This window comes from Plecotus auritus, assembly GCF_963455305.1.
Source record: "Plecotus auritus genome assembly, chromosome: 3".
Taxonomy (NCBI): Eukaryota; Metazoa; Chordata; class Mammalia; order Chiroptera; family Vespertilionidae; genus Plecotus; species Plecotus auritus.
Genome location: NC_137772.1, coordinates 225,940,034 through 226,009,311, shown reverse-complemented (window position 1 = coordinate 226,009,311; position 69,278 = coordinate 225,940,034). Strand labels below are relative to the sequence as shown.

The 69,278-nt window shown below is 62.7% G+C and overlaps 1 long non-coding RNA gene across 3 annotated transcripts; it reads right to left on the bottom strand.

Moving 5' to 3' along the window:
* Positions 1 to 16,295: 16,295 nt before the first annotated feature.
* On the bottom strand, positions 16,296 to 58,686 carry LOC308244667. 3 transcript variants are annotated; one of them, XR_013960157.1, is made up of 4 exons: positions 58,514 to 58,686; positions 21,297 to 21,498; positions 19,763 to 19,841; positions 16,296 to 16,674 (listed from the first exon to the last, which is right to left on the bottom strand). It is a non-coding gene; the product is annotated as an uncharacterized lncRNA (long non-coding RNA). The 3 variants fall into 3 exon arrangements; XR_013960158.1 differs by lacking the exon at positions 58,514 to 58,686 and adding an exon at positions 36,484 to 36,613; XR_013960159.1 differs by lacking the exon at positions 58,514 to 58,686 and adding an exon at positions 30,051 to 30,441.
* Positions 58,687 to 69,278: the final 10,592 nt, after the last annotated feature.

Below are 69,278 nucleotides of genomic sequence, written 5' to 3'. Positions count from 1 at the left end.
CCTCTGTGCCCGGGCGCCCTGTGGGCACTGTTCAGCCCCAGGCACCTGCAGGCCGCCGCGCCTCTCCCTGCTCCCGGCTGTGGAAACTGAGGCTGGAGGCCGGGCCGTGGCGCTGGGCCGCGTACCGGGAGCCACAGGCCCCGGGCCCGGTGCCCGACAGCCTGGCTCAGGCGCCCGCCCTTTCCCCACTGTGCCCACCACTCCTCCCGGGCTCTGCGACCTTGGGCCATCATGACCGCCCTGTGTCCTTTCCGACTGTAAGCTGAGAGGCGGGCTGGCAGGTCTCAGACATCGCCCTGCCAGCTCGGACTCCGAGTTGTGCTGGGGGTGTGACTGTGACATGCCCCAGAGCCGCTGCCAGGGCCCGGGAGGCGGCTCTGGGCCTTGCTGGGGCAGCAGACACGTGACTCCCGGCTGAGCTCCCCAGCGAGTGACGCTCGGCGTCCCGTGCTCCCGCGCTGGAGGTGCGGCCGGGCTGGCATGGCCCCCCAGCTCAAGGCCTCCGGGCATCAGCTCCCTCTGGGCTGGAGCCTCCCCGGCCACGCGTGTCAGCTGAAGGTCACCTACCGCGGCCTCTGAGCGTGCAGAGGGCAGATGGCTCGGCATCTGGGGAGGAGACCGAGCCGGGCCTTCCCACGCTCCCGCTGGCTCTTCCAGTGGCGTCCCGGTCCCACCCACGGCTTTGGTCTAAAAATACCTCGGGCTTCTCGCTGGAAGCCAGCAGAGGTGACAGATCCGCCCGTCTGAGGGAGACAAATTCACGGCACCCGGGCTGGCTGCCCACGCGGCCTCCACTCGTGCACCGAGAGGTTAGGGAGGCAGAAGGTGGGGTCCCAGGCTGGCGCTTCTGGTCCCTGCAGGACCTGAGGTCCAACTGGAACTTTCCGGGCTGGGGGTCCTGAAGGGCAGGGCCTAGGGATCTGCTCTGAGCCCTGGGGCAGGCACAGGCCCCGCGATGGAGACCCCGGAGGCCGCGTGGGCTCCCCGCCCGGCCCCCGAAGCTCCGGTGCCGGCTCCGCAGTGCACCTGGCCGATGTCGGTACCTGTCCGTTCACATGGCAACAGCCAGCGTCGGTCCTCAGATGCCGACACAGATCCCAGGTCTGGAAGTGCGTGTAGCGTGCAAAGCCCCCCGCGATGTTTAAAAACATTTGTGTGAACTCTCTCGAGGCCAGGAGCCCTAGACCAGTGGTCGGCAAACTCCTTAGTCAGCAGAGCCAATATCAGCAGGACGACGATTGGAATTTCTTTGGAGAGCCGAAAACCGACATCTGTGCACGGGCCACGAAGCTTCAATCGCACTGTACGTGCGCGCCCGCACGTGGTATTTTGTGGAAGAGCCACACTCAGGGGGCCAGAGAGCCGCATGTGGCTCGTGAGCCGCAGTTTGCCGACCACGGGCCTAGGAGGTTTGAAGTGGCGCGTCTGCTTCCACGGCCAATCCTTTTCCTCCGCGTCCGTCCGTGGAGACAACCGAGCCTCCCACGCGGCGTCGGGGCGGGGGGTGATTCAAGAGTGGTTTCGGATGCCAAAACCGGTTTGGCTCAGTGGATAGAGCGTCGGCCTGCGGACTGAAGGGTCCCGGGTTCGATTCCAGTGAAGGGCATGTACCTTGGTTGCAGGCACATCCCCAGTAGGAGGTGTGCAGGAGGCAGCTGATCGATGTTTCTCTCTCATCGATGTTTCTAACTCTCTATCCCTCTCCCTTCCTCTCTGTAAAAAATCAATAAAACATATTTAAAAAAAAAAAAAAAGAGCGGTTTCGGGTCACGGCCCCCGAATTCAGCAGCTGGATGCGCCCTTTCTCCTTGAACACACGTTTCATTGCCGGGTGCTCACTGCGATAAGAGTCCCCCTCTCCAGCCCACCTCTCAGTCATGGAGGCCTCCTCCACGCCATTCGGGCTGCTCCGAGCGGTGTATCCCCGCGGGCGTGGGCCCCGCCACGATCTCCCACCCCGATCTGCAGGGGCTTCCTGAGGTGCCAGGAGGCTCCTGGGACGGCACCCACACAGCCACCCCCAGGGAGGAGTCCACGGCGCAGGGGGAGCGGAGGCCGCGAGGACCAGCCCGGTGGGGGGGGGGGGCCCAGCTGCTCCCGCTCCCGCCCCCTGGCTCACTGCGGTCTCCAGAGCACCTTCTGGCCACGGCCGAGGGCTGTGGGCAGTGGCAGCGCTTCTGGAACCTCCCCTGGCCATGGCCGGGGGCGCTGAGGAGGGACTGACCGCTTAGATCAGTGGCCGGACACCAGCCATCTGCCTGTCGCCCCTCCCCTGGGAGTGGGTGAGGGAGGGCAGAAGGTGGCCCAGGCCCCTCGGCCACACAAGGCCTTCTCTTGATTTCACCGGTTTACAAGAAAGGGTTTCCTTCAGCGCTGAGTCCTCCCACATCGCAGGGGCGTGGCGGGCCTGAATGCACGCTTGTGGGACAACGAGTCACCCAGTGGCCGGCCACGGAGCAGAGGCAGAATCACAGCCTCTCCATCCCTCTCTGCCAACAGACATTGTGAGTGGCATCCATCTCAAAACAGAACAAGAACGCTGGTCTCAGAGGCCGTGACCTTGAGCGAGTCCCGCCCACGGGTACAGGTGGCACAGGCAGTGCCAGGGTGGGGGGCAGCCCTGCCCGGGCTCAGCCTGCATCCCTCCCTGGGCGCTGCCCCTGAGCTAGTCCCCCGCTGCAGGTCCGGCCTCCGAGCGCGCACGAGAGCAGCTGGGGGCCCCCCCCCCCCATGGCCCTGCTTCCTCACCCAGAGGCAAGAGAGGTGCCCTGGGCACCGAGAGCCCATCACACGGGGAGTGGAGGCCGCGTCTCTGGCTTTCAGCTCAGGGCTGCACCTGCCACCGTGGGCAGGTGCGTGTGTGTATGCTGTGCATGCGTGTGCACGAGCAGGTACGCCTGTGTGCGTGCATGTGACTGCGTGCAGGCATGCCCATGTGTGTGCACAGCTGCATGCAAACATGCATGCTCATAAATGCATGTGCACACGTACAGGTGTTTGTGTGCGCATGCATGTCTGTGTGCCTGTGTGAGCATGGACTCGTGTCTCTGTGTGTACGTATGCGTTGGTCTCCGTGTGCTCATTTCTGTGTGTGTGCGCACACATGTGAGTTTGTTTCGTCCTTGGCAGCCCAGAGGCCATGGGGACTGAGGGAGCAGGAGAGAGGGGGGATGTGCGGCCCGGACCTGCCCTCCTCCCACCCAGTCTGCCCCGGCGCCCCAGGCCCTGGGACCCTGCACTCCACGAGGTCAAGGTCAGCAGGCTGGGCTTCCCAGGATGCCTGCCAGCACCTTTGACCCTTTCCCCTGCTGGTTTCCAGCCTTCCCCGCTCCAGGGCGTCCTGCCGGGCGATGGCGCGGAGCCTGATCTCAGACCCGGGAGCCCGCGGCAGCGCCGGCAGCGGGAGCTCATCTCACACGGACGCATCCCCGCCCGAGGGTGACGTGTGGTCTGCCCCAGGCCGGCCATGGGCCCCCCGTCCTGCTGCCCGCCACCATGGCCACTGCACCCGGCCCTGCTGCCAGGCCCCGCACTCCCTTCTCTCCCGGCTGCCGGGGGAGCGGCGTCGGCTCCTCGGTCACTTGCTTCGCGGGGAACAAAGGCAGGATTGTACCCGCTCGTGAGAACCCGGCACCGCACGCGTGGCACAGAGCACTGCCCTCCGCGCCCTCAGCCCTCGCCCGGGCCCAGCTGCCCGGGGTCGGAAGCGGCCTCGGGGGCTGGGCAGGCGGAGTGGGTGGCCGGTCAGCACCGCCCGTGTGGCTCCTGCTCTGACACGAGGTGCCTCTGGGGTGTCTGTTCTGTCCCGATGCCCCGACTGTGCCCTCGGCCTCTCCTCTTCACTCGGAACACCGCCCTCTCCCGCCCTCGCCCTCGGCCTCCTCGCTGGGGGTGGCCTCTGTCCGGCCTTCAGCGCTGTCGCCTGTGCTCCCGGCTCTGGGGGAGGACGTGGCTGGGTGGGGTGGGGGGGGCGGTGGGGGGGGGGGTGGGGAGAGGAATTGAGCTGGAGCTGGGGCCCCGCTGTGAGTCCAGCTCCTGGGTCCCCTCCCCCGTCTGGCTCCACGTACCCCACAGGAGGCGATGCCTCGGTCTGTGTGCCGCTGCCACCTCACCTCAGAAACCCCCAAACTGCCCTGCGGCCCCTCGGGCTCGCCATCCTGGCAGCGGCGCCACCTGCCAGCCACTTCTGCCCACGCTGGGCACCGGAGTTGACCTTGACGCCCTCCCCATTGCGCTCCACACCCGTCACCTCCGAGAGCCCAGGCCCCCCGGCCCCCCTCGTGCTGTCACCTCCTCGCCGCGCCTGTGAGGACAGCAGAGCCACCACCTGCTCCCCAAGCAGCTGGGCCCCTGCCCCTCACCCGCCTCTGAAGGCGCCTCTGACCCTCCCCTGCCCCCCGGCACCTCCCCGAGCCCCCACGCGCTGCAGGAGGAGGTCTCTGGTCTGAAGGGTCTCCCAGGCCCCCGCTGGGAACTGTAGGTCACTGAGCGCCCAGGGGGGAGGGAGGTGGCGGACCTTGGCCCTGACCCCGGGGAGAGCCAGGCCAGGGGTGGGTGCTGGGGGCCAGGGAGGTCCCACTGCGGAAGGGTGGGGGTGGGGAAGGTGCTGTGGGGACAAGAGGAGCAGACGCTGGGGTCCTGTGGGCGGTGGGACAGCGTGGGGAGCGGGGCCTGGTGGGGCAGGGCAGGGCGGGGCAGAGTGGGGTGGGACAGGGACACACAAAGCCACAGGGTGGCAGAGGCCGGTCTCGCCAGGGAAGGCCCAGGCGGGCTGCGAGGAGCCCGGAGCAGGCTCATAGAAGCAGCTGGCTCCACCCTCGCCTGCCAGCAGCTGCCAGTGAGCCCGCTCTGCAGGCGAGGACACTGAGGCAGAGGGGCCGCGCAGCCAGGCTGGTGGAGCCGGGGTGGAACCTGGGACTCAGGTCTGGAGGCCAGGCGCCCGGGCCCCTGCCGTCCTGCCCTCGGGGAGGGAGGGCGCCAGGGGCAGGGGATCAGGGACCAGCCCACCCTGGTCAGGGTGCAGGGTGGGGTTGGAGGAGGACATGGCTGTGGGGGGGCGGGCGGTGGGAGGAGGAACTGAGCTGGAGCTGGGGCTCACTGGGGGCCCCTGCAGCGGCAGGGCCTGGACTGAGCTGGCATCAGCCCTCAGGGCCCCGGGAGACCCAGGATCCAGATGCCAGGCTGGGAGGGGCTGCCACGTGGGCTATGGGGGCAGGAGGCCTGTGAGGGTGGCCTGAAGTTACACCTGGGGGCCGCAGGCTCAGACACCCCAGCCTCCCACCAAGCCCCCCCGCCAGGCCCACAGGCTGGTCACCTGCCACCCCCACCCCGCCCACCCAGGGAGCTGGGGTGAAGCCAGCCATTCCACACACGGCCCGGGTCTGGTGGCGGACAGCGGGCTGCTCCACCATCTGGGCCAGCGTGGCTGCCGCGGGCAGACGGCTCGGCATGGAGCAGGGACCTGGCTCCGGCCTCGGCGGGTCCTGACTGCGGTGTGACCTTGGCCTGGCCTTTGGACGCTTGGGCCACGTCACACAGCCACCGAGTGTGGCCCTCTGGCCTGGTGGCTCCAGGGGACGGCACTGCCTGTGACACTCTGCCTACTGGAGGGGCCCAGGCACCCGAGCGCCCAGGGGCCTGGCACCCCGTCAGGAGGCTGGTCCGAGGTGCAGCCCCAGGGACGGAGGGGAGGCCCCATCAGGGGACAGTGGACGTGCCTCCGGCCCTCGCCTGGCTGCCCGCCCTTGAGAAGGTCACCAGCTTCCTGAGCTGACCCTCCTCCACGGCCCCACGACAGGCCCGGCGGGCGACTGGGCTGCCCGGGAGCTGGCCCGCTGCACGCGCGCTGGGCCAGGCGTGTGTCTGCATTGAGCACTGGAATTGCAGCGTTTGGAGCGGAGGGCGCCGCCTCCTCCTCCGGTGACGATGCAGGCGCCAGCCCAGGCCCGGGGCAGCACCCGCCTGAACGCCCTCCGTGTCTTTTTTTTTTTAAAATATATTTTATTGATTTTTTACGTAGAGGAAGGGAGAGGGAGAGAGAGTTAGAAACATCGATGAGAGAGAAACATCGATCAGCTGCCTCCTGCACACCCCCCACTGGGGATGTGCCCGCAACCAAGGTACATGCCCTTGACCAGAATCGAACCCGGGACCTTTTTTTTTTTTTTTTTAAATATATTTTATTGACTTTTTACAGAGAGGAAGAGAGAAGGATAGAGAGTTAGAAACATTGATGAGAGAGAAACATCGATCAGCTGCCTCCTGCACACCTCCCTACTGGGGATGTGCCCGCAACCAAGGTACATGCCCTTGACCGGAGCCGAACCCGGGACCCTTCAGTCCGCAGGCCGACGCTCTATCCACTGAGCCACACCGGTTAGGGCACCCGCCTGAACGCCCTCCGTGTCTTGTTCTCCGCATTGGTCTCAGGTTTGGGGCAGGGGACCCCCGACCGGACCCACCCCAGCTGCAAGTGTCACTCTGGGTCACCCTGGCACCCTCCCTGGCCTCAGTGTCCTCATCTGTCCAGTGGGTGCTGTCCGGTCTGCTGTGGGGGTCACGTGGACTGGCAGGGCGGGGGAGGGGCAGGAAGTCCTGACAGCCAGAGCTCGGGGTGGTCGGGGAGGCTTTTGGAGGAGGGGCTAGTGCTGGGAGAGAAGGGGACATGGGGGGCAGGCTCGGGGGCTGAAGAAGACTCGGGGCACCAGCAAGGCTGGGGGCAGGGGCAGTGGACACAGGGCCAGGGCCCACCTGTTGCCTCTGACTAAGGGGTCCGCAGCAGGAAACGCGGGGTCTTCGCCCGCCTCCGGACCAGGGCTCACACTGTCCTCCACTTGGGATGTGCCTCTCTGCTTCCCCTTGATGAACTCCTATTCATCCTTCAAAGCCCAGCTCAAACGTTACCTCACTTGTCTGCTGATAGAGGCTCAAGCACCAGGGCTCCAGCCTGTGCCCCCAGGGGTGCCTCCTCCCGCAGCGCAGGCCCCAGCAGCTGCCATGCGACGGCCCCTGTACGGTGCGGGCCTCACGCGGGACGGGGCTGTCCTGGACGCGCTGGGACGCCGCGTCTGAAGGTGTGGGTGGGGACGCGGGCGGGGCGGGGCGGGGCTCCTGGGCAGGGAGGGGAGCCCGAGGCGGCTCTGGGCACCTCCTGACCTTTCTCCTGGGGCGGTGGCCCCGGGTGTTCTGAACCCCTGAGACGCGCGCTTCCTCTAGTCTGTGGGGTGGGGCAGGGCCCCACATCTGACTCAGCCCCTGCCAGAGGGGGGGTCAGAGCTCCGTGGGGGAGAGTGGCCCCCACCAAGGCTGCCGGGCAGCAGCGAGCACCCCGCTGGGAGGTGGGCAGGCTGAGGCCACGGGACCCGCCTGGCCCGGCGTGAGAGTCAGGGATGCCAGCCTCCGGCTCCTCCCGGGCTGGGCCAGCGGCCTCCGCCTGGCACTCGGCCTGGTGGGGGCGGGCGAGGCGCCTCGTTCCCGACACGGACCGCGTGGAGGAGCTGGTATCCTGCCGCCCTTTGGCCCCTGGGATGGGCACCGGGGAAGGTGTCCCCTTCCCGGAAGGGGCTAAGGAGGGGGTGGGGCAGGAGCCCAGCAGGCCGGGGCCCAGGCCACACCGGGCAGCTAAGTCCTGCTGGCCGGTCCCAGCTCCCCCCCCGGCTCCCCGGGGCTGGTCACTGCGCACCCCCAGCCAGCGGCTCAGCGTGGAGGCCAGAGGTCACTGACAACTTTGCAGGACTAGTGGGGGCGGGGAGAGGGAGATGCGCCCGTCTCTGCGGCATTGGGGGAGCCAGCCTGAGGTGGGGGAGCAGGGGGGTCACAGGAGGAGAGCAGTCAGCAGAAATGGGGGGCAGAGTCCAGAGGACGCCTTTGATCCAGCCAGGCCTGACACTGGTCCAAGTCCTGGATTTTTTTGTTTTTGTTACATAAGCCGATAAACCCCTTGCGGGCCTCAGCGGGTTTGTCTGTCACCTGCAACAAAGCTTCCCCGTTCACCCTGAGACCGACTCTGGAATCGACCTGCCCTTCGGGGCGCGTGTGGTCCCTGGTGGCCGCACAGGGCCTCTTGCCCTCCCACCCCATGTAGCAACCCCCCAGCGCCCCCTAACACACACACATCACGGAGTGGGAGTGTGGGAGTGCCGCATTCCTCTTCTCACTCCGTAGCTGGCAAACTCCTACTCATCCTGCAAAACCCAGCTCAGGGCTTGTCCTCTGAAGCTCTCCATGAACTCCTCCCCACACCACCCGGCTGCGGGCGGGGGGCCCCTCTCTCCTGACCCCTGCCTCCAGGCCCAGGGAGCGGCCCCACACTCTTTGGCACAATCGTTGCCCAGCGGGCCCGGCCTCCTGCCGGAACATGGGGAAGGATGAAGAGTTCTGACCCCGCGGTGCTGGCCATCCTGTCCTGGCCGGTCTGGAGCTGAGGCTGCTCAGGACTGTGCTCTGCCCCCTCCACACCAGCCCGAGGCCATACGTGCCCGAGGCCGGGACTCGGGAAGGTCGAGGACAAGTGGGGGGGCAGAGAGGAAGGACTGTGCCGGTTTCTCCTCATTCAGATGGGGACAATGAAGTGAGCCCACAGGAGGGTCACATGGCATGACCTGCCCACACAGTGGTTCATAGGAGCTGGGTGCTGCCAGTGACAGGCCTGGGTGGAGGGGACGGGGAGAGGGGGCCGCAGGAGGGCCCGGCAGAGGCGGGGTGCCACATGCTCTGGGGGGGAGGCGGGGGACGTGACCTCCAGTGGCTGGAGGGGACAAGGGTCAACTCTGCTGCAGGTGAGCCCTGGAGCCGGGGGAGATGAAGTCGAGGCTGTGAACAGGGGTAGGGACCAGGGGGCGCCTGGCCCGGGCGCTCTGGGCGGTGGACCCTGCCAGGCCCGGGCCCAGGCTGGGAGGATAGCGGCCTCGCTCAAGCCCAGGGATCCTGCAGGCCCAGGCCTCCCAGACACGCTGCCCCGCCGGGCCCTGGCCTGCCGCCTGCCGCCGGGTCCCTGGAGCAGCCGCGCCCACCGCTCCCCACAAGCCCACTGGCTCCCTCCGAGCCGCTGGCAGCCACCCCACCCACCGCAACGGGGCACCCTCACCGGCCGGGTTGCCGGCCCCTCACTGGGGCGCCGGTCAGCAGGCAGGGGACGTCTGTGGCTCCCACGCCTATGTGTGCCGGCTCTCGTCAGCTGTCAGGGGTGCACCTGCCCTGGGGTACTTTCTGATTTACGGGTGGGGGAACTGAGGCTCAGGGAAGAAGGGGTAACGTGGCCAAATGCCGTGGTGAGGGCGAGTGCGGACAGACGTGGCCAGGTAATCAGTGGGAGGGACAAGGGCGGGCAGGCTTCCTGGCTGTCCCACGTCCCCCGGTACCCCTCCCCACGGCCACTAAAGCACGGTCCCCACCCAAGGGGTGCTGTGAGGGATGGAGGGGCCCTGCGGTCCAGCCTGCTGCTGCCCTTTCAGCGAGCGCCAGGCGCCATCTGGTGGCCACTCCCGGCCTCGCTGCAGAGGCTGCACCAGAGCTGGGGCACCCCCAGCCCGCAGTGGCAAGTGGCCCTCCCCGTTCGGATCCCCTCATCGCACGCAGAGGGGTAAGCAACGCCATGTCCCTCAGGCGTCTTAGGGGCGTGGGGACCCAGCCCAGCCGTGCTGTCCCCAAACCTGCCTCAGAGCCGCTGAGACCCCGCGGGAGATGGCCCCTCTCCCTGACCCCAAGCCCCTGGGACCAGGCTCCTAGCAGAGCCACGCTCTGCCCCCCTGAGGCCCAGGTCGCTCTGACGCCTGCCTCGCACCGAGGTGCTCGAGTGCTCCACGCCAGGCCACAGGGCAGGGCACGGCGCTCCTGGCCCTGAGGACCAGGCCGAGGGGGCAGGGCAGCTGGGGTGCCCTGGATGTCCCACGGGCAGGGCTGCAGGAAGGGGGGACACGGTGGTGGGGCTGGCTCCCTACACCGCGGGCCCAAGTGGCTCCTCTGGGGAGAAAGGCCCAGACTCCAGGCCATTGGAGCCCCAAGTTCAGTCCCCCAGCTCCCCTGCTTCAGTGGCTGTCCACCAGCCCCCCGCGAGCCCTGGGCTCCCTCACCCCCCACCCCCCCTCTGCTCCGGCCAATCCCAGGCCCTCCAGTGTCACCTGCCAATATTCTCACCCGGCCACTCCACTGGCCTCCTTGCTCACCCATGACCAGGCACAGCCACTCTGGCCCACGCCGTGGTCATCGCCTCCGGCTCTCCGCCTCCATGGAGCTGTCTCCCTTCTTCTTCTTTTTTAATATATTTTTATTGATGTCAGAGAGGAAGGGAGAGGGAGAGAGAGAGAGAGAGAAACATCAGTGATGAGAGAGGATCATGGATCAGCTGCCTCCTGCACGCCCCACACTGGGGATCGAGCCTGCAAGCCGGGCCTGTCCCCTGACCAGAATCGAACCCAGGACCCTTCAGTCCACAGGCAGACGCTCTACCCACTGAGCCACGCCGGCCAGGGCGGGGCCACGGCTGCTGTGGCTCCTGCCCCGTAGGCGGCTGTGGTGTGTCCTGAAGGGCAGTGTGGGCTGTGTCCCCGGCCCCGGCCCTTGCCCGCTCTGCCTGCCCTTTCAGCTGTGCCATCCAGGGGCCCCCAGTACCCGGGGAACCCATCTTCTGGTCCTCAGCCTGGGAGGGGATGGGCTCAGAGAGGGCCAGGGGGTGCCCCCGGCCACACAGTCCTTCCTGCAGGGCGCTCTCCCGACCCTGTGTTCCCGCTGCCCCCCGGGGCCTCTCCATGGCCTTTCAGGAGCCGCTGGGTGAACACCCAGGAGCCAGAGGGCCTACCTGCCTGCCGGCCTTCCTGTGCCACACAGGCCCGGGTGCCTCCATCGGGGTGACCACAGGCCACCTGCAGGGCATCTCCCTCCCATCCCTAGCCCCACGGGGACCTCTGTGGACGTGGGTTTCCTGGAACTGACCCCCCCCTCCTGCGCCTGCTCCCCCCACCGCTCTGATGCCCAGGAGGAGGTTGAGGGTTGGGGTCCAGGCCACCAGGGACAGACGACACCTCTGAGCCCAGCCAGGTCACTCCCTTCTGGGGGAGGGCCCAGCCCTGCGGTGTGAGGGCGGCTGCGTTTCTCTCCCCGAGGTGGACCCTCCGGAGCAGAGCAGGCGGCTCAGGCACCCAAGAGGGACCCCAGACTCCACCTGGCCCTCCTCTGCATCCCCACGCCCCCCGCCCGGGCAACCAGGGGAGGCGGGCAGCCACAGGCCCTGGGACAGGCCTGGTGCATGTCAGCTCGGCTGGCCTGGGCATGGAGCGGTGCGTGCCTGGCCCGGCAGCTCACAGCTCAAGGCCGCCACCCCCGCCTGCCGCCACCTGGTGTCGCTGTCGGGAAGTGCACCATCCCGTGGCAGAAGCCCCGTGGGCTGTGGCCCAGGCTCCCTGCAGGGCTTGCCGCGCACCCGCTCCGGTTGGGAGGTGGGGGCAGCGGGTCCCTCCTCCATAAAACACACGGATTTTGTGATCGGGTGGGACAAAGGCGAGTACAATGCAGGCAGAACGCGCTCTTACCAAGGACACATGGATCCCTCCTCGGTGACGCATGCACTCTGCAGAGTCTGTTCCCGCAGGCCATGGCGACACGTATTCACTGTCACGCTGTGCATTCGCCTTTGGGGTTTTACATGTATGTGCTATTTTATTTTATTTTTTTATGTATGTATTTTATTGATTTTTTACAGAGAGGAAGGGAGAGGGATAGAGAGTTAGAAACATCGATGAGAGAGAAACATCGATCAGCTGCCTCCTACACACTCCCTACTGGGGATGTGCCCGCAACCAAGGTACATGCCCTTGACCGGAATCGAACCTGGGACCCTTCAGTCTGCAGGCCGACGCTCTATCCACTGAGCCAAACTGGTTAGGGCTACATATATGTTTTATTTTATTTTATTTTATTTTATTTTATTTTATTTTATTTTATTTTATTTTATTTTATTTTTTACAGAAAGGAAGGGAGAGGGATAGAGAGCTAGAAATATCGATGAGAGAGAAACATCGATCAGCTGCCTCCTGCACACCTCCCACTGGGGATGTGCCCGCAACCAAGGTACATGACCTTGACCGGAATTGAACCTGGGACCATTCGGTCCACAGGCCGACGCGCTATCCACTGAGCCACACCGGTTAGGGCCATATATGTGTTATTTTAGAGAGCGAGGAAGGGAGAGGGAGAGACACGGATGTGAGAGAGAAACAGCGACCGGTTGCCTCCCGCGTGCGTCGCAGCGGGGTGTGGAACCTGCACCCCGGGCACGGCCCCGACCGGGAATCGAACCGGCCCCTTTCCAGGCAGGGACGACGCGAAGCCAGCGGAGCCGCCCTGGCCGGGGCTCCCCGTGGATTGTAAGAGGGATTTAAATGAAAGCACATCGTGTGGCCCTCGGCTCTGTGCCCACCGTGTTGATGAACAGGCCAGTCCTGCCGTGGGTCCCCGGGACTGAGGGCACCCGAGATGCTGGCCTTGGCCACCCACCCGGGTCCTGGCCCTGGGTGACAGCCGGGTCCCGTGGTGCCGCGTGGCCCTGGCCAGCTGGGGGCGGCAGGTCTGGCTGTGGGCCAGCTCTTCAGGGGTCAGAGGTCAGAGGTGGCTCTTGTAGACCGTAGGGCCCACGGGACACCCCCGAAGCCCACCCTGGACCCCTTGCCAGTCTCCCAGGAGGGGCCTGCAGCCTCCCTGAGCGCAGCCAGGAGCCACTCCCTGAATCTGGCAGCAGGTGGCGCCAGGCGTCCAGCTGTGGAGGGGGCTCGGTCCCGCCCTGGGTCCCTGCCTTTTCCTGCTCCACCCCCTCTCCCCAGCGGACTAAGCTCTGACTGGCATCTCCTGGCATCCCCACAGCACCCACGGAGGAGGGTGGGGAAACTGAGGCTCAGGGGGTAGAGCAGCTGCCCGCGGCCTCTGGCCCAGAAGCTAGGCCCTCCCTACGGGCCTCCCAGAGCGGGGGAGGGGACGAAAACGAGCTGCTTTGGCCACACTGCTGGCTCCATCCAGATTGCTGATGACCAGATGGTGGGGAGCCCCTGTCCCCCGACGCCCCACCCGCCCACCTTTGGGGAGCGTTCCCACATCCCCATCTCTAGGCACCAACAGTTGGCCGTGGAGAGCCTGGGACTGGGTGGCTGGACAGTAGGGACAGACACAAGAGAGCCAGGTGCCACCTCCTCCAGGAAGCCCCCCCTGACTGCAGGGCCGGTCCAGGCGCCGAGTCCCTGCCTGTCCCCGCCACGGCGCTGACCACATGGCTGCTGTGTCCCTGCTGCCCCGCCAGGCCAGGAGCTCCGCAGGGCGGGCACCAGAGAGGTGCCAGGAGGAAAGGCTGGCCTGATCCTCGGGGAGTTCACAGGCAGGCACGGGCACGGCTCAGACACGAACACGGCTCAGACACGGACATGGCTCAGACACGGGCACGGCTCAAACACGGACACGGCTCAGACACGGGCATGGCTCAGACACGGGCATGGCTCAGACACGGACATGGCTCAGACACGGGCACGGCTCAAACACGGACACGGCTCAGACACGGGCATGGCTCAGACACGGGCATGGCTCAGACACGGGCACGGCTCAGACACGGACACGGCTCAGACACGGACACGGCTCAGACACGGGCATGGCTCAGACACGGGCACGGCTCAGACACGGACATGGCTCAGACACGGACACGGCTCAGACACGGACACGGCTCAGACACGGGCACGGCTCAGACACGGGCATGGCTCAGACACGGGCATGGCTCAGACACGGGCACGGCTCAGACACGGGCACGGCTCAGACACGGGCATGGCTCAGACACGGGCATGGCTCAGACACGGGCACGGCTCAGACACGGGCACGGCTCAGACACGGGCATGGCTCAGACACGGGCATGGCTCAGACACGGACACGGCTCAGACACGGGCACGGCTGACATGGGCTCAGACACCAGGGCTCAGGCAGATAGGAGCTACGCTGGTCCAAGGCAGCGCCCGAGCCACAGCAGGAAGACGGTGGGGCTGTGCATCAGGGCCCGGATGAGGGGGAGGCGCAGGGGGCTTTGGGGAGGGGGTGCACCCGTGTGAGGGAGGGCTGCCTATGGGGCAGGGGGGTGCCCAGAGGAAGGCAGAGGGGCCGCTCGGAGAGGATCCGAGGCCTGGTGGCGGAGCCAGGGTGGAGCGAGGGGAGGACGGCAATGCGGTTCAGGGGATGAAGGGGCCAGACCGGCCTGACTGCGGGGCGAGTGAAGGGGAGGTGGACGGTGCCCAAGCCTGGCCCCAGCCCGAGCCCAGAGGGTGGGCGAGGGCACGAAGGGCTCCACGGGGAAGGCCGCTCCTGTGTCTCCAGCTGCAAACTCCTACACAACCGCCAGGACCAGCTGGGGTGGCCCCACGGAGAAGCCCTTCCCACAGCGGCTCCAAGACGGTGGCTCGGACAGTCCTCGTGGTGGTGGGAGAGGCCAGGGAGCTGGGAGGAGGGTGGCCAAGGCCTCAGGGGGTCCCTCTCGTGGGGTCCCTCTGCCTGGGTCAGGAGCCCCCTCTGGTCCGTTCCCGGGTCCCTCCCCCAGGTCACCCCTGAGGACTGTGCCCGTCCTGCTGTGGGCCGGAGCCCTGGGCGGTGCCGTGTGTCTGGCTCTGTGGCCATGAGGTCAGCAAGCAGCAGCCTGCATGGTCCAGTGTCTTTCGTGGGCGGGAGTGGGGTAACCTGGGGCTGGCCCTGGCTGGGGAAGGGGGTGTCTTTTTAAAAGTGTATTTTTATTGTTTTCAGAGAGGGAAACATCCATGGTGAGAATCATGGGTCAGCTGCCTCCTGCACGCCCTACCCTGGGGATGGAGCCTGCAACCTGGGCCTGTGCCCTGACCGGGAATGGAACCGTGACCTCGTGGCTCATGGGGGTGTCTTAGGGCGTCTGTGCCAGGCACCACGGGCACTGGGGCCGCGTGCACCCGAGGGTGCTCTCAGGCACCTGGCCAGGCACGCACGGGCTCTTCGGACACGGGGCTAAGGGGGTGGGGACAGCCAGCAGCCACCGGCGCCAGGCCTCCAGGAGGAACATGGTGAGCATGTGGGGGGCAGCCAGCCCAGGGCCGGGCCCCAACAGGGCTGCCCTGGCACCATCCTGGGGGACAGGGGTGAAGACGGACTTCGGGCCCACGGTCAAGCCCCGGGTGCTGGGCAGCCAGGGCCAGGCCTGGAGCTGCTCCCCGGTCTCGGCTCCTGCCCTGTGGGGGCCCCTCCGCCCGGCTGGGGGCTCAGGGACACTGTGCTCGGAGGCGGCACAGGTGGGGGAGAACGGGCTGGTGTCCGGGGCACAGAGGGGCAAACCTGGTGACCCCCACAGCTGGGCACGGCTCCCGCTCCGGCCGCGCACAACCCCCCCACAAAGACGTGCCCCGAGCTCGCTCCCGTGGCCCCCCATCACCCCGCCCGGGCTTCCAGAATGAAAAAGGGGCCAATTCCAGGCTCTCAGCAGAACAGCTTTTATTGAGAAGTGTACCCGCCACACGCAGCCTCCCCCGGCCCGTCCTCCCACACAGCTGAGTCCCCGGGGTGTGTGTGGGGGGGGGCGGGGGCGGGCCCTCTGGGTGCCTCTGGGCTCCTCAGGGAAGGCAGTAGGTTGTATAGTTATCTTCCCAGGGGCGACATCACCGCCCTGAAACCACACAACCTACTACCTCACCCCATAGGCTCCCTGGGTGCTGGGCCCGCCCCACGGCCACCCCACGCCAGCCTCGCCCCTGCCCCTGCCCGTGGCCTGGGCTGAGCAGAAGGCTGGCGGGGCAGGGCAGGAGAAACGTGTGGGGGGCCTCACTGGCCCACTCGTGGTGCAGCCCACTCGAGGTGGGGGGAGGACCCCCTTTCTCCCGCGCCCGTCTCCCCCCCGCCCTGCGAGCTGCCCCCTCGCGCCCCCAGCCCGGCTCCTGGGCGCTGTCCACCGGCGATATTACAGCCGCTTCAGGAAAGACAGTAGATTGTATAGTTATCCCACAGCAGGGCCGAGCCCCAAACTATACAACCTACTACCTCACCCCAAAGGGCTGTCGGTCTCAGCGAGAGCTTCGGAGCTTCTTCCTGGGAGGGGGGGGGGCTGCAGGAGAAGGATAGGGGGCGGGGCGGGGGGCGGGGGGCTCAGGGTTCTGCTGGTGGGTCAGCTCCTGGGAGCAGCACCTCCACAGGGAGGAGCCCAAGGAGAAAACCAGAGGGGGAGGGGCGGGGAGGGGAGAGGGAGGGGGAGGGGAGAAGAGAGGTGGAAGGGGAGAGGGAGGAGATGGGGGAGGGGGAGGGGGAGGGAAGAAGGGAGAGGAGGGGAGGGGGGAGAGGGAGGGGGAGGGGGGAGAAAGGGGAGAAGAGGTGGAAGGGGAGCGGGAGGAGATGGGGGAGGGGGAGGGGGGAGGGGAGAAGGGAGAGGAGGGGAGGGGGCTGGGCTGAGAGCAGAGTGGTCTTTGGGAGACTCATCTAGGCGCTGGGTCACCCCATCCGGACAGGAGCGGCCATAATGCCCCCCGGGACTGAGCACAGGGAGGCCAACAGGTGGCAAAAGGCATGAGTGTGGCTCGGCCGGGCGGCGTCCATGCAGCAGAAGGTGGCGGTTTCGTCCGGGTCGGGGCAATGGCCAGGTTTCGGGCTCCATCCAGGCAGGGGCGTGCAGGAGGCAGCGGGTCGATGTCTCCTTCTCCCTTCCTCTCTCTGAAAGTCATAAACTGTGAGAGCCTCGCACCCACTCCCTCCACCTGCTGATGGGCGGCCTCCCTGCCTCCCTGCCTCCCCGCGAACTCTGCTCTGTCTGGGCCAGGACTCAGGCCCTAGAGGGACAGAGGGACACGGGCCGGCCTGTCCCCAGGGGAGGCTGGCCACTCCCGAGGGCTCTGCACTCAGCGCCGAGGGGACAAAATCAGCCTGGACAGACAGACAGACGGACGGCAGCCCCACCGCCTTCCGGGCCGAGGAGCGCCGGTGAGGCAAGTCCTCTCTCGGGCCCCCGGGCATGGCCTCCCCCCTTGTTGGCGCAGAGGCAGGTCTGAAGTGCCCTGACCGCTCGGCACAGCAGGGCGGTGGAGGGGCGCACGGCGGTGCCCATGTCCGACCATCCTGCGAGTCACCGGGCACCCGTGGGAGTGGCCGGGGCAGAAGACTCACTGGCCTGCCTCCTGCAGCAGCCACGGCCTCAGGCCTGGTGGGGGGGGGGGGGGCAGGGGGGACAGGACAGCTGGATCTCCCTTTCCTGGGGGACAGCGCGGGTCCTGGACCGACCCCAGAGCCCTCCCCAGGCAGCCTGGACGGGCCTCGGCAGGGCTGGCAAGGCGGGTGAAGGGGACTCCCGAGCGAGCGAGCGGGGCTGAGCCGTCAGCAGTCACCTGCCAGCCCCGCCCCGCCCTCGGTGGCCCAGGGGTGGGGGGCTGGGCCAGCCCGGCGGGAGGAGCCAGGCGCTGGGGACAGGTGTGTGGGAGGCTCGGAGGGCAGGTGGCGCTCTCAGAGGCAGGCGGATGTCTGGAGTGAACGAGGCAGACAGACGGCGTCACCCCGCGGTCACCTCGGGCTTGGCTTGGGGCCACCGGGAGCTGGGCCCCACCACTGTCACCCCGATTAGGTTTCTCCCCATAAAGCAGCCAGTGTTCCTGCTCGTCAGGCCAACAATGGAGTCGGGGAAAAAGACACGGGGACGGCCTCGGGGGCAGGTCCCCGCCGGCACCGCCGTGCAGGAGCGAGACGTGCGTGCCGGGCAGTGCGTGGCCGACGGGCCGGGCGGGGCCGGACGGGGGAGGCCAGCCAGGCACTCGATTTATTACGGAGCCAAGTCAGTATCAAAACTAAGGAGAAATTTAAAAATTAACTAACTCCAAGTCCGCCTTAAAGGCAGCATGGACCGCGGCCGCGGGCTCCTCCTGTGCCTCGGGCTCCAGCCGCTGGGCCACTCAGGGCCCCAGGGCCTTGTCGTCCCAAGACCACACCCTGGGGTCGCGGGCAGAGTCCAGCCGTGGCTCAGGGACAGACCCAGGCCCCCCTTCCTCCTCGGGCCCCTCCTGACGCCGCTCCCTGTGCAGGTCCCCGAGCGGATGCCCGTGTGCTCCGGCCAGGTCTCCTCATCCTGGCTCCGTTCCCCATCTCCAGGAGCCTCCGAGCTCCTGGGGCAGGGGGATCGGGTGTGTCTTCTCCCCGGGCAGGGTCCGACACCCCTCGGCCAGAGCAGGGCCGGCGGGGGTGCCGAGTTTGGGAGTGAACAGGAGTAGCATCTGAGAAACTGGGGGTCCTGTCTGCAGATACACCTACCCGCATCCGTGGGGGACACGGCGCGGGGGGGGGGGGGGCGGGGAGAGCTGGTTCCAGGGACGGCCAGGCCATGGTGTGACCTCTGCTCTGGCCAACCAGCCACGGGCCTCGGGCAAGTTACTGGGCGCCATGGCCTCCGCTGCCCACAGCCGCCCGCGTGCCCAGAGGTGGCAGCGAGGGAGCAGCTGCCTTCAGGGCAAAGGTCATGGTCTGCCTGGAGTCCAAAGGGAAAGGGCGTCTCCAGCTGGCATTCGACCACGAGGCAATGGGTCTAACCTCAGAGGCATGTCTCTCTCTGAAAATACTCCCAACGCGGGGCGTGGTCCGGGTCACAAGGCAAGGGGGGGGCGGCACCATAAAAAAGCTGGTGGAACCCTGATCCATTGCGGCCCGCCTGGGCACGGCTCCTCTGGGGCCTTTCCTGCCCCCAGGAGGCTCTGGGCCGGCCTGGCGGGTGGACACACAGCCCCGGTCACTACACGCCCTGCCTCCCCTCCCCCGGAGCAAAGCTGCCTTCACGCCCTAGAATGTTCCCCGGGACACAAGGAGAGGGCGTCTGGGAGGGACGTGAAGCCTTCCAACCTGGCAGGTGTGTCTGGGGAGGGCGGCTGGTTCCCGAAGCCCTACTGTGCGCCCTGCCCCCCACATGCTTTCTGCCTCAGGCGTGCAGAGGGCAGGGCGCCTCCGTGCTGGGCCACGCCGCTGTCCCACGGGGACCTCCCTCCTGCTCCCCAGCCCCGCCGCCCGGAGCCCTGGACACGCGCCTGCTCCTAGCACGCCCCCTCCTGCCCCCCGGCCCCACCGCTGGCCGCTGTCAGGCGCGAGCTGGTCGCACTGGCCCGGCGGAGGCCAGCGCCCTGTCCACGTGGCACTCACCTCCTCCAGGGAGCCCCCCCGCCCTGCCCCCTGAGGACGCGGGCTCCTGGCAGGCAAAGGGTGTGAGGGGCCAGTGTGCTCGAGGTGGCCAAGGACCCCCCCCCAGGAGCAGGGCTTCAATCCAGCTCCATGGCCCTGGGTGGCAGCACCTGTGTGCTGGGCTCGGGGGTTCTGGGGTGCACGAGGCTGGGCAGGGCTGGGTGAGGGGCCGGCTCCGGGCCGCCCTCCAAGGCGCTGGCCGGTGCCAAGCCCAGGGCAGCCGGGCCAAGGCGGGTGGGTGGGGATGGCGCTGGCTCGGCCCTGCCACCCGGGAAGGCTGGCAGCGGCGCCCCCTCCTCACCGACCGCCGCCCAGACACAAAATGGCGCGGGGCTGAGGCGGCCATTTCGCGGCGCCCCCGGGAAACAAAGCCTGCGGGGGGGTGGGGGGGAGGGGTGCCGGCTGCAGGGAGCAATGTCCACTCTGCAAGTGGCCACCTGCCCTGGCGAGAGAGGGGGCAGGCGGGGCCCTCGGGCGCCCTGGGCTCGGCTGCAGGCTGGGGGTTGCGAGGGGGCCTGGTGTCGGGGTCCCTGACAGACGAGCCCACACTCCGCCCCTGGCCAGGCCACCCGCCTCCCAAAGACCTTCTCACCTGGGCCGGCAGCGCCGCAGGGTCTCCCACAGGCCGTGACGGGGCCCCCTCTCTGGGGGGCTCTGGGACGAGTCACATCCTGCAAGACACAAGGTGACCAAGGGGTCAGCTGAGTGCCCCCAGCCTCCCAGGGACCCCATAACCCCCTGCAGGGGGCCCAGCCGCCCTGGGCTGAGGCGCCAAAGTGCCTGAGGTCAGGAACTTCACTTGAACATCCCAACCCCGCCCGCTCCCTGCAGTCCAGCCGCGCCATCTGAGTTCTGAGTATCGGCAGGAGGGGCTGGTGGGGCTCGGGGTGCCCGCACCCCCTCGCACCCAGGACGACAGGAAGTACCCCCACTCACTCTCGGAACAAGGCCCGGGACCTGGGATGAGAAGGTCTCCCGGGAGCCCCACTGGAACCCACTGAGCGGTGACACCCGCACAATCCCGACCTAGGCCTCGGCCCCATCTCGGCCGGCCGCGGTGAGGAACCCCGGCCCAGTCCTTTCTCGGACTTCCCGTGCCCATGAGCGTCTGGAACATTCCTGTGTCCACCTGTAGGGTGACCCGGGGCTGCTGGGTTCCCGTCTCCGCTCTGCCCCCTGTGGCCCTGGACAAGCCCCTTCTCCTGTGGGGCCTCGGACACCTCACCTGGAGTATGGGGCTCCTTCCCAGCCCCCAGCCTGCCGCCAGCCCGGGGCCAGGGCGGACACCGCCTCGGGCAGGAACTCCAAGCCCCGACCTACCCGCACTTGTCCTTGGTATGACACGTAGTCCCTCTCCAAGGTCATGAGGCGTGGAGATATACCCTTCCTGACTGGTGAGGAATGCCAGGGGAGGGGCCGACTGACCTGGCCCCATGCGGGCTCCAAGGCCTTAGGCACCCAAGGGCGGGGCTGCCTGGTCTGGCCCCATGCGGGCTCCAAGGCCTTAGGCACCCAAGGGCGGGGCCGCCTGGTCTGGCCCCATGCGGGCTCCAAGGCCTTAGGCACCCAGGGGAGGGGCCGCCTGGTCTGGCCCCATGCGGGCTCCAAGGCCTTAGGCACCCAGGGGAGGGGCCACCTGGTCTGGCCCCATGCGGGCTCCAAGGCCTTAGGCACCCAGGGGAGGGGCCGACTGGCCTGGCCCCATGCTGGCGCCAAGGCCTTAGGCACCCAAGGGCGGGAATGCCAGGGGAGGGGCCGCCTGACCTGGCCCCATGCTGGCGCCAAGGCCTTAGGCACCCAAGGGCGGGAATGCCAGGGGAGGGGCCGCCTGACCTGGGCCCGAATGGCTCCAGCAGGGACTTGGGGGGCTGACGGCTCCCATGTAGCCAGTGTGGTCAGGACGAGCTAAGTCCCCAAGGACAGGCATGGGGCAGAGCTGCCAGAACCTTCCAGGCCGCGTGGCCCCCGTCTGGTCTCTTAAAAAGGAGCCACTTACACCCAGCGTACGGAGCTGACATCAGAGAGGACAAGCAAACGCGAACCCCAGCGACTCGGCGGGCACCAGGCTCATCCGATTTGCCTCCCGAAAAGCAGGCCGCCCCGCCGCCCCGTGTCCGCACACCCACCTCGGGCTCCGCTGGGTCAGGCTGGTCACGAACAACGGCAGGATCTGCACCAGCAAAACCACGGGCCATTGAGCGCGGCGGCCATGCGATGCCCCTGCACCCCCACCACGACGCCCGCCCCTCGGTGGACGGCTGGCTTTTGGGGGAACAGGCAGGATGGTCTGGCGGGCAGGGCAGCTCCACTCTCACCACGTGGCTGGTTCTGTAAATGAAATGATGTTTTTTGTCATTGCTAAAGAAATAGATCCTCAAACCAGAGTAACCGTCCGGGAGGCTCAGGCCTCACGGAACCGCGCCCACCTGGCCTGGAGCGCCCCCCACAGCCGAGCCCCGCGGCACCCCATCGGGTAACTGGTCAGGACCACTGAACCCGCAGAGGGGCGGGCTGCTTCCAGTCCTCACGCTGTAAGAGGCAATTGGTGGACGCCCCCCTCTCTCTGTATACGTCTCCCCCTTCTCCGGAGACCCAGCACCCGGGAGGACTGGTCCTCTCCCTCTGGGGACTGCACTTGGAGGGAAAACTGTCTGCTGGCTCCTCGGAGCCTCCTCTCGGCGACGGCCACGGAGCACAGCGAGGCCGTCTGTCTCCCATTTCAGTCGCTGGACTCGGTTCCGCTCCTTCGTGAAATGTCCCCAAGAGCCTGCCCGTGCCAGCTGGTGACTCGGCCTGCCCTGCCCGAGGGGCTCAGGCTCCCAGCGTCCCAAGAAGGGGACCTGGCTGGCACCCTGCAGGGTGGGCGACATGGGCACCGCCCTGGGGCCGATCAAGAGGGGGGGAGGTGCGGGGGACATGCTAAGAGCCATCAGAGCTGGCAGGAAGGGGGGGGGGTCTGGGTGTGGCCCGCCCTCGGCCACCCCCCACCCCCACCGGCAGGTCTCACACGGGGGCTGAGCCAGGAGGACAGCGGGGAGGCAGCGGAAGGAGCCCGCCGCTGCCGTAAATCACCGCCGGGCTGTGATTATCTGGGCACTAAGCTCCTCTTTCTTCTCTCTCCCCCTGGGAACTTTCCTTCATTTCCTACATCATCCCGCTCCCCGAACGTCTACATCAACCCCGACCGCTGCCCACTCCTCCGAGCTGACGCCCTCGCCAGCCGGGGCGGGGGGCTGGGTGCAGGGGTGGTGGGTACCCCGAGGTGATGGCTCACACTCACACCCACCAGGTCTCTCCTGCCCAGGACAGAAAACTAACTGCAGGTGCCACCTCACCTCTCCTCTGGGCTGCGGCGACCATGTGCCCAGGGTCCCTCGCCTGCCTCTCCGCCTGGGGTCTGCGGGAGCCAAGGGAGGAACGCCTGCGGCCCTCGCCAGCACCACTGCAGCAGGGCCAGCCCCTGGGGTTATGACCCCACTTTACAGATGAGGAGACTGAGGCCCGGAAGGAAAGCCGCCTGCCCCGACCACGTGCGGGTCACTCCCGGCGCCATGAGGCTGCGACGCTCCTGGTCTGTAAGCTGGGGCAGGCCCAGCCCAGCGGCGGGGCCGTGGCATCTGGGACATTTCGCAATAAGGGAGCGGGAGCCGAGTTTCCAGGGGGCGGAGCCAAATCGCCACTTGGCAGGTGGGACTAAGTCCCAAGGCCAGGCTCATCCCTGAGGGGGGAGGGGAGGCCACACCTCCCCAGGAGGCCAGGCTGGGTGGGGCTGCCACCCGCCAAGGAGCAGCAGCCGCCCAGGCCCCAGGGGAGGCGGGGGGGGGGTGGATGGGTGGGTGGGGGGCTTAAAGCGGGATCTCATTTTCTGCCCCCACTCCTGACCTCTGGAGACCCCTGTGGGTTCTCCCGGGCACATTCCACACCTCCGCTCACCACAGTCAGAGCCGGGTCACTGGGCACCGACAGATGCCCAGCAGGGCCTGGCGGGCACCGCTGCCCACAGCTGAGCTGTGGGTCTGCGCACTCCGACCGACTCAGCCTCGCAAACCACCATCTCTGGTCAAATTCTATGACTCCTTCCCTCACCGAAACACAAAAACAAAACAAAAAAACAAAAAAACCAAAAAACCCCGAACCGAGGACCCGGGCGAGCGGGCATCGCTGCCCATCCTCCCATCTCCCTCCTTTCTGGGCACCACTGCCAGGAACGCGAGACAAGCTCCACCCTCTCGCTCTGCAGATGGTAAACTGAGGCCGAGAGCTCGCCCATCGCCCAGCAGGAGTGGGAGCCGGGCCCTGCCTCTGTCCAGCGCGGGAGCCTCCGCGCTGCTGCTGGCGGGCGAGAAGGGCCGGGGCCGAGCCTGGAGCCAAGGCCTGGGAAGGCACGGCCCGGGGCCTGGGCACGGAGGGCGTGGGCCAGGGTGGGTGAGCACGTTAAGCTGCTGCTCTGCAAACGGGGGGGGGGGGGGGGGGGGGGGGAGAGACCCTGGGGGGAACCTGCGAACTTGGGGGGCAGGGCTCAGGGAAAGCAGGCTGGCTCCGATGGAAACCAGTCGGTGGCCGCGGCAGCAGGGGGCCCCCATGGTTTCCATGGGGACGGGGCTGGAGGCAGAGCTCTGGCGAGGCCAGCAGATGTGGCCTGTGCAGGGCTGGTGTGGGGGGGTGGGGGAAGGGGGAGACGGGAGGGGGAGGGGCGGTGCCGCGCCCTTGCTGGGACGTGGCAGGCCTGGGGCTGCATGCGGGAGTGGGTCCACCCCTCCAGGAAGTTCTCCAGGTCCCGGACTGCCCCGGGCTACATGTCTGCTCCCCACGTGCTGGCCCAGCCCTGCCGGCGCCATCTTGGCCCGGGCCTCCTTGAGGACCCCATGTTTGCAGAGGGAGGCCCCTCAGCCCCTGCGTGAGGGACAGACCCACCGTCCTGCCTCGGGCGCTCCAGCCCAGGCCCTGGCCCCACAGGTCTGCTTGGTCCAGTCCCTGCGCTCTCCTCCTGCTCCCCAGCCAGGCCTGCCCGGAGGGGGCCCCCCCGAGAATCCTGGGAGCGCCGAGCGCCTCTGAGGCACAGGGAACTCAACTCGGGGGATCAGGGAATCTGTGCACCCCATAGTGAGCCCCACGGTGGCCGACAGGGCCCTGACTGCCCACGGAGGCTGGTTTCGCAGGAGCTTAGCCTGGCCACGGCCATGGCCACCGGCACCTCCTTCTGCCCTGATCTGAGGGAGCCCCTCACGCTGAGACCCCAGCTATCTGCAGGCTCAAGGACCCAGCTTTGGGCCCAGGCATGACCCCCCCCCCCCACGCCCTCCCCTCAGATAAGCGTCTCCAGGGGGGAGGGGTGGACCTCTGCAAGGAGACCCGAGACCCACAGGAAGAATCTGGAAGACACCCCCCCACCCCCACCCCCAGGCTCTGCCCTTCCCGGCCACTCAGAGACACTGCAGGCTGCCGCCGAGGGGTCCCAGCTTCCGTGTCCCAGCCTCCGGGTTTCCTCTCCGCGAGGGGACAGCAGCCTCTGCAGAGCTTCCAGAGCAGCTGGGGCACCACTGGAACATCCCGCCTGGGCCCTGGGAGCACGGAGAACAGGTCAGCCCCTCCCTCCTTCCTGCCCCTGCGGCCACACTATGCGCTGTCCATGGTCCCGCCGCCGCAGGCACTCAGAGCCGCAGTCCTGCAGCCCTCAGCTCAGCCCCAGCCGGCCCCACTCCCCTCCCTGGCAGCTGGATGCCACACCTTTCCCCCTGGTGTGGGCCGTGGTGGCCTGCCTTGCCGCCCCCCACCCCAACCCCGGCCCAGGAGCGCCCGGATGAAGGCTGCTTCCACCAGCCGCCCGCCGGCATGGGTCCCGAAGGCCAGGGAGCCCGGGGTGCCGGCCGGCCGGCCGTCGGAGTGTGACTCTCTCTGGGGGCAGAGCTCGCCTCTGGCGCTGGAGCACCCAGGACTGAGGCCCAGGCCCGGGGGCCATCCGTCCAGGCGGGGAGCCTGCGCAGGAGTTGGCATCGGGCGGCTCACTATCGGTGCACAAAAAAGGCTCGAGCTGAGGGCACCTCTCCATGACCGTCCCCCACCCCTGGGCCCCGCCGCTGGGCAGCCGCTGCTCACCTGGCCCTCGCACATGGCGCTGGGAGGGAGTCCTCGTCCCAGCGAGTTGACCGTGGCGCACACCAGCAGGCTCTGGCGGGCGGGAAGGGCGGGAACTCCCTTTTGGCTCCAGGAGCCCTCCCCGCCCACGCCCCGGCCGGAAGTTGGGCACACCCATCGCAGGAATCTCGGGGCTGGGCTGGGCTCCCAGGAAACTGGGCCAGAGGTGGCCCCACCCCCACCCTCCTGGGGGTTGGCAGGCCCTGTCTCCACCTCCCATCCAGGCCCCCCTGCGCTCCGAGGCCAGAATCCCAGAGGCCAGAGGTCGAGGCCCTTCTCCCCAGCCCACCCACGCGGTCCCATCCGGGGCCACATTGAATGCCCTGGAACCCGTGGCTGCCATCTATCCCTCCCTCTCCAGATGGGGAGCCCAGGTGGGGACGGGCAGGTAGGTCAACTGCCAGCCCCGGCCTCTCCCCAGGAGGCCGCAGGGAGGGAAACCCAACCTCGGCTCCAACAGGCCCCCCGGGCGCAGGGGCCCTTCCCCGAGGCCAATACCATCGCCCCCATGTCAACTGGAGAGACGTGAGCCTACGTGCACGCGGATGGTTCTTATCAGGCCTCCTGTCCAAGGCCGGGCTGGGCAATCGCACTGGCTCATCGGCCCTCCCCCCACCACCACGTCCCACTCCCCCTCTCCCCCCCTCCCCCTCTCCAGGGGCCCTGCACGTAGGCGCACGTGCACACACGCACACGGCCTGCCCACCCAGGCTCTGGCCGCTCCCACCCGCCTGCCCAGCCGCCATTTCCTCTCCCGGGCCCCAGCCTCGCTTCAGTCTGCAAATGGCCGGCCCGGCCCCGCCTGGCCCCGAGGGGACAGGGCCCTGCCTGCCCAGAGCCCAGAGCGCAGCGAGGGCCCTTCCTTCCCCCACCAGCGGCTCGGCACCGGGGTGGCGGTCCACCCACTGGCTGTTTGGTGGCCCACGGCCAGCCCCAGGCAGACACGTGGCCTCCAAGCACCCGTCCACCTCTGGAAGCTATGATGGCTCAAACCCACCCAGTTTCTCTTGCACCCAAGTTTCCCCACGTGCCCCGAGGACAGGACACCTGTGTGTCCACGCACACGTGCTCCACGCACGGGCCACGGTGCAGAGGGAGCAGGCCGTCCATATCCGGCCGCCACGTGGACACCCGGGTTCACGCTCAGTGAACGCAGAATGAATACGGGCTCTGGAGGATGGCAGGCCCGAGTGTGAACCCCGAGCCGGCCCTCAGCGGTGGGTGATTCTGGGGAAAGCACTCGCCTGAGCTTAGGGCCCCCCCAGGAGAATGGCCCTGGGGACAGCCAGAAATGGGCTCTGTGTGCGCCAAGCATGTGCTAAGTGTTGTCCACGTGTCACTGTGAGGCAGGGACGCGTACGGTCCCATTGCACAGATGAGGAAGCAGAGGCACAGTGAGGCGAAGCTCACCCCTGACCAGGGACAGGGAGGAGAGGCCCCCCTCGCTCTGAGACGGACCCGAATTTCTGAGAGCCCCCAGCACTGACAAGAAACACAGCTCAGATGCAGAGACAGGGGCGACCACAGGCTAAAGGACCCCCATCGGGATTGAAAAATCCGGGAAGTTGGCTCTCCAACGGGGCTGGCAAATGCCACCAACTTTTCCTTCCCTTCCCCAACTTGTCCACCAGCAGGTACGGTCCCTAAAACAGCCTTTAAAAAAGCCGCAGCCCAACTCCGAGTGCCTCTGCAGGACGCAGCCCCGGGAAGCGCCCTCCCCCCCCGCCCCCCCCCCCTGCTGGAGGCACAGCTGCCCGCACCCCTGGGAAGGGGCCTCGGGGGCTGGGGGCTGGGGGCTGGGAACAGGAAAGGAATCCAGAACTTAGAGATGCAGAAGCAAACACTTCAAGATGAGGAGGAGGGGGGAGAAGCGGCCTGGGAGCTGATTACAACACGGTAATGTGAGCAAATTCACAAAATAAACAGTCCCCATCGTCTGCAAATGATTGTGGCTGTAAAAGTGCTCTGCCCCCCTGGGTGGCAATAGGGACCATTAAATGGTGCCCTTTATCTTGGCAAGATAAAATTTTTTTTAAAGTTTATGGCTACTCTTTGTAGTTTACCTGTTGAATTTTTTTAATTTTTTTTTTTTTAGTTTGGATTTTAAAGTACCTTTAGACCATGCCAAATATTTAACCAGCTGGGTTTTTTCATAAAAGTCTCAAAATAACTTTATGGGAGGCTGTACAGAAAACACCCAGACCTCCAATGTCCGTCCCGCAGCGTGTAGGAAGATAGCACAATCTAGCCCTGTCCGCACCCACGGCGCTGCGTTGAAGTCTAGGGCGAACGCGGGCCAGGCTGCAGAACAAGATAAAAACTGGTAACTCATTAAAACATGGACGGTCCTTTGACCCAGGTCATGTGCTGTCTCAAAAGGCAGAGATAAAGACCAAAATTTAAATTAAAATTTAATGAAGGGGATCGAGTTCCCCTACGGAATTTTTCGGGAACGGGGAGGTCATCGGGTCAGGCTGCCTCTCTACGCAGAGGCGACTTGTTTATTCTGACCTCCGTCCGTCCAAACTGTCGGCTCCACGGCCGAAATACGCTGCGTGGCCGAGGCCCGGACCCCGGCAGGCAGGCCGGCCCCTCTGTGCTGTGAGAAGAGGCAACTTCAGTCTTGAGTGGAGTTTAAATAGAAGCGACGATGTGAAAGCTGCTATGCTGCTTTCTTTAAAAAAAAAAAAAACAACAACAAAAAACAAACAAAACAAAAAAAACCCTGCTGAGAAGCACTGGGTGCCATGGAGAACGGTGAGATTTTGCCTGATTTACAAAAATAAAAAAATTTAAAAAGTCTATGGCGTTTTACTGATTTGGGGACGAGGTACCGTTTACTGATCCTGCCCAAGTTAAAAACTCGGGTAATAACTGACCATGGATGAGGCGGTATCCCTATCCCTTTAAACCATTAGGTGAACCTAATCTCGGTGGGAAATACTGATTGAGAAAGAAAGTGCTCATTTATGGAAATTAACTGATTTTGTGCTACCTGCCCCACCTTGTCCAAAAAGAAGATGAGTTTGTACTCAGGAAATGTGACCACCTATCCTTCCAGGATTTAGGATTAAAAAATCTCTTTCACCTACGTTAATTACACCAAAAAAAAAAAGAAAGTAAAATTAAAAGAAAAGATGAGCAGTGGGCAGCTATTAAAAGTAGACGTGCTTTTAAAAATGATGATCATCCCCCCCCACCTCCAGACGCCTCGCTCTGCTCTCGCTCGCTTGCCTCTGAAATGGATCACACTCTGTTCCTTCCTGTGACTTTTATTTTGCCGCTGGTGTTTCATTGGGTGCTTGCTAAATATTGGGGTGGCACGCGCCTGCCGTGAGCGGCCGTGGCTGTCATAACCACGGCAATGTTTTAATTTTCCCCGCTGCGTGCGCCCGGCTCCGCAGCCCACGGCCTCCGGGATCGACTGCTGTCTGGCCTCAGAACAAAGCAGCCGCCCATGTTCCTCGTGGGGGCTGCTGCTCCGTTCTAACGTCGGGTGGCTGCTCGGGCCCCCACGGCTCCGAGTTAGAAAAACAAAGATGCACGCACACGAGGATTCGCCTGTGAGCTGCAATCTAGAACTTTCTGGACCTCGCTTTCCATTTTCCATAAGCCCAGAGACCCTGGCTGCCCAGAGACCCTGGCTGCCCTGAGCTGCGTCGGCAGGCCACGCTCCGGCAGCCTGCCCGAGGGCGGAGGTGAGCTCGCAGCTGCACTCTGCAGAGCCCACCTTTTAAGTCAAAGGCTTCAGCCGCTCCCAAGGGTCAGGGACCAACAAAGAAACTCAGGCAGCCCCGGCCCCAGCTCTCCACGAGCCTTGGGGGGCCCCCCGGGGACATGCAGGTCCTTAAGGGACTCCCACCCCCGCCGGCCACCGCTCTGCAGGTCGCAACCAGGACGGGATTGGGACCACGAAGCGCCCCCCCAGGGTCTGTCCAGTGGACAAGCCCAGGTGCACCCCACATGCAGGCTGTGGGCAGGGCGGCTCTGAGCCGGCCCAGCACTGTTGGTGCTTAAATGAGGGCTTCAGACCTAAAAGCCCCCACACCTAACAGATTTCCCCACACTGAGCTGAGAGTCCAAAACAGCGTTCTTTTCTTTCTTTCTTTCTTTCTTTCTTTCTTTCTTTCTTTCTTTCTTTTCTTTTTTTTTCAAAAAATAAAATAAAACGAAAGGGAAAGAGAACTGGATCCCCGCACTGTGGACACGGCAGCATGGAAGATGCCGGACAACATAAAGGGCCTCTGTTCCCCGAGGCGCGTCCACCTCGGAGTGCCAGCCGGGCCTGCCGGCCTGCAGAGTCGCCGGGAGGGGCCTGGGCGCCTCGGGTGTTTGTCCCCGGGCCACTCCCGACGCTGCCGGAGATTAAAATGCTGGTGATCACGGTAACAGGCGCGCGGACACCGCGAACCCGGGAGGCAGGCCGTGCCTTTAATACCTCCTGGAACGTTCGCTCAAACGCCTGAACGCGGGCTGCTGTGCGGTAACGCTCATTCCCATTGTGATCTCTGGAGCCTGGCGCTGTGGATCTCAGAAAGCAATGGGCTTGGCTTCCGCCTTTTCCCCGCAGTTTCTGGAAGGACTGACTTCACTAAAGCTGGGGGGGGGGGGGGGGGGGGCGGGGAGCCTCAGAGATAGGATTTGAATTCCGGAGAACCAATTAGAGGGAGAGAACGTAACGGCACGAACACAAGATGGCAGAGCCTCGGCTTGTCTCCAGAAAAGAGAAGGAAGAGGCGACTTACCCGGCAGCGGGGGGGGACGAGGAGCTCTCTCTCCAAAGTGAGGACGGGAACCGCCGAGCCCGTGCCCATGCCCGCTGGTCACGGCGGCAGCAGCTGAGCACGGGTGCCGCCGGCCAGGCCGTGCCCAGGTGCCAGCCCCGGGCAGATGGGCCCTCGGGTGTCCTGGTCTCTGGCCACCGTCTTCTGTCCGTCCCCGATCCTGGCTGGCATGGCCTGGGCGCCTCGGCCGCCGGAGGCAGGGCTGCCAGGAGCCGAGTGGCGTTGGGAACCCGGCTGGCAGCCCGGGAGGAGAAAATGCTACTTTTGTCTCCTGCGCTGTCTGGCACTGGCTGCGGGGAGGGGGCCAGGGCGTGCGCTCGGCCCCGCCCACCGGGAATTTTTGAAAGATGCTCATGGGTGTCAGAGGCAGACGTGGCAGAGGCGGGTGGGCCGGACCCCCAAACGAGGCGGGGGGGGGGGGGACTGGCCTAGGAGGGGGGGGGCGGGAGGAGGAAGCTGCAGCGTCTGGCCACTCAGCGGCCACCGAGGAGGACGCCGGGAGCCCGGGCCGGCCTGGCCCGGCCCTCCCCTCCCCGTGGCCAGGCTCGCGCCATGTTAGGGGCCAGGCTGCCCTGGGAGTCCAGGCGGCCGGCTGCTCGGAATAGAGGCCGCCTTGTTCCCACACGTGGCCCTGCAGAGCAGCGGGGGCCGACCGCCGGGGCGCTCCCAGGGCCGGGCACCCCAGCGCACCCCAACAGCCCCTGGCCCTCCAAGGGAGCCCACTAACCCACACCCGGGGAGGCTGTGGCCACGAGTTTGATTCTGGCCTTCTGTCCCATCAGCCGCCTCACTCTGGGCGAGCCACACCGCCTCTCCTCGCCTCAGTTTCCCGTCTGTGCAAAGACCGGGGAGGATGGCAAAAACCACCAGGCCGCTGGGGTAACACAACGAAGCACGCAGCGTGCTGACGGGTGGCCGGTACCCCCCGGGCGCTCAAGAGCTGGGCCCCACGCCCAGAAGGGCCGCCCAGGTGGCCAGGAGGCCGCCCGGGGCCCAGGCTCGTCTCTACGGCCTCTCGCAGACAACCACCGTTCAGTTTCACCAAGACCAACACCGGCCACCACCGCGGGGAAAGGTGACCGCTGTGTCCGGCCCTCGGCCCCGGGCCCGTGAAACCCGGGGTTTCAATGTGGGCACTCCCAGTGGAGACTGATCAGCCGTGGGCACCGGAACTGCATCCTCAGGGCCAACCCAACCCGTTGGCCCACAGCTCTCCTCTGGCCCTTCTGTGGCCAGAACTGCTGGCTCTGTGCGGGGTACAGGGACGGCGTGGAGGGGCCGCGGCTGCCTCCCCGGACCGTGGCCTTCCTGCCAGTGACACATGGAGGGAAGCTCAGGCCAGGCCAGGCCGCCAGGGGAATGTCTGAATACGCTTTGTGCCCGGGCAGGGCCGGTCATGCCCAGAGTGCGAGTGGTGGGGAGAGGCAGCCAGCGAGGACTCTGCCCTCACGCACAGCCACGTGACCAGCTCGCCAGCTGATGACAGAGACAAAGCAGGTAGGATTCCGATGCCACGCACCCCGCCAGGAACGCGGGGAATGCCATTCCAGCCCGGGCTGGGCAGGGCTGCCAGCAGCCTGGCCCGGGAGCAGAGGGTCCCCGTGCTCCGGGGGGGGGGGGGGGGCGGCCCTGCACACCAGGTGGCCATCTCAGGGCCGGCCCTGGCGGGAGAGAGGCAGAGCCGGGGTTTCCGCTGCAGGAGGTGGCGGCACCCGCACCCTGACACACACATCGCCGCGGTGCCCTGCAGGCCGGCGTGGGGTTCCGGACACGGCACAGCAGCCCGGCCCGCATCGGGTCCCTCTCCCTCCGATGGGACGTGTGCCGACAGCTCCGGCAGTACCTCCGCGGTGCTGGGAACAGAATCCCCATCAACCGGCCCGTCTCCCCCTGGCAGGGCAGGGAGGGCTCCGCAGATGACATGCATGGACCCTGACGTATGCAGGACACACGTGTGTCCCCGCAGGCCCAAACCTGCACGGCCAGTGCCGGCTCGGAGCCAGGAGAGTCTGGGTGCCGGGTGTGCAACCCCCGGGCCATGTGCTGGGGCTCCTCTTACCGTCAAACCACGCGCAGGCCACCGCCCAGGCACCTTCGTTTTGTTATCACTTAAAATGCAATTATAAACGGCTGGTTTGAAGGTACAGATCGCCCTTACACACGTACAGATCGCCCTTACACACGTACAGATCGCCCTTAAACACGTACAGATCGCCCTTAAACACGTACAGATCGCCCTTAAACACGTGGAAGGCGGACGTAGACTTAAGAGCCCAGAGCAGCAGGTGAAGATTTCAGCTCGTGCTCTCCCGCCCTCTGGAATCCCAGAACTGCACGGGCCCTTCCCGGGAAAGCCAGCCCCGCGCTGGCATTCCTTGATTAATCTTACGGGGAAAATCTGTGACTCCTGGGAAAAAAAAAAAAAAATGGCCTTTTCACTCGGTATGTCTCCGGCACATGTTTTCTGACCGCAAGGACCAGCCTCGCTGACGACAAGAGCGGCTGCCGCTGCCCGCGGGCCACGGCTCGGCTCCGACAGCCTCTCTGGCCGCTGATTAAACAAACGGAGGCCCGTCTGCAGCTGCGCTGTCCACGCGGGTTTCTGAGCCGTCCCGACAGGCCGAGCTCCTGGGCCCCGACTCACACAGGTCTCCAACCAAAATTCTGAATTGTACTTTTGAACTACAACGCCCCCCCCCCCCCAAAAAAAAAAAGGTGAATAAAAGCTTATGTTTTAGGGTTCCTCTGTCCCGTGTCACGACATTTCAGTCTTTCCATTTCAATCTTACTGATCCTGCCCCGGCCTCAGAGGCCCCCACAAAAGACAGCTCTCTTCATAGTATGTGGGGGCGGGGGGGGGGTTTGTGGAAGGTGGAACACACCGCAGCTTAGAGGTTCCAGGATTTAAAAAAAACAACAAAAACGATGCAACTGAAGGTTTTTTAAAAAAATAAAACCTCATTTTGAAAGCAAATATTAGCATTTGCCTAACAAAATCTTTTGGGGCGAGAAAGAATCTTGCAGGGAGGTGACTCTGACCCCCGTCCCATCGGGCACACGCCCTTTCCTGCCCTCTACCCACCTTCGCAGGGACCTCCAGACTGAGGCCCCTCTAAGCTGGCTGGGGTCTGGCCCCATTGTCCACTGTGGCCTTCCCCCCGCTGCCCCGACCCCACCACGCTCTCATTATAAGCCCCATCTGGATGAATTCCTGCCAGAGGCCCTAACGTGAGCCTGGGGTCCCCCACCCCTCCCCAGGGCGCCTTCCCGGCTGTGGATTTAGCAGGAACCTGGCCGAGCTGCTTCGGCACCATCCCCAGGGGCCAAGCCAGGAGTGGGGAGATGGCCGGCCGGCGAGCAGGCCTCAGAGGGAAATTCTGTTCATTCTATTAATGCGGCAAACTTCCATCCGGCGCTAACTCTGGCCAGGCTTCTCCAGCAGGGCAGCGGGTCTGAGGGGCTGCGTGTGGCTTCACCGGGTCAGGCTAGAGACTCTCCGGTAACCTGCACGCCCCTCCCAAGTTCATCGGAGAATGGGATGGGGGGAGGAGTAGAGAATACCAGAGAATCACAAAACTCGCTCTCTGCGGTCACCCCCCAACCCAGGGACAGACCCTTTCTCCTCCACTCCCTGTTTTCCTCACGTCCACTCGGCGACACCTCCCCGCCCCCCCCCCCCCAGCAGACAAAGGCCAGCAGGGCCCGGCGAGAGGGAGGCCCCCTCCAGGCCACGACCCCAACCCTGGCTACCTTGCCGGTGCCTCGTGCCCCTGCGGCCTTTCAGAAGAAAAGCCACAGAAGAAAACAAAATAAACTTGTGAAAGTTTAAACTCCACGGAACAAAGAGAGCCAGGCGGTCCCACCGAGACTTCCCCCGGCCCGTGGCTCGGGGGGACTGTCTTTCTTCCTTTTCTATAAATCTCCGTCCCTGACTGAGCTCCCGGGGCCCGCGCTGCCCAGACACTTGAGCGCCGCCGTCCCCGCCGACGGGCCCTGGTCGGCCCTGAAAATAAATATTTCACATGAAAGGTCCATTGTCTTCGATCGGAGACAATTGTTGCTTTTTCTTCCTCTGTGGCCCCAGAACGTCAGAAAGCACGGCCGGTGCCTTTTAGGGCTGGTCCTGGTTCCAACAAGACATGCGGAAGGGGGGCCCCCTCGCCGGGCTCCCTGACCGTCGGAGACAGATTCCAACCCAGGCAGAGGCGGGCGTCTGCTCGGCGTCCGTCCGTCCGTCTGTGCGGATCGGGGCCCCGGGAAGAAGGAGCTCGCCCGTCCTGAAGCCCTCCCGCCCCGTCGCCACCCGCCTCGCCAGCCGGGCCAAAAGAAGGGGTACCGCTTCCGTGGGTGCATCCGGGGACCCCCGGGGGACGTGGCCGCATCTGGGGTGCCCAGTGCCTCCCGCCAAGTCCCCGTGACGGGGAGAGCCCAGACTCTGCAAGCTCCGGACGGCTCCCTTGGAAACATGGCTGAGGCTCCCTGTCCTGCCACCTGAGGGGCGGGGGGTGGGGGGGTGGGGGGGGTGCATTCCAGGGGCCTTTCTAGCGAAACCAAAACTGGGCTCCCTGCTTCTCACAAACTCAAAAATATAATAACTGGCAATAAAAACGATGATTGCCATTTACAACAATAACCATTACCGCAGGGGCGGCCATTTATGGCGCCCTGCCACGTGCCAGGACCTGCGCTTTGTGCGACTGAAGCCGTCCCGGCCCTCGGAGCGACCCTCTGGGGTCAGCATTCCTAGCCCTGCTCCCAAGCTCGGGGCCCGGGCCCTGGGAGGTGATGTGACTTGTCTAGGGTCACACGCTGAGCCAGGGGTCAGGTTGGAGCTGCCCAATGTGAGCTAGCCCCCCCTTCCCCCCACCCCCCGCCTCCCGGCTCCCGGCTCCACGGGACTTCTGCAAGAGAATTCGCCCTTTTCCCTAAACGTGCAGATCTACCCCCCGAGCCCAACAATGGCCAAGCATGGTGGTTCCCAGATACTTTCCCGCCTGGCCTGGCTTTGAAGGGCCTCCCTAGCTTCCAGAACACCGGCCCTCAGTGGGGGGGCACACGCCGGTATCTTACAGGAGGTTTCCCCAGACACGGGGTGCCTGCCAGGGTGGGCAAAGCCCTCCAGCCCCTCCCGGGCCCCCATGGGCCGCCTTGGAGTCCGACCTGGTTCAGGGCGGGATGGAACAGGCCCCGAGCCTTCTGAGGATGGACGCACGTGAGGCGGGAGTGAGCCACGCGGGCCCAGAAGTAACCCTACCGCCAAGCTCCCCACGTCCCGGCTGAGCAAAGCCAACGCTGTGTGTGCCTGTCCACGTGGCGTGCTCAAGGCCGGGCATGGCGGAGGCCCATCACCCCCCCCCCACCCCGCCCCAGCAGCACCCCTGGACACCCCTCACCCGGGATCTGGGACCACAAGTGGCCAGAGGCTGGGCATGGCGGGGCCGCAGTGCAGGCAAGGAGCCGCCCTGGTTTTAAAAAAAAAAACAACACACCCAGACTACCGGGGCCATCTTCCCAGCAGCCCGCCAGCCGTGAGAACCTCTCCCCTTGCCTAGCACCGTCTATTGAATCCAGAAGTGATTAAAAAAAAAAAAAAAAAAAAAAAAAAAGGACAGGCGTAGTTTCGTTTTCGGGACCTTGCCTTTGTGTGCGCGTCATCAAAAATAAAACTGTGCTCGGATGGGATATGCCAGCTCGGCAAGAGGCCCCCTGGGACGAGCCTGCGCTGGAACAGAGCTGCCCGAGGGAACAAGGACAAAGGCAGGGCCTGCAGGCAGCCCCGCAGTCTCCCGCAGACTCAACTCTGTCCCGTTCCCCATGCCGGGGGCACACTCTAGGGCAGGAGCTGGGCCTCTGGGGCTTTGCCAAATAGCAGCCCCCCCCCCACAAAGTGGCCCGGGGGGATGCGTCCTGGGGTGCTAGACCTGTCCCTGTCCCTCGCGTCTGGCCGGTGGAGGAGCCGAGGGTGCCCCATGTGCGGGGATGTTTTCATCCTAGGGGCCGCCCAATGGCCTCGGCACAATGCCACCCATCCCCACCCCTCGGGCCCTGTTACAGGTCATCTGTGGACCCAGAGAAAAAGCCTCCCACATTTTTCAGCGCCCCCCCTCCTCCCCCCCCCCCCCGACCCCGAGCACTTGAGCTTCCTGTAATTACCAACCTCGTCACCGCCATCGCCACGCCGGGCACAGCTCTGAGCCGGAGCACAGGCTCACGGCAGCGGCACCCCATTCTGAGATCACTCCCGAATGTTCCACCCCAGGTTTCGTGTCTGCTAACTGCCTCGGATACAGTCATAAATAAAAATTCAAAATGAGAGGTGGGGGATGGGAGGGGGGGGGAAACGGCCCTAGCCAAACAGCCGGCCAGGTCTGCCCGCCGTTCCAAGCGAACTTACAGCCTCCGAGGCCAGGTGGGCGAGACCTCACGGCAACGCTCTCCTTCGTCGGGGTCCTTCCTGGGATCGGGGAGCCAGGCAGCCCCAGAGAGGGAGGCACAAGGCAGGCCCGGGCTGCTGGGGCCTCTGTCCAAGTTCGCCGGAAACAGGGCCTCCAAGTGCCAGCTCACAAGTCCGGGGTGTTACGGAAACAGGCCGCCCCTCCCCAGGAGACTGTTGTCGAAGCACCCAGGAAGGTTCTCCAAACCGAACCACATCACAAGCTGGGGGAGAGTGCGGGGAAATCGCACCTGTGATGCGACCGTAATAACACGCAGGCTTAATCCCCACCGGTATGGGTTTCCTTTTAGCAGGGAAGGCACGCACAAGTACCAACATGCATTTTAAAGCCCCCAGCGGCGAGGGCCAGCGAACTCAAATGCAATCAGGGCGGCGCTGGCCTGCAAGAGACCGCCGTGGCTTCGGCTTCGGCAACCCAACTTTAAAGAAATGAATTTCAGCGTTCCCTTAAAAACACCCCCGTCATTACCGCCAGCGTGCATTCCTTCACCCCTTTCTTGCTCCCCACAAACTGGCCAGAGCCGGGGACAGGCCTGTGTGTGAGCCACCTATAAAGGGGGATTTATTACGCAAAGTTATGAGTGGTTTTTCATTTTATGCCACCATAAACAACAGCTTCCACAGGGCCTTTCACGCGGCCGGCCCGTCGCGGTGGGGCTGGACCAGGGGGCCCCCTCGATCCACTCTCGGGCAGTGCAGGGCCGGCAGCCCGCTGGTCTAGGGAGCGAGGAAACACATTTTAAGGAAGGGTGGTGGCTCCCGACTCCCCCTTCCAAGCACATCCAACCTTTAAAGAGGGCTTCCTTTCTCCGCCCGCTCGGTGGGAGCTGCGCGGACGCTATTTCATGCCTCCCGCACCATTCTCGCTGGCAAACGGCCCGCACACCTGAGGCTGGGCGCCCGGCTCACACGTTCCAAGTCCAGAATGTTGGCGAAGGCGCCGAGTTCTCGCAAGCGGCCCAGGCTGCCGTTCCAGAGCAGACCTCCTCCCAACGCCCCTCTGCGGAAGGCCTGCCCCGGAGAAGGGCTCTCCCTAGAAATCTCTTCATTAATATTTAATTACCCACTAACTAGCAAAAGTGAGAAATGCACTTACCGTCCTCAGGAGTCGCCCTGAACCCCACGGCGACCCGCGGCGCGCAGGTCGGCAGCCTTGCCCTTGCCGGAGACCGCCGAGACCGCCGGACGCAGCCCGCGCCGCGCGATCCTGCCCGCGGCTGCAAGGCCCTTGGCCACCGGCCTGAGTTCAGGGCTCCAGACGCTTCCCTTCCCCACCCCACCCCCCGCGCCGCCCCTCACCGCAGAGAGCAAAGCGGTGCCCTCTCCCCAAACTCTCCCCCGGCAGGTCGGCTCCGGGACGGCGCCGGCGAAGCGCACGGCCAGGCCGCACTTCCCCGGCCCCGCGCCGCGCCGCGGACTGCGCTGCTTTCCCTCCCGGCTCCGGCTTCCCTATATTGAAACCCCGACCCTCGCCGAAGAGGGGTCCGCGGGACCCGGTCTCCTCGCGCCCGCGCCCCGCGCCGCGAGGGACCTTTGTCCTGGCCGAAAACGAAAGCGCGCCGGGCCGGGGGCGCCCACGCCCTGCCGCGGAGGTCCCGGCCCGCACGCCTCGCGACTTTCTCCAAGTTCACGTGCATCCCCAGGCGGGCGGGCGGGCGCCGAGGGCCCGAACTTGCAGCGCCGGGCCACCGGGCGCGCTGCGGCTTTCTTTCGGGCGGGCTGGGGGCGGCCGGCGGCGCGGGCCCGAGGCACAATGGGCGCCGCCGGGCGGGCGGGCAGCGGGCGGGCGGGCGCGGGGACAGCACGGGCCTGGCTTCTGCGCGGCCGCTCGTCTGGCGCGGCCCGGGCGCCGAATGCGGTGGCGGCGGCTGGGCACAGACGCGCCGCGCGCCCGGTGCATGCTAATGGCCGGCGGCCGCGCCATGAATTATTCAGCAGCGGCTCGGAGAGAACGAGCGCGGCGCGGAGGGCAGCCCGGCCCGCGCTTCCCCCGCCGCTGCGAAGCTGCCCGGCGACTTCCCAAACTTTGCCCGGTCGGCACCGAGGCTGAGGCCCCCACGGCTCCTCCGTCCCCGCCTGAGCGCGCCAGCCGCGCTTCCCCCGTTGCCGCCTATTTTATGTCTTTTGTCTCGGAGTTGGCACCTGTCCCAGAGAGCGCGTTTCCCTGCCCACCCCTTCGCCGCCGGATCGGGGCGGGGGAGGGGGAAGGGGGGGGGACCCGAAGAGGAGGGGAAGGAGGATGGGGGAAAGCAAGGCGCCTAGGGCCCCGCAGCCCCGAGAGACCGCCTGGGGGCGACGGCCGTGCCCGCGAGCCCGGCGCCCCCGTTCCGCAGAGAGGTCAGAGCTTCGGCTGTGCCCAGAATACCAACGAGGCCTCCCGGGGCCCCCGCCATGCCCACTGCAGGCGAGGACAGGGCGCGGCCCCTCCCGACTCCCCCCTCCGCCATGCACCCTCCTCCCAGGGCTCGAGCGCGCGGGCGGGGCCGGCGGCGCGAGCAGCGGATTCGCCGCCCGGGCCCCGCGCCTCGCCCCGCAGCCCCGCGTGCGCGCCCCCGCGGGCACGCAGCCCTGGGCGCTCCCCGCCAGCGCGCCCCCGACCCGCGGCCCCGCCCGCCTGCGCGAGCTAGGCGGGGGGTACTGCGCTGCGGGAACCCGGCCGCTTTTTGCTTTGAGCCCTGGAGCCCGCGCACCCAAGGGGCGGGGGGGAGGGGCAGCAAGCGCTAGCCGAGCCCGCCCCGCCGCCCTGGCACCAAGGCGGCTGCTGGAGCGCGTTCAGCGGCTGCGCTTCGAGGGCCCGGCTGCCATGATTGCGGGCAGTGGGGCGCGCGCGCACGCTCGGGCCCAGCTCGGGGACCCCCGGCGGACCGACCGTCCCTGGTCTGTGCGCGCCGCGGGCAGCCACCGGGGTCGCCGGGCTGGTCCTTGCGGGGGCCAGTGTGCCCCATGGAGCTCTAGACGAGGCTCCAGCACAAAGTTCAGGGTCATCGGTGGCCAACGGTTTCCTCCAGGGCAAGGCGCGTGCCAGGGGGACTCCGTGGGGTCTTCCCAGATACCAGGGGCCTGGCGGAGCGAGCGGCGCCTTGCGCAGTGGGGTTGGGGGTGGGGCGCAAGGGATCTGGTGAAGTGGCGGGGAGAAGCGCCCTGTGCCCAGAGATGGAGGGGGTGGCCAAGGTGCCTGGCAGAGGTGAGAGAATCCTCACCGTGCCCGGGGAGGCGTGGGATGGGCGAGGGCACGGCTCCGAGCTCACCCTCTGCCTTCTCCACAGACACACTTGGTGCTCCCGGGCCCAGGGTGCGGGAGCTGCGGGAGAAGTTACAGGCCGCAGCTTCGCTCTCCCGAGCCGGAGGACCACACTGCTGCGGGGGCTCCTTCCCGCGCCCCTGCAGGGGGTCGCTCCTGGCCAGGCTCCAGGCTCCAGGCAGGGTCAGAAGGCCTGCTAGGCCACAGCAGCTTTTGTTGCCGGCTCTGCGGGGGCGCCTGAGTGTTACCTCCCCCCCTCCTCAGCTGGGTCAGCTTGAGCTTATGGCACTAGGAGACTCCGAAACGGGGTCACTGTGCTCGTAACCCCATCTTCCTGCCAGGGCATGCCCCCGCTCAGAGCCAGATGGGCCTGGCTGTCCTCAAGCACCCAGAGAAAGGAGGCCTCCTCAGCCCCATCCCAATGGCTCTGTCTGTGTCCCCCCCCCCCACCGCCCCAACCGGCCTTGGCATTCTCACTACAGTGTCCCTTGACGTCACATCTCGCCATTCCTGTGGACCAATGGAAATTTGCCTGCTGTCATAAATATATATATACTTTTTATGCTATTGGTAAATTCAAAAGTTCCTCACCCGTCCGCCTCCCAGGAAACTCCATCCAGGTTGGGTCGGACTGCCCAGGAGAGGGGGACAGGCCGCCCTGGCCAAGGCCGGGCGGGGGCCGCGGGAGCAGCTCCCCAAGGACCTCTGCGGCCCCGCTGACCACCTTGGAGGCTCCCTAGACCCCCATGACCTTGGCCTTGAGTTGTGCTGCCCCCACTCTGTGACACACACATGCTGGGGGAGGGAAGGGCGGAGGGGAAACGCTAGGCCGCATCCAGAAACCTTCTGAGAGGGCTTTCCCGGGGTGCCTCTTCTTTCTAGAGATGAATTTTCTCTTTCTCCTGAGGGGAAAGGCAGCTTGAGGAAAATGGAACAGAAATGTTTTCCAGTTCATCTTGTCATCCAAGTCCCGAGCGACTTTCACTTTCGACGGCTGCCGACCACCAGTGGAGCCCCCGGGGATGTCACCGAGGGGTGCGCACCCCTCCTCCTGCAGCGGGTGCAGGGGCCTCTCGTGCCCAGTCAAGGGCCAGGGTGGGGAGCTGGAAGTGCAGGCATTCGGCGCCCCTTCCTCCGAAAAGGCCGGCTCTCCCAGCCGCCCCCATTCCAGCAGCACCGTGGGGACAAACGACCTCTCCTGTCTGGCCCAGTCCGTTATCCTTTTCCTCACTCCCCGAACCCCCCCGCTACACAGCGGTGCGTGGGGTAAGGAAACACGTCCCCGTGAGACAAGTCTGCCGGGGCAGTTCCAAAGCCACCGGTCCCCGTGTGTCCCCTCCTGCTCCAGCCACACCAGGGAAGACCCCAACCCTATCGGCCCTTATAACCCCCCTCTGCCCCATCTTTATCCTGGATGGTTCAACTACTTTATAAAAACACAGATTAAAGACATTTTGTGGTTTAGCCACTTGGGCGGCTGCAGAGCCACCAAAAAAAAAAAAAAATGCTTTAAAGCGTGGACTGAACGCAGAGGTGGAAACGTCGTAGAAGCCGGACCTTTTCATACAGAATCTTGTTTTTTTCTGAAATAATGAGCAAGCTGGGTAACAACTGAATGGGGATTTTACAAATAAATATATGGTTCCTATCCTCGCGTAAAACCGTCCCCAAACCCAGAGCCTGCCACTCACACACACACACACACACACACACACTCACACACACACGCCTCATCCAACAACCACACTGTAATCTATTTATAATCACTTTGCTAAGCACCCGAAATATTATAACTAATGTGATATATGTTTTGTGATTAAATGGGTGGATTAAAACATTGAATTTAAAAAGCCACAAAGAAAAAGAGATTATCTTCCATTATGCCACTTCCAACTTTGGTTCCGTTGGGCACACACACACACCGGTGACAGCTGTATCATTACGGAAGGCAGTGCCGAGGTGCCAGGGCACCAGCCTGGTAATTTCCACCTGAAATCATTGTATAATCGGGCCGCCAGCTCACCTTTTTATTAGCTCATTTTTTTTTTCCCCTCACGCTTACACAGTCATAAGTTAACTTAATGCTATTTCTCTCCTCCCAATTATTATTTGATAAAACAAGAAACTGGGTGAGTCAGAGCGGTAGTCGCAAACACACACTCTTTTTAAAAATCCCCTCTGACTTGGCATGGACTTTAGAGAGAACTTGGTTGCAAATTCAGAAATCAAATACCAGCCCTTGGGCGATTCTGTTGGGGGCGACTTGGGCTGGTTTTTAAATCTTTTCCTAACTCACGATCATTTCACATGATTCGAGGTAAATGGCGTGAGAGAGTGTGCTGGGATCGGCCGCGAGGAGAACACACATATCTGCTTTGCGGACGAGTGTTATGCGTTAGGACGGACGGACGGGTTTCCGAGGAGCCGGCCGTGCCCGTGGCCCACGCGGACCTGAGGTCAGATATGTGAAAACTCAGTCACCCGGGGGCTCTCGCTAGACCAGGATGTTTATAGTATCGGCCTCATGCAGTTATTTTTTCCTGATTTCTCCCAAGATCTGTCTATTGGGAATGCAGCCGGCACTTCCTGCTCGGCCGCCCGCGCGGCCCCAGGGTCCCGGCTCAGCCCCCGCCAGCCCCAGAAGGTCCGGGCGCTTCAGTTTCGTTTCCCTTTTCCCAACGCAGGGACCTTCAGCCGCTTACCATTTTCTGTGTCCGAGGCCTTCTCGGAGCTAGCGAACAGATGCATTTAATCTAATTCAGGCAGTCGGGCGGGTGTAAGTGGAAACTTACATTTTTCACTTGGGTTGTGTCCATGCAACCTGCACACCCCAGAAAAATGCGGATTCTCCAGCCGGCCCAATCCCCTCCAGGTTGGGAGTTCCCGGCCTCTGGGTAAGATGCCGCTTCCTCGGTGACCCCTCGTGTCCTTTGGAGGAGCCAGCGGCTCCGAAGCCTGGGGTGCCGTGCGGAGAGGCCAACCCGGCTGAGGAATTCTGTTCTTCCGTCCCTGCGTTTGCGGGCCCGGGGCTCCGTCTCCATCGGCCGGTTTTGTAATAACTTGTCCCGCTTTGTGAAAGCTTCGTTTGGACTCCCAGTGATTTACACGGGGAGGCGGCTGCGGGGGCCGCCTGCTAGTTTAGCTAGAAGTAAAACCGCGAACGGAGCGCGGCCCTTTGCGGGGTCTCGCGCTGAGTAAGGAGATGTGTGCGGCGCGCCCGGGAGGAAAGGTCTTTCCTTCTGAGCATCATGAAGCAATTTTCAAAATCTTTTGCTTTCGTTCACTCAGTTTTATGTCAAACTTGGCCTGACAACCAGCAACAGAAATAAAGCCCTGGCCGTGGCTTCCTATGTTTGGGGAATAAAGCACAGAGCGGGGCTCTGCATCGGCAGCTCCCCCCCCCCCGCCCCACGCCCCAATAAAACCCAGACGCTGGCAGGCCGTTTGTGGATGTCCTTTCATTTTTTAAAAAAATATATAAAGAACAGACTTTGCGGGCCCGCAGCTGACAGTGATCAGTGGCACGTCCTACGCTCTCCCGACTGACAGCGGCCACTCCACCCTGCGGCCCCGCGTTTGTTGAGAAGCCTTCTTTCTGCGAGCAGCTGTTTCATCGTAGTTAACACACCTTGGAAGTCCACGCACTCGCTTTCCACGACGTGTTACCTACGTGTGTGTATATTAAAAAAAAGTCTCACAACCCTGGGAGCATTCCTAAGAAGTTAATTATTATTTTTCAAATAAAAGAACATAAAACAACGAGGAGTCTCAATAAATGTGCGTTCAATCACACACATGTAGAAATGTGGGAACAGGCCGTAGATGAAACACAGATGCTCGTGTGAAAATCCCCCCTCACAGATGAGGAACTGCAATTAATATTTGCATTCCAAAGTAGTAACAACACAGATCAGAAAACAGGCATTAAGGGTGCCGGGCCAATGTCCTCAGGAGAACACGCACACACGTCGCCAAGGGCCACGCTGGGGCCTCGGATTTGGACCGGGAAAGAGCAAAGAGCACATTTGAAAACGCAAAGTTACCTTTCAAAGAGAAGTGGGTGCTGAATTTATTTTAGTCTCTCAGTCCTGCCATTTCTAAAATGGAGTGATCACAAATTGGGAAATTAACATTCTTCTAAAGAATTCATTGTGGCACTTACAGCCAATTTTTATGAGCAATTAAAGATAAGTTAGAGTGTGGAGTTTGTTGCTGGGAGAAGGTACGGATTTCCACAAAAGTGAAAGGACATGAGAAACCCGGGAAAGGAATTTCACTCCCCAAATGTCTAAGGAATGCCTTCCTCTCTCCCGCAGTGGAAAGCCTTGATTTATTTGAAGTATTTTTAGATCTTATTAATCCTTTATAGGGGTCTGAAAGAGTCGTTATTTTAATGACCACATATGCTTTTTAAATCACATCTAAGGAGAATTTAGCTATTAAAAACTTAAAGCAATTTTAAACTTTAAAAACTGTCAAATGTTTATTTAAAAATGTTTAAACAATGCTGAAAGGCTCGTGAAAGTCGGTTACATTTTTTTTTTCTTCCCCACAAATGGAATGAGGATTTTTAGGATCCTTTCTTAGCTGCTTGGCTCCTGGGCGCTCTAGGTAAAGTATGAGCCCTTTAGGAAAAAAAAAGGGGGGGGGACAAGGAAAGAAAATAAACCCAGAGTTGGAACTCAAACGGCGCATTGTTAAATTGCAAGGGACAGCAAGAACTTTTTTTTAAAAAACCAAGCCTTCACAGGTCACTTCTTTAGAATGATTGCAGCAAACCTCAGCCGCCTGCAGAAGGGACCCGGGCGGAATGAGGGATGGGGGCGCCGAGGATAAGTTGTTTGAAATTTGACCACACGGGTCTTATTTATTTAAATACTCCCATTTTATTTTTTTTTTAATCTAATACAATTTCCAGACAGCACAGGTAAGTACTTTGCTTTCTACATAATGAGTTTCATTTTCCAGACGCGGTCTAAACAGCGCGGCTTTTAGATCCCTAACAAAAAGGCAAGGTTAAGGTCAGATTTTTCATACATTCCCTTTCCACAAAAAGTGAAGAATGTCTTAACTAAATTTATGGCTTCGAGACAGGATCCTGTTTAATGGCTGCAAAAAAAAAAAAATACTAAAAAAGCAAGCAGGGCTTTGTTCTGCCCCGTTCCTTGGTGTAATCCCTAATTTTAAAAAAACTTCACGTTTTGTTCTTTGTTGCGTTTTTTGAACCAAAAGACGATGATGATACAAACAATCTGACAAGGGGTGCCATTACTTTTGAAAGTAAGAAGTAATGCAATGAGCAGAAAATGAAAATACAGGATGGCCATGTATTTTTAAAAGGTCTTTCAAACTCCCCAGCAACGTGGCACTGTCCCTCCCGGGCTCGCTGGGAGGATGCTCACAGGCAGGAATTTTTTAAACTATCACCGAGAGCTAGCGCTGGTGCTGATATCTTATCTGGTAACCAGTTTTTCAACTCTGCCTTCTAAATATCCGGCTTCCCGGCGGCCCTGCCCAGCCCCCTCGTCCAGGGCGAGGCTCTGGACACAGAAACCGGCGCCTCTGTCCCGCACACTCATAACTTCTCTGAAATTAGCCGTCTCTTGCACGTAGGACGCCGGAAATTTCTCGGAGGCCTCTCAGCCTCACTGGGGAACTCCTCACGCTGGGAAAAACTTCGCAGCGCACACCTGGATCTACAGACTCGGAAAAATTAACCAGCTGTAGCCAAAAAGCAAAACACTCAGCCACCCGAACAGTCTGCGAGGAACACACAGAGCTCTTTGACGTGCGTGACAAGAAGACATAAATAAAATCGCTCGGAGGCAGACAGGCTGAATGAGCCTTTCAAGACAGCCCCTCGGTGCCTCCAACTTTAATATTAGAACATTAAATGTTAGCGACACGAGAAACATCCCGGGGTGTGTGTGTGTGTGTGTGTGTGTGTATGTGTGTGCACACGCACACACTCAAAAATGTAAGTGTGTGCACATGCATGTGCATGCACGTGTGTAAGTGCTGTGTGTACACACACGTGTGGCTGTGTGTGTGTGCGTACACACGTGCCTGTGTGTGTGTAGAAATAAAAGTTTTTGCTGCCCTCCTGGGTGTGGGGCCGACTTAAGGTGCTGGGGAGCCCCAAGCCAGGTACAGGGCAGGCCCTACCTGTGCTCTTGGGGTCACCCCCTTTTTCATCCCACACATGCCAACGCCCAAAGCCAGCAAACACGTAACCTGCTGGAGATAACAAGATGCGATCTCAGATAGAGCAAACCTTTCCCCACAAGACAAAAACAATGGTGTTCGCCGCGTGGTCAACATGCTGGCCTCATTCCCCATGGTTAGCACAAAGCAGGCAGGCCAGGGGGTGAGGCCAGGGGCTGAGGCCAGGGGTGAGGCCAGGGGCTGAGGCCAGGGGGTGAAGCCAGGGGGTGAGGCCAGGGGGTGAGGCCAGGGGCTGAGGCCTCTCTGCCCGCAGCTCCGCTCCCTCGGGAGGGGACAACAAATGGGTGGACGGGGCTGAGGTTTGGGCTCCACAGATCCTGCCCCAAGCCAGCGGGGCCCGCCGCAGACGGAGCCTGGCCTTGGACCCTGGGCTCTCGGGCATAGCTGAGGAGGGCGAGGGTCTCCAAACCCTCAAATCCAATCCCCCAAACGAGAGCCCACCTTGTGGTCCCGTTCAAAGGCCCGGAGCCTCTATATCCTGCATTTCTCACCAGGTATGGCCCACGCCCTCCTCAAAGCCACTGCGGGCGGGGCGGGGGGGGGGGGTCGACACAGTGCAGCTCAGCAAAAACACCCCACACGCCAGGAAGTGCCAGGTACCCGGAGCTGCTGAGTTTGAGTCAGAAAACAGCCGCCCGGGGGCGGGCGGGGGGCTAGGTAGTCAGGAGATCACCTTGTCTGTGCACAAGAGGGCTTCTTCCCCACCCCACCCGTCTCCCGGGATCCCCACAGCCTGAGAGGAAGGGGGAACAGCCTTGTCACCCTTAAGTGCATTCCTTCAGGACCAGGGGGAGGAGGCCGATGGATGGAGTAGGGGCTTGGCCAAGGTTGCCCAGACCCGGGCCCCCCAGCCGCCGCAGGCAGGCACACACAGCACTGTTCTTTTTTATATTTGCTTTTTTTAAAGAAAAACATCCCCATCCCCCTCGCCGCACTCCCTCACACATAGGCGTATTTTATAGGTGAGAGCAGTTTCCAAGAAAAACAGCCGCATTGAAATCTGGGCCCCAGAACAGCCGAAAGCCGGCCAGCTTCTGTGACCTCCCTCCCCCACAGCCGGCTTCGGTCATCCGAGGCGGCCACCCTTCCCCGCCAGGTGCATCCTGATCACCCCCTCCAGCCGCTGGGAAGAATGGACCTCCGGTGTGAAATCGCAGACACAGCTCCCTCGGGGCCTGCCGGGTCCTCCCGACAAAGCCGCTCACCTGAGCGGAGGGGTCACAGCCCCGTCCACCGCCCTTCCCGCCGAGCCGGCACCCTGCGCAGGGCTGCCTGCCTGTGCGCTCCACACAAAAGGCCGAGCGGGTTACCAAAATGGCCTGGAAAATCGCAGCCTCCCGCCAGCCAGGACGGGGAGCGGCTCACTAGGCGGGTTCTCTCCTGGAGGGCGGCCTGGGCACCAGCATTCTGCAGGGGCAACCATGTGCCCAGCACCTCGAGTTACTGATCCTCAGAAAAGGGGAAGGGAGGTGGGTGCTGGCAGCCGGCTGCAGGAAGGACGAGAGGAAGGACGTGAGGAGAGAGGGAACTCGGGCCGTCTGGGAACTAGTTCTGTGCAGGTGATCACAGCCGAGCAGGGCCCCACAGCTTCCCTTTGCAGCGGAGGTCTGCACCCTGCCGAGCCCTGCCCCCTCCACGCAGCCCCCTCTCCAGCTCCAGCCTCATTACTGCAAGGCCTGGCCGCACAGAACACCGCGCCTTCCCCAGGCCAGACTCCGCGTCAGAACATTCCAGTCCACAAAGGACAAGCTCAGAAACAAACTTAACATTTTAAAAAGTCTCCCTGGAAAAGCGAGGTGAACAAAACTCTGAAAAAAAAAGCGAGAAGCGGAGCAGAGGCCTCGCCCGTGTGGCCAAGGACGAGGGAGCCGCTCTGTTCCGCCGGCCAAGGCCGAGGCCTCCCAGGCTCTTTTCTCTGGCTTCTTGTTTGAGCCTAATTATATGAGAAAGTGCTTTCGGGAAAGAAAAAAAAAAAAAAAAACAGACAAAAACCTTTAAAATTAAAAAAAAAGTTACAAAAGCTAAGTCTCCAAAGCTTTCTAAAAAAGACAAAAACCTTTAAAATTAAAAAAAAAGTTACAAAAGCTAAGTCTCAAAAGCTTTCTAAAAAACAGACAAAACCTTTCAAGTAAATTAAAAGTTACACAAGCTAAGTCTCAAAAGCTTCTTGGGATAAAAAGCCCAACTCTGTCCAGCGTCGGAGGCCAAAGCGAAGAACACAGGGCGTGGAGTGGTCCCGGCCTGAAGTTAGGGCCCGCTGCCTCATCACACCTGGGCGTCGCGGGGCGCCTAGGACGCCCCTGGATTCTGGAAAGATTGTGATTCGGTCGAGAGAGGTGTAGCGGGGCGAGAGCCACCGCAGAGGGTCCGAGGGGCCCTGGTTTCCCCACAGGGTCTATGGCATCTGCTCTGCGGGGTCAGCTCTCCTGTGTCGTTTGCAGGACTCGCAGCAGAAATAAAGAACTTTATTTCCCAGAGAAAGAAACACACGGCACCGCAGCCCTGTTCTCTCCGCGCCGCCGCCGGCAGCGGACGGGACGGGTTCGCTCCAGCTCTGCAGGCGGCGGCCTCCGCGCGCCTCCTCCAGGCAGCCCCGGGCTCGCATGCAGGGCGGCGGGCTGAGCCCGCGGGGCTGGCGGACACGGAGACCAGGGCGGTCCGGGTGGGCGTCAGGCCTGGAGTCTGGGGCTTGCGGGGGGCGTGGCCTGCAGCGCGAGCGTGTGGCTTGACCCACGTGGAACCGTGTCGGTGTCGGGTCTGCAGCGGGGGCCGGGCGGGGGCCGAGTCCGAATCCGATCCTGAGGCGAGCCCGGGGCAGGCTCTACGCAGCGGTACGGGGTGGAGGTTCAGCTCCGCGACCGAGTCCGCATCCCTGTCCGAATCCGAGGTAGAGCCGGGGTCCGGGCTGGGGGTCCGAGTCCGAGTCCGAGCCCCGGGCAGAGCCAGGCTCTGGGGTAGGAGGCGGCCCGGGTCCTAGTCCGCGTCGGGAGGCGGGTCTGCTGCGCAGCCGGGAGGGGCCCGAGCGTGCACAGAGGTGGAGAGTGAGCTGGGGCGCGCCAGGCAGAGATCGCGGTCCCCATCCGGGGACCCGAGTCCGAATCCTGAGCCGAGCCCGGGGCCAGGGTCGGGGTGAGTCCGCGTCCGGATCAGTATCCGAGTCCGTGTTCCGGGCAGAGCAGAACCCGGTCCAAGCCGCGGTCCGTGTTGGAGTCCGCGAGTCCTCGGAGGCAGGGGCGGCCGCGGCACGCGCCCCAATTAGCCACGGTCTGACGTGGTCATGGGGTCCGACAACGTGTCCGGGGTAGAGCCCGGATCCAAAATCAGGACGGCAGCAGCGCGCGCCCCCAATTGGCCGCAGTCTGGGCTTGCGGTCCGCGCCCGAGTCGGTGTCCGAGTCCGCGGTTGAGGTTCGTGTCCAAGTCCGCGGCCAAGTCCGCGGCAGCAGTGGCGGCGGCCGCGGCACACGCTCGGATTAGCCGCGGCGGGACGTGCTCTTGGGGTCTGACGTATCCCGGAGCCAAAGCCGAGATCGCGGTCCGAGGTTGTGGTCCGTGTCGGAGTCCAGGTTTGATTCCATATCCGTGTCCGGGGCAGACCCGAGGTCTGCGATCCCACGCCGTGTCGGCGTCCAAGTCCATGTCCGCGTTCCGGGCAGAGTTGCGGTCTCAGCCGCTGTTTGTATCCGCGCCCGAGTCCGCCGGCGGCCGCGGCACGTGCCGCAGTGAGCGCAGTCCGGGCTTGGGGTCCGAGCCCGAGTCCGTGAACGTGGTTGGGGTCCGTGTCCCGGTTCCTGTCAGACACTGTATCCGCGTCCGAGTCCGGATTTGGGGTCTGTATCCGAGTCCACGTCCCTGTCCCGGGTAGAGCCTCAGTCGGAGCCGCTGCCCGTACCCGGATCCGAGGCGGCGTCTGCAGCGGCGGCGGGCGCGCGCGCTGCGATTACCCGCAGTTCCGAGTTTCGAGTCGGTGCCTGAGGGCGTGTCCGTGGTTGGGGTCCGCGTCCGAGGCCGGATTTGGGGTCTGTATATGAGTCCACGTCCGTGTCCCGGGTAGAGGCTCGGTCGGAGCGGCTGTCCGTAGGCTGTCCGTATCCGTATCCGAGTCCGAGTCCGCGTCTGCAGCGGCGGGGGCGCGCGCGCGTGCGCACCACAGCCACAGTTCGAGCTTGCAGTCCGTGTCTGTGGTTCGGTCCGTGTCCGACCCTGGGCCCGAGTCCAGATTTGGGTTCTGTGAGTGCGTGTCCGTGTCCGGGTAGAGCTTCGGTCTGAGTCCGAGTCCGCGTCCGAGTCTGCAGCGGCGGGCGCGCGCGCTGCGATGAGCCGCAATCCGAGCTTTCGGGGTCTGTGCCCGAGGCCGGGGCTGGGGTTTGCATCTGAGCCCGGGGTTGGGGTCCGCATCTGAGTCCGAGTCCGGGGTTGGCGTCCGCGTCTGAGTCCGAGTCCGGGGTTGGGGTCCGCGTCTGCATCCAGGCAGACCTGCGGTCGGAGCCGCCGCCTGCATCCGAGTCCGCATCGGCGGCGGCAGGGGCGCGCGCTGCAATTAGCCGCATCCCAGGCTCGGAGTCCCTGCCCGAGCCCGGGGTTGGGGTCCGCATCCGAGTCTGGAGTTGGGGTCCGCGTGCGAGTTTGGAGGGAAGGTCCGCGTCCGAGCCCGTGGTTGGCGTCCGTCGGCATCCGCGTTCGAGTCCGGAGTTGGGGTCCGGGTCCGCGTCCGCCTGTATCCGAGTTCACGTGCTTGTCCCGGGTAGCGCCTCGGTCAGAGCCGCGCTCCGTATCCGAGTCCGTGTCTGCGCCGCAATTAGCCGCCGACCACGCTTGGGGTCCGAGCTCGGGTCCGTGTCCACGTCCGAACCCGGGGTTGCGGTCTGTGTCCGAGGCCGGGTCCGCATCCCGGGTAGAGCCTCGGCGGAAGCCGAAGCCGCTGTCCTTTTCCGTCTCCGCCTCCGAGTCCGCGTCCGCCTCCGAGTCCGCGGCGGCGCCGCAGTTAGCCGCCGGCCGAGCTTGGGGTCTGAGCCCGAATCCGTGTCCGTGGTTGGGGTCCGCGTCCGCGCCCGAGTCCGTGTCCGTGTCCGTGTCCGGGGCAGCGCCGCGGTCCGAGCCGCGGTCCACCTTCGAGTCCGAATCCGAGCCCGTGTCGGACCCCAGTCAGTGTCCAGGTCCCAGTCCTCCGAGGCAGCACGCGCCCCAATTAGCTGCGGGCGGGCGGCCCCATTGAGGGTGAACAAAGGGCACGACCCGGGGTCAGGGAGTCGGGGGCCAGCGCCCGCTGCTTTGTTCGCCGTGTTGTTTACTTTGCCGAACGAAGCGCACAATATAGTGACTAAAGCGGATTAGAGGGTCGCGCCCCGGAGGCCGAGGGACCTCCCAGCCTGGCGCCTCCCAGGCGGGCTGGCCTGCCGGTGCAGACCCCGTACCCCGGGGCCGCGGGGAAACGGGGGGCCGCCCGGGGCCCCAGCACCGCTCACCTGCGCCACGCGGCGGGCGGCCGAGCAGGTAGCTCAGAGCATCCCCCGCCGCCGGGCCTTTGAAGCCACGGGGACGTGATGGCACTTCTGACGCCCGGTTTTTTAAAGATCGCACTCTCCCCACCACGGCCGTCCTGGGCTTTCGTCTTACAGGGAAGCAAAGGCCATTTGCTCGCAGGCTGATATTTTACACGGAAACAGATTTTTCCACATCACAAAATCCTGTAGCGATATGGTTAAAAAAAAAAAATGCCCACCTTTTGTCTGGACACAGCCAGGCACCCTGTGAGTCAGCGAGTGACTGAAGGTGCGGAATAGTATTTTGTGATACAAAAGTCCTGAGAAGTAAGTGCCGCTGGGGAAAAATTGTTTTCTTTCTCTCTCTCTCTTTCTTTCTTTCTTTCTTTCTTTCTTTCTTTCTTTCTTTCTTTCTTTCTTTCTTTCTTCCTTTCTTCCTTTCTTCCTTTCTTCCTTTCTTCCTTTCTTCCTTTCGTTCCTTTCTTTCTTTCCTTCCTTCCTTCCTTCCTTCCTTCCTTCCTTCCTTCCTTCCTTCCTTTCTTTCTTTTTAAGAAAGCAAATGATGAATATATAAATAAACCACTACGATTTCCACCCAAAGACTCCAGTTTATCATCTGGCGTTATGAATTCAAGTTCTGTATACTTCTCCCTCCGACAGGAACTTTTAAATTGCCCCCCAAAACCAAGCCGTCACACGGAAAGTACAAACTCACACTCAAGCAAAGTCTCACCAAGGAGCCAAGAAGCAGAGAGCCGTTTTCTTTTTTTTCGCTTTCTCGATGCTATTGTTTAGGGGACAAAAATATTTCTCCTTACGTTCATAAAAAATCTTGAGTTGTTTTTTTTTTTACGCTATGGTTGTGCAAACATACGTTTGGTTAGGGAATCCGTGTCGTGTTTGATTAACAAGCCACCTATATGCAAATCTTTTTAAGGGAACGTATGATATTTACTTACTATACCTATTTGTGGGCCTAATGAATACTTCTGCTCAGTACCATCTAGCCGCAACTTCTGACGGCAAATATGCCATTTGTCTCTATTTCTACTCACAAGCCTTGAAAGAGGATCCCCCCCCTTATAAAAACACCATGTGTTTAGAGGAGGCATAGCTAAGTCTAAAGTATAAGTAATTTAGGAGTAAAATATAAAGATAGATATTTAAGATAGAGGCCATTTAAGTAGTAAGTGTAAAATATAAATAATTCAAGTATAAAATACATAGAAAAAGAAAAAGGCACCTACATGCCATTATCCAGAAATAATATTCTATTGTAATTCCTTCCCCGCAGCTGATCTGGGCATTCAATTACATAATTCACACCTGCGCTTACAGATTGCAAAGTGTTGTGTCCCCATGTTGTTACAAATGCTTTGTCAATAGCATTTTAACAGTGACACAATATTCCATTCTTTTGTTACATGAAATTTACCGGGCTTTCCCTATTCTTCCAGATTTCATTCCGCGGAAATATTTTCCCCCCGCTATAACTAACTTGACAACCACAGTTTTGCCCGTAAACTTTGTCTGCCGTGCTATCTGTTGCTAGGATGTTGGAGCCATTGCGTTATTCTAAGGGGGATAAGGCAGATCCCTGTAGGCTCCACTTATCCAACCAAGAATGAACTTGGAAATTCTAGAATTCCCTTCGGATCACACTTAGTCCAGGAAGCGGTATGGAAATCAGCTTGCTTCCCTCCCAACCCCCCCCCCCCCGCCCCCAGAGGCCGGGAACTTTCGCCTGACAGATTTGTGGGACCAGCAAAGGCACATGCCTGATTGCAGCGCGCATTTGGGAATCGGTGCTGGCCATTCTCTGCCTCCGAGTCGCTTGGCACCAGCCCCGGGGCGCTGGGTGGGTTTAGGTCAGGGCCAGAAGGCCCAGCACCTCGGAAACATCCTCTCCGAGGTGCGGGTGAGACTTTGCTCGCCTACGAAGCCGTACTTTTGATTTGGCCCAAGCCTCTTTCTTTGCTGACACTTAAAACCTCAGGCCCGACTTTCACTCTGTCCTCCCCTTCCCTGCTCTGTCCTGCGTGGAGAAGGCCTTGCCGGACCCTCCTCCATCTCCACGCTGGGAGCCTTGGAGCCTGGCATGTGCGGCCCGCCCTCCCTGTCCATGCCCTGATCAGCCCGAGGGCTGGGTCCTGCCTCAGGGCCAAGCTGCCGTGGGTCTGGTCCTCCCCACAAACACCGGGACCTGCGCCTGCCCGCCGAGGGAGGCGGTTGAGGCCCCGAGAGGAGCAGCAGAACAGAAGCACAAGGAGGGTAGGGGGACCGAGCAGAAAGCACCATGGAGGCATCTGAAACCAGAGGCCGAGGGACTCCAGGGCAGCGGGGAGGCCCTACGTGCAAATGTGACCAGAACTCTCCCGGGAGGAGGAGGGACAATTTCCCCTTCCATGCCTTTCCTGCCTTGTCCGAATTTTCTCCAAGGAGCCTACGTCGCCTTTCTAATTAGGAAACAATCGTATTGCTGATACAACTATATTTCTTAGACGTCAGATAGAGACAATCCATTCTGAGAATAAAGTGAGTTGCTGTTAATGAGTTTACATAAATAATTACAATCCCATGTTGCCAGGAAAGTTATAAAGATGATTACGGGGGTTCGCGTGTCTCTAGCGCGTTCCCCTTTTTAGAGAAACGCTTTCAGACAGAAAACGAAACTGGGCGGTTCTGCTGTGCAAACATCGGCCGCCCGCCGCTGCGGTATCCCTGCAGCAACCCTGACGTGGGGCCGGACAGACAGACACCTTCCTTCCTTCTCGTTTGGAATCGGGGAGTCTAAGTTAGGAGCCCAGGACCTAACCCAAGGCTTTGTGTCTCTGGGTGTCCCCGCGGCAGCTTCTAGACCTCCAGTCCAGGCACCTTCCTGCAGGGCAGACAATTTCCCCGGGGGGATCGAGTGTGTTTCCTGCATTCCAGGGTTTGTTTTTTTTTCCCCCATTACTGGAGGTGGTGCCTGCAGCCAGGGTGGAATTGCAATTAGTGAAGATTTTTGTGAGGTTTGCTTTAAAATAATGCTATTTATACCGGGTCCCGGTTTCACATACCGGGAAGTATGCCCCCCGAGTTTGGGGGCCCTGGGAAGTGGCCCGGCAGAGGTGTGCGGGTACCTCGGCCAGGCAGGGTCTGTCTTTTTTCCAAGCCGACAGGAGAGCCGAATGCCAGGCATGCAGGGGACGGTGACTCATCTCATGCGGGCCTCTGAGGCTCACGTCCCCAGCAGGACGGGGTGGCCCCAAGCGAACATGTTTGCCTTATCTTCTTTTTTTAAGTGGGCCATTCACAGCCCCAGGAGAACAACAGATGGGGAGAAATCTACAAATCAAATGCATCTGATCCCAAGCCTCTTTTAAAGTGCGTTCCGAGGCAAGCCAGGCGCCATCTCCTACTCTAAAAGGCCATTTCTGAATTTGGGTTTGGGGGAAGGAAAAAAAGAATGGTTCCCCGGCTCGAAAACGCCAGGGCTCGAAGAATGCAAGTCAGGTACACCCCTCTTTGTGCTAAAATCATCTTAGCTGGTTAAAATAAATCAGAGCACAAGGGTGTGAGCTCAGCATATGTCTCCCATCACGCGCGTCTGCAGACAGACCCACGCCGCCTCGCCCCGGGCGGCGAGGGGACGGGACGGGCTCGGGGCTGGGATTCTGAGCAGGGAGGCACGGAGGTCCCCCGAGCAAACAGACCTACGCTTTTTAGATTCCAAAGACATCCCCAGTTTTAAACAAGGATTAGATTATAAACTAAAGAATGATAAAATGTAATCAACAGGTAAGATGGATAAATAGGGAGACATTTATTCCCTCCCTGAAAAAATGTCTGGCATTTGGAATTTTTAAGTCGTTAAGTAGATGGTCACATTAAAAAAAAAAAACAAAAAAAAAAACAACCTCTATTTTACTTGCCCTCCTCGCACGGGGCACAGCAAACCATCCCTGCCTCCTAAAATAAAAACACATGTCACTTTAATTTAGCAGAGGCAAGCCGACGTGCAGAATCTCGGCACAGATAATTTTTAAATTAAGGAGAGAGACTGCGCGCCGTGTTTTATACCTTTTGGAGGGCCGTTACCTTCTCCACGTGTTAATAATTTAACTGTCAAATCACAACAAACAGCGAATTCCGTCTCCGAGACTCTAGGCCGGCGGAGGTTTTAATTGTAGCTGCTAACTAGCAAATGCGGCAGAAGCCTGCTTTCACCGTCCCCAGACAGGCCTGGGACATGACTAATTCATTTTCTCTTCTCCGTCTATCGAGGCCCAGGATTCCAATGTTTATATCGGGCTGTTCACTTTAAAGCACACAGCGCGGGCACCCCTTCGGGGCCCCTCCTTCGCCCTCACAGTTTGGGCTTTTCATTGTTTCCAGACGCGCTGGGCCCGCGCATGGCCACGGCTCGCTCCAGGCGCCGGTGAGATGGTGCGGAGCCCGCGCTCGGCTCGCGCTCCTCCGAAAACCCTTCCGGGAGCCGCACCAATAGCGCGGGGCGCCCTGCCCCGAAGCCTCCCTCCCCGGGATGCCAGGGAAACCCGGCAGGCCTGGGCCCCGCTTCTCCCGCCAGAGGACCCTGCCCCTCGCCGGCCGCCCGCTGTGGCCAAGGGAAGGGTGCCCCAGCCTGAGGGCCAGGTAGGCGGCAGTGAGCAGCAGGGGGTTAATGGGCCCGCGGGGAGGGGTGCAGACAAAAGGCCACAGCCAGGGAGGAGAAGCCGCTGGGGGAGCGAGCTGCAGGGCCCAGCCCGGCCAGGCGCAGACACAGGGATCTCTGTCTGCCTGGCCGCTGCCCGCACTGTGACTAACCGCCCCACTATTGTACCCTGAAGCCAGCCCTTTGTGCCCGTCCCCCTGGCGTCTGGGAGCCCGCAAAGAGCCCTCTGCAGCAGCCCCCCTCGCCCTGGACACTTGCAGCCTCGACACCCACCCATTCGGCTGAGGGGGGCCAGACGCACACACACACACACGCCAGGGGAGAAGCATCCTTTACCCTGGCCCTGAAGGGCCACCAGCAAAAAAAAAAAAAAAAAAAAGAGCAGGAAAAGCAGGCTCCCAACTCGGGGGGCCGTGGGAGACCAGCTGAACCTGCACGGCCCGGGACCCAGTCCCCCTCCACAGCACGCGGCCGCTGGGCCTTTGAAATGCGGAGTCTGCGTGCCACTGGGATGTGGGTGTAAAACACCCTGGATCTCCAAGACGGGACGTGAAAAAAAAAAAGCCAGCGGTCTCATCAATAATTTGGAATTAATTACATTCTGAAATATACCGTTTTGGATGTGTATTAGACTAAGTAACTGGTATTAGGATCGTGAATTTCACCTATTTTTACTTTTTGAAAAAGGCAGCGTCTGGCACATGAAATCCGGCCGCGGCTGTTTGCGGCTCGCGTTGCTGCTATTAGAGCTGTGCTGGGTGTGGGTGCGGGGGTGGGGACGGCCTCGCAGCCTGCTGTCTCCCAGGGGACAGGAGCTAGAAGCTGTCACCCTGTCTCCCCACTCAATGACAGCCCTCACCCGGGGCCAGGAGTCCTGGGCCCTGGCGGCCGGGCAGCCCACGGCCTTCTCTCGGGAACTGGGTCTTGCACACACGTGTCTGGGGAGCTTTGGAAGACACATGTGTGCACAGAAACACGCACAGGAGAGGGCCCTGTGTCCGCCTGTCCTGGCCGGCCTTCGGAGAAGCCACAGGCACAGGGCCCCCAGATGGCCCCCAGATGGCCCCCAGATCTGACCCCTGGTCCCGGGACAGACCGGACCAGCCCGAGACCCCATCACGACTTTCATGGACTCAGCATTTACACATTCCAGGCCCTCCCTCCACTATATTAACAACATCTATGGCTGCCCTGCTACACAGATGGGTGTAATCCAGGCAGAATTCACCGTTATGTGTTCATTACGATTACAGCCCGTTTTTTCTTCCGACTCGAAGAGACATTAAAATGAAAACATATTTGTGAGCCCCCGGGCGTTGTGCCTCCCTGGACCATCCTGCCAGGGCCCGCACTCCCGCCTGCTCTGCACCCTAACCCGGGGAGGCCCGCCCCCCCCCCGCCCCCGTCTGTATTTGGGGCTCGTCCATCTTCTCTCCGGTGACCTGATGGCCTCCCTCCCCCTGGAACTTATCCAGAAGCCTTGCCCTGAACACACAGTGTGTGGAGCCCCCGCCGGACACCAGACCACTTCCCACATGAGAAAGGCCCAGGATCCCAGCGCGGCTGAGGCTCCGAGTCGGCGGCACCCGGGACCCGCCAGGCACAGCGCTGGGGGGTCCCCAACCAGATGCCCCGGCACCACAGTCAACACCCAAAGACCCAACGGTCAAGCACCCCTGAAGGTGACCCGAGAGGTGACTGTGACATGCCTGGGGGCCCACCACGTGGCAGCTCTGTGCAGGCCTGGGCACCCCGACCCCGGCCCTCACACCCCTGCAGCCGCCCTGCCTCTGGACAGGCCCGCGGATGGGTCTGGCTTGGCGGTGGGCCCCGGAGAGAGGCCTCGGGCTAGTCCCGCCCGTGTGCGCCGGGCCAGGCCTGGGCCAGCGCGCTGGGGAGGCCCCGGTGCAGGAGATGGTTAAAATTCTGCATCCTTTTTGCATCCGCCTCCAGAGGAAGCGCTGCTTTTTTTTTTCCTCCCAAGCAGGAGGAGTTAAAAAAAAAAAAAAAAAAAAAAAAAGCTGAGAGCAGCAATTTGCAGGCCTTGGGATGTTTTTCTCCTTGACAGCCCTGGGCCCCGCCTCTCCGGGCCTTCCTCTGCCCGCGGCCACAGCTCCGCGCCCTCCTGCCTGGGCCCCCTGCACGCCCGCTGGCCTCCCCTTGGACCCGGGCGGGGGGGGGGGTGCGCCCAGAGGGAGGGCGGGAGGGAGGCCGGCCGGGAGGGAGCAACCAGGCCTGGCACTGCCCTGCTTTGTGCCCAGCTCTCCCAGCGCTCTCCCCCGGCAGGCCTGCCCAGCCCGCCTCACCGCCTGCTGCCCGCCCGCCGCCCACCCTGTGCCCACCCGGGTGCCCACCCAGGTGCCCTCACCTTCTGGGCCCCGGCCTCCCGGCTGGGGTGCTGCTTGAGCCCAGGGCGCCCGGCCACGTCCTCCGCTGCCGCCGCTTGCCCCACCCTGCTGCCCGCGCGGCGAGCCTGGCACCGTGCCAGGCCGCCTGGGAGCCCAGCCCGGGCAGGAGGGAGGGGTGCGGCGGTGCCAGGGGAGGGAGAGGCCCAGATGCCCGGCCGGCCCACGGGCCTCCCCGTCTCCCGAGCCCCATAAAGACACAGACAACATGGGCGGCTTAGTGAAAACAGTCATGTGCCGGAGCCGGAGCCCCAACAAAAGCCCTTATTTATTTATTTAGTTCACACGCTCAGATAAGCAGCGCCTTTGTGCACATAATTTCACACACACGGAAGGAGGCGGGCGATGGCCCGATGCCCCCGCCCTGCCGCCGGGACGGCCACGCCGCGCAGGGATAGCGTGTCTCCGGCCGCGATTTCCATATTTCAGTGGGGCAGCGGCGGATGATTAATTAAGGAGGGAACGGCAAAAAGGAAGAGAAGCGGTGGGGGTGGGAGCCGGCTGTTCTGGGCAGCGCGATGTGCCAAGGTGCCCGAGCAGCTTAACTCCTCCCCTGCCGGGCGCGCAGGCGGGGCGGCAGTGGGGCTGCATGGGGCAGCTTGGGGGGGAGCACGAGCCCTGCCCCCAGCCTTGGGGTGCACACCCTCACCCGCTTTCGTGTATCGAGTGCCACCCCAGCTTCAAATGCTGCCCCAAGGACGCGCGCATCCTTGTTTCTTATTCAGAGGCCCGTGTGTGCCGTGCCGGTGCTGGGAGAGACGCCCCCAAGTTCCCACTGGGGGGCTGGGCGGAGGAGAGCCACTGCCACTCCAGCGGGCACAGACTGGCCCTTTGCAGCCTCACCTTCACACACCCCGGGTGCAGGCCGCAGGGAGGCCCTGCCCCGGGGTGGCTCCCAGACCCTGCACATTAAGCAAGCCCCCCCCCCCCCCCCCGCCACAGGCTGCCCACGGCCCTCTGCCGGAGCTCACAGCCTGCTCGGGGAACAGGGCCGGAAGGCCTGCCCCCCTTCTGGAAAGAAGCAAGGGCTGGGGCCCAGGGAGAGCCAGGGCCTCTGGTATTGCTAGAGGCAGACAGCGGCACCACGGAGCCCTGGATTTAGGGTCCAGCTATCACCAAGGCTCAGCCCTGCCCCTTGCCAGCTGTGTGGCCTTAAGCAAATTACCCGGCCTTTCTGGGCCTCGGTTTGCCCACCTGTAAAATGGGGATAACAGCGCCCACCGTGCCTACCCCGGGGGGTTGAGGTGAGGAAGAGCAGCTCCTGGATGAGCAGAGAACCTGCCTGAGTTCCCAGAACCTCTGGCCTTAAGGTGAGCAGAGGGGGGGGCCCCTGGGGCCTCCGGCAGGAAGTTCCTCAAAACAGTCCTCCTTGGTTTTGCAGGCGGGTGACGGTAAGGGCCGGGAGCTGCGAGAGCATCCGGGGTTATGCAGGTGGATCCAATGCAATCGCACCGTCTTTAAAAGTGGAGAACCTCTCCCAGCTGTGGTCAGCGGAGGAGACACCCAACGCCTCTCTAAGGACGGAGGAAGGGGCCATGAGCCAAGGAGTGTGGGTGCCTCTAGTCTAGCCGTGGGCAAACTACGGCCCGCGGGCCGGATCCGGCTGTTCTATCCGGTTCTCTTGCTCTCCCCTCCGCTCCTTTACTTTGAATTTATATTCGTTCACACAAACACTCCATCCATGCTTTTGTTCCAGCCCTCCGGTCCAGTTGAAGAACCCATGGTGGCCCTCGAGTCAAAAAGTTTGCCCACCCCTGCTCTAGACCCTGGAAAAGGCCAGAAAGCGGATTCTACCCTGGAGCCTCCAGAAGGAATCGGCCAACACCTTGATTTTAGCCACAAGACACTTCAGACGCCCAACCTCCGTGAACGCATGCTCATAAACTCGCACCTTTGAGGCACGAAATCAGCGGACTTTGTTACGGCAGCAGCGGCAAACCAGCACTCCACCTCCCCAGCCCCAGCCCCAGCCCCAGCCCCAGCGTGCCGGAGGCCTCTGAGGGCGGCTGTGGGGTGCGGCCTGCCCCCGCTTGGCCCCACATACGCTGCTCGTCCGTCCACGGTGGGTGGCACTGAGCTGGGGTCAGCAGCCCTCATCCCTGCCATCGGGCGGGGAGCCTGCGATCAGGTGGCCAGATGCCCTGCCACGCCCTCCTCTCCCAAGGGCACCAATCCTAACCTCACCCCCTGGCTGCCCCTCCTCATCTTTTCTCTCCTCCTCCCCCTTCTATTCACCACCACTACTGCGTGTCCCCCTGAGTGACCCCCAGCTAAGCATGATCTCATTCCATCCCCAGCCTGACAGGTGGAGGCAGCCAGGTCCCCAAATCCTGCCCCTAGTTTGGTGGCACGCAGGGCCATGGTCTGCTTCGTCATCATGAACGTGTCCTTCCCACAGTAGGACCGGCCGGGGGTCCTTGGGCCAGGGCCTCTGCTCCTGGTGTGTAAAGGGGGCTGGGGACACCCCCACACAGGGTGGCTGTGACGTGGCTAGCTGGAGGTGCTCACGTGGAAAGTACTCGCTGCTTCCCAGGTCAGTCATCTCAGTCGAGGGATGGTTTTTTTCTCGGAAACAAAGGATGCCAGGCGGGGCGATCCATTCAGCACCGTGGCTGCACGGGGGCTGGGGCTGAGCCGCTGGGGCTGAGCCGCTGGCCCAGGTGGAATTCAGAACCAACCCCACAGCCTCTGGAACTTAAAGGTCTCCCTAACAGCCTTCCCTCCCGGAGGAAAGAAGCGGAAACGTGTGCACACGTGTTCTTCCACGTGCTTTTTATAGCAGGGGGAACCGGAAGTCGCTGGAAGTAACTCGCGTCCCATAGCAGGGAGAGAGTTAAGGAAGTCCATCCAATGGAATACTAAACAGTCATTAAAAATCAACTCATAGGCCCTAACCGGTTTGGCTCAGTAGATAGAGCGTCGGCCTGCGGACTGAAGGGTCCCAGGTTCGATTCCGGTCAAGGGCATGTACCTTGGTTGCGGGCACATCCTCAGTGGGAGGTGTGCAGGAGGCGGCTGATCGATGTTTCTCTCTCATCGATGTTTCTAGCTCTCTGTCCCTCTCCCTTCCTCTCTGTAAAAAAATCAATAAAATATATTTTTAAAAAAAATCAACTCATAGGACAGTATCTTCGGACTTTAGGGGGTGAGTCGTGAGAAAGCATTTAGTGGGACCAGCAGAAGATAGAAGGATGCATATAATAAGGTGCGAAGATGCTCATCTCGTTTCAAATCATGCTCTTCCTAGAAGCGGAGGAAGAGCAAATCATGCTGGCCCCGGCGATTTCTGAGGGAGGTTACCCAGGTGACTGAAAACTTTTTTCCTTCTTTTATGAGGATTGAAAATGTTCTGAAATTAGCATGTGACATCAGCGATGGGGGGAAATCCTTGAGAAAGCAGAGTCGTGCGTCCTCAGTGGAGCTGCCTGTGGTGCTCCGGGCCGCACGCAGTAGGAACACGGGCGAGGGCAGGGCCCGCGGGCTGGCTCCGTGACCCGCCGGCCACACGGGCCTGCACGCAGAACGTCCCTGCACTCAGAGCGCCCGGGCCAGGCTCAATGCTTTGCTGTGACCGTCCTGAAATTCTTGATCATTTCTGATGAAGAATCAAAAAGGTGCCACACTTCCACATTGCACGGGGCCCTGCGGATCCGTAGCTGGTCCGGCCCAGAGCCCCAGGCTCTGTGTGCCATGGCCTTGCCTCCCAGCTTCCTACATGCAACGCCAGCGGGTGGTAGGAGGTGTTTTCTCTCCCATTCGGGTCCCTTCTCTTCTCCTGGCTGCGTGGGCCGCCGGCAAACACGGGACATGGGGCCTGTTCTGTACGAACACGCTTCGGCCACGTGCAGCACCGTTCCTGGCGTCTGATAGCGGCACTCACCCAATTCTTGGGACCTTCTGACCAGGCGTGGGGTGTCCCCGGTAAAACCAGATGCTTCAGACCCAGCGTGGACCTGTGTGTCGCACCTCTGGTCCTACCAGTGAGACTTGGGCACACCTGGGGCTTCCTCCTTCAGCTTCTGCAGCCACGCCGCCCGAGCGGGGGTGAGCTGCTCGTCTCTGGGGACACTCGGCAGAGACGGCAGGGCCCACCCGGGCGCACTCTGCGGAAGACACCATCCCTGAGTGGGAAGGGCCTTCGGAGAACCCGGTCCCGGCGAGAAAGGTGCCCGGGCAGCGGCAGCCTGTCGTGGAAGGCCGTGTCAGACGTGGCTCCAGCCCCAGCGCTCCGCACAGGCGGCAGGCGGGGGGAGGGGTCAGTGACTGTTGCTTTTAGGAGAAGAAAAGGAACACCAACGTGGGGAGAGGCAAGCAACTGAAATGGCGTGAGATGAGAGGAGAAATTCCTGAGCTGCCCCAGAAGCAGGTGATGTGTTAGAGGGGCCTCAGCCCACCTAGGTTACGGTGAACCAGCAGCAGCCAGCATTCACTGAGTGCCTCCTGGGTGCTAGTGCCACACTGACTGGGTGCCTATTGGGTGCTAGTGCCACACTGAGTGCCTCCTGGGTGCTAGTGCCACACTGAGTGCCTCCTGGGTGCTAGTGCCACACTGAGTGCCTACTGGGTGCTAGTGCCACACTAACTGAGTGCCTCCTGGGTGCCAGTGCCACACTGAGTGCCTACTGGGTGCTAGTGCCACACTGAGTGCCTACTGGGTGCTAGTGCCACACTGAGTGCCTACTGGGTGCTAGTGCCACACTGAGTGCCTGCTGGGTGCTAGTGCCACACTAACTGAGTGCCTGCTGGGTGCTAGTGCCACACTGAGTGCCTCCTGGGTGCTAGTGCCACACTGAGTGCCTCCTGGGTGCTAGTGCCACACTGAGTGCCTCCTGGGTGCTAGTGCCACACTGAGTGCCTGCTGGGTGCTAGTGCCACACTAACTGAGTGCCTGCTGGGTGCTAGTGCCACACTAACTGAGTGCCTGCTGGGTGCTAGTGCCACACTAACTGAGTGCCTGCTGGGTGCTAGTGCCACACTAACTGAGTGCCTGCTGGGTGCTAGTGCCACACTAACTGAGTGCCTGCTGGGTGCTAGTGCCACACTGAGTGCCTGCTGGGTGCTAGTGCCACACTGAGTGCCTCCTGGGTGCTAGTGCCACACTAACTGGGTGCCTCCTGGGTGCCAGTGCCACACGAAGGGTTCACACGGGTCTCACATCATGGACTGAGTCAGAACTATCATTAAGCCCATTTGATGAGTGAGGCAGGTGAGGGCGCTCACCCAGGGCCCAGCTGGCAGGAGGCCGTCAGAGGGTTTGGGCCCGGGTCCGGCTCCCTGCAGAGCGGCCTCCGGCGCAACGATTCATAACTAGCAGCACCTCCGCTTCCTGGGAGGGGAAGAAAGTTCGAGCTCAGGTCCACGCCCCGCATGCGGGCTTCCCAGCGGATTTGCCGACGGAGCAATTGGATCCCTCACTTTAGGGAGATTCTAACTTCAAATCAGCTTAATTACGCGGACCTGGTCTGAAGAGGCAGGCCAGCTTCCGCCACGTGAGGACTTGAGCCACCTGTGCGGAAGCGAACACCCCCCCCCCATGTGGGGGCAGAGGGTAAGCTCCGCCCGCTCCCTGTGCCCCCCCATCTATGGGGCTTCCTTCTCAGAGCTGGAGCAGGGTCACCCCGAAACCTGCCTCTCTTTCCACACTAACCTGTGTACAGGGGGTGTAACCTGGCGGCCACGGGCTGGGTTCAGCCCCAGGATGTGTCTCCTGGGTGGCTGCAGGGCTTCCGGTTTGGGGACATCGGGGCACAAATCCGGACTTCCTTCTGGAGTCTGAGCTCTGGAACCCCAGGCCTTCACCCTCCTGGCAGCAGCTGGCGTGTGGCCTCCCCGTAGGGACTGGCTCTCTGTCCCGCAGTCCGCCCTCTCCACGTGGCCCACCGGCTGGCTGACCCCGTAGGCTGCCCGTCAAGGCCCTGCTGGAGTGGCCAAGGGACAGAGGTGGTGGCCTGCCCAGGCCCCCCGGCCTATGCCTTCCCACTCACCCCTGCACCCCTGCCCCACAGCCCGCGACTGAGGAGGACTCTGAGCACGAGGGTTAGGGGTGGCCTTGGCGAGGCTGGGGACACGGCCACTGTCAGCCAGGCGGTCCCTGCTGTGTTTGGGGGCCGCCCAGTTAAACCCAAATGCCCCAGCCCCAGGCCAGGGCGGCCTTCTGAGAGCTCCGGGGCTCTGCCCCCATCGTGGTGGGGTGTCCCCTAGGGGTCAGGCCACGCACAGGGCAGAGGCCTGGTCTCAGGCAGAGGGAGGGGTGGAGGCAGAGACCACTCCATGAGACAGGGGCGGCACCCAGGTCCCCCTGGCTGCTCCCAGGGACAAGGCCCACAGGGCTGGGCTCCCCTCCTCCAGGCCCTGACCACAGCGCATGCTGTGTCCCCAAGCACCCTCCAGTGGCTGGGCACCCGCCCCAGGCAGTGATGGGGGTGACCTGGGGTCCTGCTCAGACGGGTCACCCAGGACAGCCTCGGGGAGCCCTGCAGGCAGGTGGGCAGATCAGGAGCAAAGTGCATGGAGGCTCCAGGACCCCCTCTGTGTGTGTGTTGTGGGGGGGGGGGGTGTCCCTCTCCTGCCAGGACCCCAGGCCTCCGAGGGTCACGCCTGAAAGCCCATTGGCACCGGTGCCCCTCCTCCCCTCTAGCCAAAGGGGGTGCGCGCCAGACAAGAGGAGAGAAGAAAGCGCGCTTCTTTCCCCTTTAAGAGCCCGGATGGCCGCCGCCCAGCCCGGCCGCGGGGGCGGGAAAATGCGGGCTGACTCCCTTCCCAACTTCCCGAGTCTTTGTTCGGAGGAGGCGGGAGGGCCGTCTGGAGGGCGGGGGCGCGGGCTCAGCCGTGCGCTCCACGCGGCCTGCGCGCTCGCCCCCGGGCGCCCCCTCCCGGCCGGAGCCCGAACCCCGGCCCCGCCCGGACCCCGACCCGCGGCCGCAGCGGGCGCCCAGGGCGAGGGCGGGAAAGCGCGCGCCGCTTACCAGGTCGTCCCGGAGCGTCCGGCGGGCGCGCGGCGCGCGCGAGTCAAGTTCACGTCCGGCCGGCGGACCGTCCGAGGTTCGCGCGCGGCCGGGCAGCGCTCCGCTGTCACCCCGGCCTCGCGACCCCAACTTTCCGCCCAGCCGCGGAGCGGGAAGTTTCCGGGCTTCGCGGGCGCTGGGCTGGGTTTCGGCGGCGACGTCTGAGCTTTTGGCAACAAAGAGAGAGCGCGGCCGGGAGCCGGGAGCAGAGGAGGAGACGCGGAGCCAGGCCGCCGCTCCGGTGGCCCCAGAACTGGAAATTCCACCCCGGAGCTGGGCTGGTGTTTTCTTAAGGAGCAAACAGCCACCCACTCCGGACCGCACTGTCCCGGGCTCTGCCCGTCCTGAGGCCGCTCCTCCGCGCCCACGCAGAGCCCTGGGGCAATCTTGGGGGGAAGGTGGGCACAAGATGCTCCCTGAAAGGTGGCTGGCATTCGGGGCGGCAGCAGGCCCAGGCTTCCCCCCTCCGTCCCCTCCGCACACAAGGGGCTCCGGTCGCGCTTGGAGGAGGGACTACCCAGTGTTCCTGTCCCAGGGTGAGGGGCAGCTGGGACTCCTGGGGTCCCTCCTGGGTCCTGGGCCAGGCCCACCTGCCCCCAGCCCGCGTGGGCGGTGCATGTGGGACCCTGCTCTGCCCCTGCAGGCGCAGGGATGGTCTATGGCCGAGGCAGGAGGGTTCGCAGCCTGGCCGGGCCTGGCAGCTCCCTGGCTGCTGTCCTCCATGTCTGCCCTGGGGTTCCAAGCCTCCCCGGGCCAAGTTTCCTGGGACACATCTGGGGGGACAGCCCAGTCCAGGACTCTGAGGGCCCTGGGAGCTCCAGACCCGGAGCTGAGGGGCACAGGGCGCCCTGCGGCCTTGGGTGGCTCCTGCACTGGCCTGTGTGTCCGTCCATCTGTCCATCCTTCCCGGCAAGACATGTTCACGTAGAAAACACTGGGAGCCAGGCCTGACTCGGGCTATTTCCGACGGGAGTGGGGTTGCTTGTTTTTTAAAGGAAAATGAGCAGCAGGGCTGGGAGGCCAGGGTGGGGGCTGGGGTGGGGGACACGTTGCTTCTTGTCCCAAAAAAAGTGGGTGATGCCTCCAAGGGCTGAAGGGGAAATGAATTTTCCCTTCAAATGACTTCCCGAATGGGACCCCTTCCAGAGTTGGTCCCGCTCATCAACCTGGAACCTTCTGGAACTTGACAGGGGGCTGAGGACATAGAGAGGGGCTGGTTGGAGCGGCCTGTGGAGCTAGTTTGTGGAGCCTCAGATACTGGTCAGCTTACCACGTCCACAGGCTGCCAGTGCCCGGAGGCCCAGTGGGCGCCCCTGGCGGGAGATCCCGCTGCCAGCGATGTCCCCGCTGCGTTCCCCGAGGGCGTGGCTGCGGCTGCGTACGGAGCTTTCGCAGGAGAAGGCCTGGTGCCAGCTCCTCTCGTGTGTCCCGGGGCCTGGGCTGGGGCCGGGGGCCAGGGTGACATCTCAGGAGACCAGGCGGTGAGTATCCCTCAGGTACAGCGGAGCTCGTCACCGCGGCCTGGCCTTTCCCGGAAGGAGGCCTGCCTGCTCCCTCTCCCCCCCCCCCCCCCCCCCCCGCACATTCTCCCCGGGACTCCACTCCTGAGCTGCAACCACTTTGGGGCTGAAAGATACACGGGCGCTGCACCTCCTCCCACAGCTCGAACCCGGGTGCTTTCTGGCCCCTGGTCACTGGTGCTCAGCCGGTCCCAGAGCGGGTGTCACCCCCACTCTATCAAAAATCATCAAGACCTGCCCTGACCGGTTTGGCTCAGTGGACAGAGCGTCGGCCTGCGGACTGAAGGGTCCCAGGTTCGCTTCCGGTCAAGGGCATGTACCTTGGTTGCGGGCACATCCCTGGTGGCGCGTGTGCAGGAGGCAGCTGATCGATGTTTCTCTCTCATCGATGTTTCTAACTCTCTATCCCTCTCCCTTCCTCTCTGTAAAAAATCAATAAAATATATTTTTTAAAAAAAATCATCAAGACCCTGTCCGGCCTGGGCAGCTGCCCACCCTCCTGCCCGGTGTCCTGCTGGCCTTGTCTTAAAATGTGTACCTTCCCTTCCCGAGCGAGGACATTAGTAGGTCCTGAACCTGAACCTGACTTTGGCCATTGGTTGTTAACAGGGTCACAGCCCAGATTCTATATAAACAAGATAAACGTGTTTTAATCAAAGATCATTGCTTCCAGGAAGTGTTCACCTTGAAGAGGCAGGACGTTGTTATGGAAATAGCACAGTTCTGAGTCGGAACCATCCAGGCTCCGTCCGCAGCTCCGCCGCGTGGGCGCCACGGGCCGGCTCGGGGCCTGGGTTCCCAGGGGCAGGGGCCTCGGCTCCCACCTGGGGGTCCCCGGAGGAGCCAGGCTGGTGGGGAGTTAGCAGGTCTGGCTCATCCCCGGGGCTCAATGAAAAGTGCCTTGACTGTCACGGTGATGGTTCGACGTGAAGGCTCGGGGGCAGATGGACCACTTTCAGTGTCCGTGCGCTGTGTCTCTTCTCACTGTGGAAGTCATACACGCTGTCACGCCAAAGTTAGAGGATCCAGAGGGAGCGGGGGCGGGAGCACGCGTTTCCCTCTTCTCCCCATTCACTCCAAAGCCTTCCGCCAGTCCCACTCCATTTTGTTTCTACAGCTATAGAAACAGGCCTGCAAATACATTCCATTTTATTTTTTTTTAAAAAAATATGTTTTATTGATTTTTTTGCAGAGAGGAAGGGAGAGGGATATAGAGTCAGAAACATTGATGAGAGAGAAACATCGATCAGCTGCCTCCTGCACACCTCCCACTGGGGATGTGCCCGCAACCAAGGTACATGCCCTTGACCGGAATCGAACCCGGGACCCTTCAGTCTGCAGGCCGACGCTCTATCCACTGAGCCAAACCGGTTAGGGCAAATACATTACATTTTAAAAACTGTTTTCTTTTACATCATTGACTTACTTTAATTTTATTTTTTATTTTTTAAATATATTTTATTGATTTTTTACAGAGAGGAAGGGAGAGGGATAGAGAGTTAGAAACATCGGTGAGAGAGAAACATCGATCAGCTGCCTCCTGCACACCTCCCACTGGGGATGTGCCCGCAACCAAGGTACATGCCCTTGACCGGAATCGAACCTGAGACCTTTCAGTCCACAGGCCGACGCTCTATCCACTGAGCCACACCGGTTAGGGCTTAATTTTATTTTTTAATGTTTTTATTGATTTCAGAGAGGAAAGGAGAGGGAGAGAGAGAGAATCATCAATAATGAGAGAAAATCACCGATCGGCTGCCTCCTGCCCGCCCCACACGGGATGGAGCCCACAACCCGGGCCTGTGCCCTGACCGGGCATCGAACCGTGACCTCCTGGTTCCTAGGTGGATGCTCAGCCACGGAGCCGCGCTGGCTGGGCTCACTGACTTGTTCTGAAGTGGAAACCGGGAGCCTCTGAGGACTAAAGACCCCAGGTGGTGAGCGGACTCCCAGCGACCACACGTGGCCTGCAGCGTCACACGCGGGTGGAACCCACAGCCTTCGCTGCCAGTTCACAAGGACCGTAAGGTTATGACGTTTATCATCACGAAGTGCGGGCGATGCAGGCTCTCCATCACAAAGCCGCCTGAGCCTGCTGCTGCCCGTCTTTCCCATTTGTGTCTTGGTTTAAAAAATAGATTCTAACCCTTTGGAGCTCCTGTGCTTAATGTCCGACTTCTGTTGTAGAATCTGCTCAGTCAGGG